Source organism: Delphinus delphis, chromosome X (assembly GCF_949987515.2).
Source record: "Delphinus delphis chromosome X, mDelDel1.2, whole genome shotgun sequence".
Classification (NCBI taxonomy): Eukaryota; Metazoa; Chordata; class Mammalia; order Artiodactyla; family Delphinidae; genus Delphinus; species Delphinus delphis.
This window is the reverse complement of record NC_082704.1, coordinates 29,571,845-29,641,420: the sequence shown is the minus strand read 5'-3', so window position 1 is coordinate 29,641,420 and position 69,576 is coordinate 29,571,845. Positions and strand designations below refer to the sequence as shown.

The 69,576-nt window shown below is 59.3% G+C and overlaps 1 long non-coding RNA gene across 1 annotated transcript; it reads left to right on the top strand.

Annotated features, from left to right (window-relative positions):
• The first annotated feature begins 32,565 nt into the window (after positions 1 to 32,565).
• Positions 32,566 to 55,397, top strand: LOC132418349 (uncharacterized). Its single transcript, XR_009517985.1, has 4 exons — positions 32,566 to 32,640; positions 49,993 to 50,114; positions 54,897 to 55,016; positions 55,320 to 55,397. It is a non-coding gene; the product is annotated as an uncharacterized lncRNA (long non-coding RNA).
• The last annotated feature ends 14,179 nt before the right edge of the window (positions 55,398 to 69,576 follow it).

Sequence of the window (69,576 nt, the reverse complement as noted above, 5' to 3'; positions counted from 1 at the left end):
GCGGGCAACGGGAGTTCCGCCGCCCTTGGCGGCAGCGGCCGAGGCGGGCCCACCGACCTTCTTCTGTCCAGCTCAGAGACGACACGTGGAGCCTGGCTACCCGGTGCCGAGGGCGCCCGAGGCCCAGCGAGAGCTGGCAGTCCGAGTCCAGAAGGGGACGGCGCTCGCGGGACGCAGGAGCCACCGCAGGAGGAGGCCTTCACCTGAGCCGAAGAGTCCAGTCAGTCGGTGGCTGCGCTGCCGTCTCGCGCGGTCTCCGGGATGGTGGCCCAGGCCTGACCTGGCCTGTCCCGAGGGCTCCCGGACGGGGCTCCCGGAGAGGAGAGGGCAGGACACGAGAGGAGAGGAGAGGAGCTGAGCAGAGCCCCGCCGAGTGGACCCCCGGGCCGTGCATTTGCAGCAGGCTTCAGCTTTCTCCCCACGAGGCCCTGAGCCTCAGTTCAGCGATGAGAAGGAAAGGCCCCGGCTTGCATTGCGGCCTGGCCCTCCGGGTCTCGGCCCTGTGCTTGCACCTGCAGCCCAGCCAGGGAATCAAGGGGAAGGGGTCTGAAGAAGCTGCCTGAAGCTCACCTCTGATGGATTGAGAGGAACGCCTCCCCCGCCCCCCTTGACCACCCTCTCCCCCATGACCACCACTCGTCCAGCTTGTCTGCCAAGGCCGGGAACGAGGTGCACACTCCTGGGCACGCGGCGGTGCCTTCGAGTCCCCGGCCGACCCGATAGGCCGCTTCTGGAGCAAGCTGTGCGGTGGCCCGTTCCTGCCCTTTGGCCCAGCTCTTATCTGCCGGGGCGGGGGTGCGTGGTGGGCTGGTGTGTGTGTGGGGGTCCGGTCCCGGGGCGGGGTGCGGTGTGGGGGAGGGCTTCCGACTGGGAGCAAGTCTCCAGGCTGGACCCCTCCCTCCCTCCACACGTACCCCTCCTGGAAGGGCGCCGAAACCCTCCCCGCGCCCCTCTCCTTTCGCGCCTGTGAGTCGCCCGACACGTTGTCAGGCCATCTTACGTGGGCAGAGCCTTTCCTTGGGGCCGGGTCCTGAGGTAGCTAGGCGCTCTGACTGGTGGCCCGCCGCAGGTGCTCTCAGCGTGCCCCTCTGGCCGGGGCCAACGGCGGCACCTGCAGAACGTGGAGCCGCTTGTGAAAACTCCCAGGAGTCTTCCCCAAACGAGAGGACCCCCGGGTCGTCCACGGGGAGGGAGGCCGAGGAATAGGGCGTCCCCCGGCCGCAGAGTTCCTGTTCCCGAGGTGAGCTCGGGTGCGGAAAACGGACCTGGATCCCCTCGCTGCGGCCGGTGCCGTCCCTCTCTGCGTACCGATCGATCGTGGCCCACTTGGCGTCCCATCGCCAGTGGGTCCTGGGTACCCTGTGTCCTGCGGCACAGGAAGGGCCTCACGGGATGCGGCGGGGCCTGGGATCGGGACTCTCCATGGCGGGAGCAAGAAGTACAGAAACCGAAACCCAGATCCAACTGCGAGAGGGTGGAACGTGCACAGCGCCCCTGCATTGCTCTTCCTCGTCTGTGTCTGGGAGCAAGCACTAACGAGGACACGTTCTCCGGGCTGTCTGCAGGGTGCTGCCCCCGCCAGGGGACCGGGCGGCCACCTCCTCCCCTTTCCCCGTGGTCCACGGTGGCTGGGCCCGGGGCCTCCGCCGGGGCACCGGCAGCGGGTCCTGGGTCCCCGGCGGCCCTGAGACCCCAGGGACCCCACTGGCCGGCCTCGCTCCTGCAGGGAGGGCCAGGATCCAGGGGCCAGATGCCCTGGGGTGGGAGCTTCAGCTCCCTGTTCCTGAACATGGCGGCTGCCGAGGCCACGGCCCCGAGGGTGGGGAGCGCGGCGGGCCTGGCAGCCAGGGGCTCCTCGGTGGGCGAGCCCGGCCCCGAACCCCACCGCGTGTGGCTTCCACACCTACCGCGGAGGCGTGCCGGGCGGCCAGGTTCGGCCCGGGAATCCTCCCAGTGCTCCGAAGCCAGCCCTCCTCCCCGTCACGGGCCTTCCCCACGGTATGCACAGGCAGGGGCTGGAGGCCGTGCTGAAAAAGCTTCCGCTTGATGGCACTGTTGCTCCAGAAATGCCCAGCGCCTTCGCGAGCGTGGCCTCTCCCTCCGCCCTTTGCGGATCAAAAAAGGCCCAGGGAAAAAGGCCCAGGGAGGCCCAAGAGCCACCCAAGCCTTCCGAGTGGGGGGGGGGGACCTACTGGGGGGTTGGGGGAGGCGGTGTCTCTTCCTTTTGGGGCTTCTCCTTGGCAGTAGGAGCGCACAGGTAAAGACCTCCCAAGGAATCCGTGCCTCGGTGGGTCCATCTCCACACCCCTCTGGGAGGGGTCTGGAGTCCACGTTGCCTGGCCCACAGGTCCTGGCGACCGGGACCCTGTCATGTCTGCACACCTGGGGACGGGCATCCACCTGGGTCGTGTCGGGCAGGACCCTGGCTCTCTCAGGACATTGATTCAGAGCCAGAGGTGGCACAGGGACCTGGGTTCCTCGTCTTCCCGCGTGCTTGCCTCTCTGCTGTTCTCATCCCGCTACGTGAACTGGCTTAAGGGCTCAGGAGCAGGCCCGAGAGGGTCTAGGCCACTGTGGCAGCGGGAGGCACTGACGGGGACCCAAGGGAGCTGGGGCACATCGCCCCTGCTCACCTCCAGGGGCGTCAGGCGGTCACTCTGCCACGGAGTGCCCGGGGTCGGGGGTGCAGGGAGGTGGTTTGGAGTTGCTGGCACAGGTGTACATCCCAGCGGCTCCCCTCCATCCGCACAGACAGATGACCCTGGGGAGGGCCATCAGTTCAGTAGACCCTCCTGGGGAGCTCTCCATGGGAGTGTGTCTGTACTCTCGCCTCAAACCCCCCCGGACTCGTTCGTCGGTTCATTCACTCGTTCCCCGCTCCACTCGTTCATCCGTAAGCCCGCAGGTACACGAACGTGTGCGTGGGCGCGCGTGCGTATCACGTGTGCGTCGTGCGTAAGCTCGTGTACGTGCGCCTACAGAGCGTGTACAAAAGGTCCCTTCTCTCGTACTTTCTCCCTGTAACCGCCTCGGGGGTGCCGCTGTGGATAGAACTTTCTCCCGGTCAAAGCCAAAGCCCTGGCCGTTGCTCGATGGCCGCTCCCAAGTTGTCCCCGTCTGCGGAGGGAAGCACGCGTCATTTCTGCGTGCGTATGTGTGCTCCCGGGGTTGAATGCAGGTGGGGGCAGCGGGCCGCAGAGGGCTGTGTGCATGTCGCCTGCTCCCCGGCCCCAGCAGGCTCAGGTAGCGATAGGTAGTCTTCTGCCTTTTCGGCTGCTCTCACGGCGCTATAGGCGTGCCGTGGCGTCGGCGCGTCTGTGCGGAGTCGACGTCGTGTCCTGCTAGGTCCCCTCCGTTTCTTTTCGGACAGCTGCCCAGGGTAGGGTGCCCTTGTCTGTGCCCGGAGGCAGGAGCGTAGGGTGTCTCACGTGCCCCTCCTCTTTGGACGCTAGGCTTCCGCCTTGTTCCTTCCTCTCCTCTTCTGTCTCCCACGGAAGTGGCTCTGAGGCGCGGGCCACTGAGTCCGTCGTTACCAGGGTGTGGGTGAGCGTGACCAGGGTACGTTCTCCGGCGTCGGCGTCCACCCAGAGGAGAGGAGCAGGGTAGATCTCACGTGGGCCACGTCCCAGAGCACGTGCCCTTTATGCCCGGAAAGTACGTGCGGTGGACCTTTGTGCGGCCAGAGGGGAGACGAGTGGGTGCCCCTTTACCCACGCGTCCTAGGAACTGCTGGGAAGTTGTGGAGGACGCGCGCGGGCTTGCCAAGATACCTGGGGGTGTCCCGCCATAGTCCCACGTGTGCAGAGCCGAGGAGACAAGCTCCGCGCCTGTCAACGCCAGGGTGTGATGGCTGTGCTTCCCGCCGGAAGGAGATTTAGGGGGATGACGGGATCAAGGTTTTCACTGGATGCGCTTCTTTGTGTACAAACTGCTTCTGTCTAACGACCCCCCTGCCCCGGCTGGCATCCGTGCCATTTCCGAAGGACGCGTGGAGTTGATTCTTCACGCTTGCGCCTCGTTCGGAAGTTTTTGGTTGGCCCGGGGGTGCCGGTACACTCGAGTAGGAACCGGAGGCACTCTCTCTCGAGGTTGCGCGGGCGGGGGTGTACGCGGACCCCCCCAGCCCCCCGTTCACCGGCACCGTGGTGGTCCCACACTGAGTGATGGGCGTTCGGTTCTCTCTCGTTGCAGAGGAGGCAGAGCGGGAGGAAAGGAGGAAGAGGGAAACCGGGGACGTCGGTCATCTCCAGGCGCTGGTGTTCTGGGTGAGTGCGTGCTCTTTTGTTCTCTCCCCTTCCCCCGTCCGAGATAGTCTATTTCATCAGAGGAAAAAGTCAGTGATTCTGCTAGTTCAGCAAGGCTCAAGAAGGAGGGACTCCCAGGTGGGATCGTGGCACGGGGACACTGGTGTACTGTGCCGGAGTTCCTGGCCACGGTAGGAAAGGCTCTCGAGTCAGATCCTGACTGGGGGGCCGGAAGAAAGAGGTGCGTGGACGAGCATCTGTGTACGGTTACCCTAGGTGATCGGTGCGTAGCATTTGAGGTCCGTGTCCTGCGGGGGCGGGGAGGGTGGAAAGGGATCGGGCCCGGGCCGCTTGCACCGGCACCAGGGCCCGGTCTGGGCTCCAGCCTCCGTGAAGCCAACCGCCCGTGACGTGATCACTCGGCGCCCCACCTCACCCCCGAGAAGCAGCAGTGCCAGCCCAGCCCGACGTGGGGGCCGGCGGTGGGGAGACCCTTTGAGGGGGAGCCAGGCCTCGTGGGCTTTTTGCCTCCTGTGCTCTGAGTGGAGCCCGTGATAGCCGTTCCTCCCGTCCTCTCCTGATCGCTCTTGGGCCCGGCTCTCTCCGCCGTGGCCCTCCACCAAGCCAGGGAGGACTCGGGGACGTGCCCTCGCGGGATGATGAAGAGGGGGCGCCCGCTGGGCGGCGTGGAGGTTTGGCACGGGGCAGCCCTCTGTGGGGCTCCTTGCACTCCCCAAGTCTGCCTCTTGACAAACCAAGGAACTTGACAGTGTGGGGCCTTCCGGGAGGTGTACGTCCCCTTCTTCCGTGTGGGACATGTCGCCTGAGTGGGTGCGTGACCGGCAGCCGGAGGTGTTTTCTTTCTGTCTCTGTTTCTCCCTTCTCCTTCCTGTCTTCTGTTGAAACAGTCTTGCCGGGAGGAGGACGCCTCCTACCCTGGCTCAGAGTAATTGAAGGCTTCTCCAGGCGGGCTGGTGAGCGTGTGGCGCCGTGGTTTAGCGAGGGGTCGGCGGCGCGCCTGACGTTCCGTGGTTAGCGAAGGGCGGAGGCAGGGTTGGAGCAGCAAGGGCAGCGTGGCATTTCTGGGGTGACACTGCCTTCCAGAGGACCCTGTTTGGCCATCCCAAGAGCCCTTCACGGTAATATCTGGGCGTCGAGTCAAGTCCTCCGGCGTGGGGCGTGGGTCCCGGAAGACGTGCACTCAGCACGGCGGGGCTCTTGCGGCTTTTCTTTCCTCGACGCGCCTCAGTACCGCGGCTTGAAAGAATTGCCAAGGCCCGGAGGCGCAGCAGATTCGGAGTAGGAGAAAGAGAGGAAGGCGTGCTGAGACAAAAGCCAGGGAAAAGGAGAGAAGATGCGATCCCGTCCCGTCCCGTCCCGTCCCGTCCCGTCCCGTCCCGTCCCGTCCCGTCCCTCCGGTTCTTTTCAGCACGGAGGAGGCGTGGTGCTTCCCGAGGCGGCGGTGGACCAGAGCTCTCTTCTCTTTCCAAGGCCTCGTGTCCGCGGAGCACTTGGCATCCAGAGTGTGTTCCTTCAGCCAACATGGGTGGGGCCGGTGGCGGCAGTGCCCCCAGTGGCCCACCCCGCCCTCCACCCAAGTCAGTGCGACCAGGCAGGCGCTGAGAGGATGCTTAAGGGCAGGAACCTGTGTCTAAACCACATTCGCCAGTGCACCGCAAAGAAACTAAAGAGGAGTCCGCGGTGGCTCCCAGTCGCTCCGAGGTGTAAAGCACAGCGAGTTGGCGGGAGCCTACACCCAGCCACACACCCACCCCGGGGGTGTCTTCTCATCCCTGGCCTTCCCCTGGGCGGTGTCAGGAGACTGACCCGCTCCGGCGTCTCTGGGGCAGCGCCCGGCGGCCCTCCCGACGGACCCGTGCGTGCCACCGTCCACGCCTGAACACCAAACCCCACTGCCACCCTCCCGCCCCCGGGCCGCCGCGGGAGAAGAGCCAGGTCCTCGGGGGAAGTCCATCGTCTTGGCATAGGAGGCCGAGCTCGTCCCGCACCGCGTCTGTGCCTGTGGGCTGCCGGCCCTTTGCTTCGTTCGGGCTGCTTGCCCCTCGGTGACTGGTGAGAAGGTGCCTCGCCGGGCACCGGCCAGACGTGACTGGATCTCTGTGCTCACGCTCAGAGTGTTTCCCGAGGCGTTAGGCAAATGTGGGCTGCTAAAGACACAGCTGCCAGTCCAACGGCTGGGTGCCTGGATGGGGAGTCGTAACGGCAGGCTAAGAGGACCCCACAGAGACGAGGCCCCGCAGGATGCAGGGCCAGAGTTTGAGGCGCGCCCCTCTGAAGTGGCCGGGTTGATGAGCCATCCTGCCTTTGGCAGGTTGGGCAGAGGTTGGCATTTCGTTTTTCCCTCGGCAAAGGGCAGAGGGAGAGGGCCTGGGGGAGGGGAAGGGGCAGGGCAGGTTGGCATTCGTGGTGCAGTAGTGCCATCAAGAGGAACGGGTCCGCCGATCCCGCGAACCCTGTACCCGTCCCTTCCTGGGGAGGAGTGACGAAGGATCGAAGTCGGGAACACTGGACAGTGGCCCCGGGAAGTCAAGGGCTCCGCCTGGGAAGGGGCGGGAAGCGTGGCCCAAGGCCCGGCGGTGCCGTGGACGCTCCAGAGACGGGCAGTGGCACAAGGCGCACAGCCCGGCCGCCTGGCGTGTGGGGCTACAGGAAGTGGAGTCTCGGTGGACCCTGGTGGCCGCCACGTCTGGGCGGGACTGGAGGAAGCTGCTCCGAAGGAGGCCGGGCCGCGGTTCTGCGGGCATTTGGCCGCGTGTCCCCCCTTCCCTTCGGCGGCAGAGGAGGTTCGGCCTAGGCGGGCCCAGGGCCCCGGAAGCCTCTCTGGGCCGCGGTGCGGCCCAGCCAGAGACCACCGCGGGCAACGGGAGTCCTGCCGCCCTTGGCGGCAGCGGCCGAGGCGGGCCCACCGACCTTCTTCTGTCCAGCTCAGAGACGACACGTGGAGCCTGGCTACCCGGTGCCGAGGGCGGCCGAGGCCCAGCGAGAGCTGGCAGTCCGAGTCCAGAAGGGGACGGCGCTCGCGGGACGCAGGAGCCACCGCAGGAGGAGGCCTTCACCTGAGCCGAAGAGTCCAGTCAGTCGGTGGCTGCGCTGCCGTCTCGCGCGGTCTCCGGGATGGTGGCCCAGGCCTGACCTGGCCTGTCCCGAGGGCTCCCGGACGGGGCTCCCGGAGAGGAGAGGGCAGGACACGAGAGGAGAGGAGAGGAGCTGAGCAGAGCCCCGCCGAGTGGACCCCCGGGCCGTGCATTTGCAGCAGGCTTCAGCTTTCTCCCCACGAGGCCCTGAGCCTCAGTTCAGCGATGAGAAGGAAAGGCCCCGGCTTGCATTGCGGCCTGGCCCTCCGGGTCTCGGCCCTGTGCTTGCACCTGCAGCCCAGCCAGGGAATCAAGGGGAAGGGGTCTGAAGAAGCTGCCTGAAGCTCACCTCTGATGGACTGAGAGGAACGCCTCCCCCGCCCCCCTTGACCACCCTCTCCCCCATGACCACCACTCGTCCAGCTTGTCTGCCAAGGCCGGGAACGAGGTGCACACTCCTGGGCACGCGGCGGTGCCTTCGAGTCCCCGGCCGACCCGATAGGCCGCTTCTGGAGCAAGCTGTGCGGTGGCCCGTTCCTGCCCTTTGGCCCAGCTCTTATCTGCCGGGGCGGGGGTGCGTGGTGGGCTGGTGTGTGTGTGGGGGTCCGGTCCCGGGGCGGGGTGCGGTGTGGGGGAGGGCTTCCGACTGGGAGCAAGTCTCCAGGCTGGACCCCTCCCTCCCTCCACACGTACCCCTCCTGGAAGGGCGCCGAAACCCTCCCCGCGCCCCTCTCCTTTCGCGCCTGTGAGTCGCCCGACACGTTGTCAGGCCATCTTACGTGGGCAGAGCCTTTCCTTGGGGCCGGGTCCTGAGGTAGCTAGGCGCTCTGACTGGTGGCCCGCCGCAGGTGCTCTCAGCGTGCCCCTCTGGCCGGGGCCAACGGCGGCACCTGCAGAACGTGGAGCCGCTTGTGAAAACTCCCAGGAGTCTTCCCCAAACGAGAGGACCCCCGGGTCGTCCACGGGGAGGGAGGCCGAGGAATAGGGCGTCCCCCGGCCGCAGAGTTCCTGTTCCCGAGGTGAGCTCGGGTGCGGAAAACGGACCTGGATCCCCTCGCTGCGGCCGGTGCCGTCCCTCTCTGCGTACCGATCGATCGTGGCCCACTTGGCGTCCCATCGCCAGTGGGTCCTGGGTACCCTGTGTCCTGCGGCACAGGAAGGGCCTCACGGGATGCGGCGGGGCCTGGGATCGGGACTCTCCATGGCGGGAGCAAGAAGTACAGAAACCGAAACCCAGATCCAACTGCGAGAGGGTGGAACGTGCACAGCGCCCCTGCATTGCTCTTCCTCGTCTGCGTCTGGGAGCAAGCACTAACGAGGACACGTTCTCCGGGCTGTCTGCAGGGTGCTGCCCCCGCCAGGGGACCGGGCGGCCGTCTCCTCCCCTTTCCCCGTGGTCCACGGTGGCTGGGCCCGGGGCCTCCGCCGGGGCACCGGCAGCGGGTCCTGGGTCCCCGGCGGCCCTGAGACCCCAGGGACCCCACTGGCCGGCCTCGCTCCTGCAGGGAGGGCCAGGATCCAGGGGCCAGATGCCCTGGGGTGGGAGCTTCAGCTCCCTGTTCCTGAACATGGCGGCTGCCGAGGCCACGGCCCCGAGGGTGGGGAGCGCGGCGGGCCTGGCAGCCAGGGGCTCCTCGGTGGGCGAGCCCGGCCCCGAACCCCACCGCGTGTGGCTTCCACACCTACCGCGGAGGCGTGCCGGGCGGCCAGGTTCGGCCCGGGAATCCTCCCAGTGCTCCGAAGCCAGCCCTCCTCCCCGTCACGGGCCTTCCCCACGGTATGCACAGGCAGGGGCTGGAGGCCGTGCTGAAAAAGCTTCCGCTTGATGGCACTGTTGCTCCAGAAATGCCCAGCGCCTTCGCGAGCGTGGCCTCTCCCTCCGCCCTTTGCGGATCAAAAAAGGCCCAGGGAAAAAGGCCCAGGGAGGCCCAAGAGCCACCCAAGCCTTCCGAGTGGGGGGGGGGACCTACTGGGGGGTTGGGGGAGGCGGTGTCTCTTCCTTTTGGGGCTTCTCCTTGGCAGTAGGAGCGCACAGGTAAAGACCTCCCAAGGAATCCGTGCCTCGGTGGGTCCATCTCCACACCCCTCTGGGAGGGGTCTGGAGTCCACGTTGCCTGGCCCACAGGTCCTGGCGACCGGGACCCTGTCATGTCTGCACACCTGGGGACGGGCATCCACCTGGGTCGTGTCGGGCAGAACCCTGGCTCTCTCAGGACATTGATTCAGAGCCAGAGGTGGCACAGGGACCTGGGTTCCTCGTCTTCCCGCGTGCTTGCCTCTCTGCTGTTCTCATCCCGCTACGTGAACTGGCTTAAGGGCTCAGGAGCAGGCCCGAGAGGGTCTAGGCCACTGTGGCAGCGGGAGGCACTGACGGGGACCCAAGGGAGCTGGGGCACATCGCCCCTGCTCACCTCCAGGGGCGTCAGGCGGTCACTCTGCCACGGAGTGCCCGGGGTCGGGGGTGCAGGGAGGTGGTTTGGAGTTGCTGGCACAGGTGTACATCCCAGCGGCTCCCCTCCATCCGCACAGACAGATGACCCTGGGGAGGGCCATCAGTTCAGTAGACCCTCCTGGGGAGCTCTCCATGGGAGTGTGTCTGTACTCTCGCCTCAAACCCCCCCGGACTCGTTCGTCGGTTCATTCACTCGTTCCCCGCTCCACTCGTTCATCCGTAAGCCCGCAGGTACACGAACGTGTGCGTGGGCGCGCGTGCGTATCACGTGTGCGTCGTGCGTAAGCTCGTGTACGTGCGCCTACAGAGCGTGTACAAAAGGTCCCTTCTCTCGTACTTTCTCCCTGTAACCGCCTCGGGGGTGCCGCTGTGGATAGAACTTTCTCCCGGTCAAAGCCAAAGCCCTGGCCGTTGCTCGATGGCCGCTCCCAAGTTGTCCCCGTCTGCGGAGGGAAGCACGCGTCATTTCTGCGTGCGTATGTGTGCTCCCGGGGTTGAATGCAGGTGGGGGCAGCGGGCCGCAGAGGGCTGTGTGCATGTCGCCTGCTCCCCGGCCCCAGCAGGCTCAGGTAGCGATAGGTAGTCTTCTGCCTTTTCGGCTGCTCTCACGGCGCTATAGGCGTGCCGTGGCGTCGGCGCGTCTGTGCGGAGTCGACGTCGTGTCCTGCTAGGTCCCCTCCGTTTCTTTTCGGACAGCTGCCCAGGGTAGGGTGCCCTTGTCTGTGCCCGGAGGCAGGAGCGTAGGGTGTCTCACGTGCCCCTCCTCTTTGGACGCTAGGCTTCCGCCTTGTTCCTTCCTCTCCTCTTCTGTCTCCCACGGAAGTGGCTCTGAGGCGCGGGCCACTGAGTCCGTCGTTACCAGGGTGTGGGTGAGCGTGACCAGGGTACGTTCTCCGGCGTCGGCGTCCACCCAGAGGAGAGGAGCAGGGTAGATCTCACGTGGGCCACGTCCCAGAGCACGTGCCCTTTATGCCCGGAAAGTACGTGCGGTGGACCTTTGTGCGGCCAGAGGGGAGACGAGTGGGTGCCCCTTTACCCACGCGTCCTAGGAACTGCTGGGAAGTTGTGGAGGACGCGCGCGGGCTTGCCAAGATACCTGGGGGTGTCCCGCCATAGTCCCACGTGTGCAGAGCCGAGGAGACAAGCTCCGCGCCTGTCAACGCCAGGGTGTGATGGCTGTGCTTCCCGCCGGAAGGAGATTTAGGGGGATGACGGGATCAAGGTTTTCACTGGACGCGCTTCTTTGTGTACAAACTGCTTCTGTCTAACGACCCCCCTGCCCCGGCTGGCATCCGTGCCATTTCCGAAGGACGCGTGGAGTTGATTCTTCACGCTTGCGCCTCGTTCGGAAGTTTTTGGTTGGCCCGGGGGTGCCGGTACACTCGAGTAGGAACCGGAGGCACTCTCTCTCGAGGTTGCGCGGGCGGGGGTGTACGCGGACCCCCCCAGCCCCCCGTTCACCGGCACCGTGGTGGTCCCACACTGAGTGATGGGCGTTCGGTTCTCTCTCGTTGCAGAGGAGGCAGAGCGGGAGGAAAGGAGGAAGAGGGAAACCGGGGACGTCGGTCATCTCCAGGCGCTGGTGTTCTGGGTGAGTGCGTGCTCTTTTGTTCTCTCCCCTTCCCCCGTCCGAGATAGTCTATTTCATCAGAGGAAAAAGTCAGTGATTCTGCTAGTTCAGCAAGGCTCAAGAAGGAGGGACTCCCAGGTGGGATCGTGGCACGGGGACACTGGTGTACTGTGCCGGAGTTCCTGGCCACGGTAGGAAAGGCTCTCGAGTCAGATCCTGACTGGGGGGCCGGAAGAAAGAGGTGCGTGGACGAGCATCTGTGTACGGTTACCCTAGGTGATCGGTGCGTAGCATTTGAGGTCCGTGTCCTGCGGGGGCGGGGAGGGTGGAAAGGGATCGGGCCCGGGCCGCTTGCACCGGCACCAGGGCCCGGTCTGGGCTCCAGCCTCCGTGAAGCCAACCGCCCGTGACGTGATCACTCGGCGCCCCACCTCACCCCCGAGAAGCAGCAGTGCCAGCCCAGCCCGACGTGGGGGCCGGCGGTGGGGAGACCCTTTGAGGGGGAGCCAGGCCTCGTGGGCTTTTTGCCTCCTGTGCTCTGAGTGGAGCCCGTGATAGCCGTTCCTCCCGTCCTCTCCTGATCGCTCTTGGGCCCGGCTCTCTCCGCCGTGGCCCTCCACCAAGCCAGGGAGGACTCGGGGACGTGCCCTCGCGGGATGATGAAGAGGGGGCGCCCGCTGGGCGGCGTGGAGGTTTGGCACGGGGCAGCCCTCTGTGGGGCTCCTTGCACTCCCCAAGTCTGCCTCTTGACAAACCAAGGAACTTGACAGTGTGGGGCCTTCCGGGAGGTGTACGTCCCCTTCTTCCGTGTGGGACATGTCGCCTGAGTGGGTGCGTGACCGGCAGCCGGAGGTGTTTTCTTTCTGTCTCTGTTTCTCCCTTCTCCTTCCTGTCTTCTGTTGAAACAGTCTTGCCGGGAGGAGGACGCCTCCTACCCTGGCTCAGAGTAATTGAAGGCTTCTCCAGGCGGGCTGGTGAGCGTGTGGCGCCGTGGTTTAGCGAGGGGTCGGCGGCGCGCCTGACGTTCCGTGGTTAGCGAAGGGCGGAGGCAGGGTTGGAGCAGCAAGGGCAGCGTGGCATTTCTGGGGTGACACTGCCTTCCAGAGGACCCTGTTTGGCCATCCCAAGAGCCCTTCACGGTAATATCTGGGCGTCGAGTCAAGTCCTCCGGCGTGGGGCGTGGGTCCCGGAAGACGTGCACTCAGCACGGCGGGGCTCTTGCGGCTTTTCTTTCCTCGACGCGCCTCAGTACCGCGGCTTGAAAGAATTGCCAAGGCCCGGAGGCGCAGCAGATTCGGAGTAGGAGAAAGAGAGGAAGGCGTGCTGAGACAAAAGCCAGGGAAAAGGAGAGAAGATGCGATCCCGTCCCGTCCCGTCCCGTCCCTCCGGTTCTTTTCAGCACGGAGGAGGCGTGGTGCTTCCCGAGGCGGCGGTGGACCAGAGCTCTCTTCTCTTTCCAAGGCCTCGTGTCCGCGGAGCACTTGGCATCCAGAGTGTGTTCCTTCAGCCAACATGGGTGGGGCCGGTGGCGGCAGTGCCCCCAGTGGCCCACCCCGCCCTCCACCCAAGTCAGTGCGACCAGGCAGGCGCTGAGAGGATGCTTAAGGGCAGGAACCTGTGTCTAAACCACATTCGCCAGTGCACCGCAAAGAAACTAAAGAGGAGTCCGCGGTGGCTCCCAGTCGCTCCGAGGTGTAAAGCACAGCGAGTTGGCGGGAGCCTACACCCAGCCACACACCCACCCCGGGGGTGTCTTCTCATCCCTGGCCTTCCCCTGGGCGGTGTCAGGAGACTGACCCGCTCCGGCGTCTCTGGGGCAGCGCCCGGCGGCCCTCCCGACGGACCCGTGCGTGCCACCGTCCACGCCTGAACACCAAACCCCACTGCCACCCTCCCGCCCCCGGGCCGCCGCGGGAGAAGAGCCAGGTCCTCGGGGGAAGTCCATCGTCTTGGCATAGGAGGCCGAGCTCGTCCCACACCGCGTCTGTGCCTGTGGGCTGCCGGCCCTTTGCTTCGTTCGGGCTGCTTGCCCCTCGGTGACTGGTGAGAAGGTGCCTCGCCGGGCACCGGCCAGACGTGACTGGATCTCTGTGCTCACGCTCAGAGTGTTTCCCGAGGCGTTAGGCAAATGTGGGCTGCTAAAGACACAGCTGCCAGTCCAACGGCTGGGTGCCTGGATGGGGAGTCGTAACGGCAGGCTAAGAGGACCCCACAGAGACGAGGCCCCGCAGGATGCAGGGCCAGAGTTTGAGGCGCGCCCCTCTGAAGTGGCCGGGTTGATGAGCCATCCTGCCTTTGGCAGGTTGGGCAGAGGTTGGCATTTCGTTTTTCCCTCGGCAAAGGGCAGAGGGAGAGGGCCTGGGGGAGGGGAAGGGGCAGGGCAGGTTGGCATTCGTGGTGCAGTAGTGCCATCAAGAGGAACGGGTCCGCCGATCCCGCGAACCCTGTACCCGTCCCTTCCTGGGGAGGAGTGACGAAGGATCGAAGTCGGGAACACTGGACAGTGGCCCCGGGAAGTCAAGGGCTCCGCCTGGGAAGGGGCGGGAAGCGTGGCCCAAGGCCCGGCGGTGCCGTGGACGCTCCAGAGACGGGCAGTGGCACAAGGCGCACAGCCCGGCCGCCTGGCGTGTGGGGCTACAGGAAGTGGAGTCTCGGTGGACCCTGGTGGCCGCCACGTCTGGGCGGGACTGGAGGAAGCTGCTCCGAAGGAGGCCGGGCCGCGGTTCTGCGGGCATTTGGCCGCGTGTCCCCCCTTCCCTTTTGCGGCAGAGGAGGTTCGGCCTAGGCGGGCCCAGGGCCCCGGAAGCCTCTCTGGGCCGCGGTGCGGCCCAGCCAGAGACCACCGCGGGCAACGGGAGTCCTGCCGCCCTTGGCGGCAGCGGCCGAGGCGGGCCCACCGACCTTCTTCTGTCCAGCTCAGAGACGACACGTGGAGCCTGGCTACCCGGTGCCGAGGGCGGCCGAGGCCCAGCGAGAGCTGGCAGTCCGAGTCCAGAAGGGGACGGCGCTCGCGGGACGCAGGAGCCACCGCAGGAGGAGGCCTTCACCTGAGCCGAAGAGTCCAGTCAGTCGGTGGCTGCGCTGCCGTCTCGCGCGGTCTCCGGGATGGTGGCCCAGGCCTGACCTGGCCTGTCCCGAGGGCTCCCGGACGGGGCTCCCGGAGAGGAGAGGGCAGGACACGAGAGGAGAGGAGAGGAGCTGAGCAGAGCCCCGCCGAGTGGACCCCCGGGCCGTGCATTTGCAGCAGGCTTCAGCTTTCTCCCCACGAGGCCCTGAGCCTCAGTTCAGCGATGAGAAGGAAAGGCCCCGGCTTGCATTGCGGCCTGGCCCTCCGGGTCTCGGCCCTGTGCTTGCACCTGCAGCCCAGCCAGGGAATCAAGGGGAAGGGGTCTGAAGAAGCTGCCTGAAGCTCACCTCTGATGGACTGAGAGGAACGCCTCCCCCGCCCCCCTTGACCACCCTCTCCCCCATGACCACCACTCGTCCAGCTTGTCTGCCAAGGCCGGGAACGAGGTGCACACTCCTGGGCACGCGGCGGTGCCTTCGAGTCCCCGGCCGACCCGATAGGCCGCTTCTGGAGCAAGCTGTGCGGTGGCCCGTTCCTGCCCTTTGGCCCAGCTCTTATCTGCCGGGGCGGGGGTGCGTGGTGGGCTGGTGTGTGTGTGGGGGTCCGGTCCCGGGGCGGGGTGCGGTGTGGGGGAGGGCTTCCGACTGGGAGCAAGTCTCCAGGCTGGACCCCTCCCTCCCTCCACACGTACCCCTCCTGGAAGGGCGCCGAAACCCTCCCCGCGCCCCTCTCCTTTCGCGCCTGTGAGTCGCCCGACACGTTGTCAGGCCATCTTACGTGGGCAGAGCCTTTCCTTGGGGCCGGGTCCTGAGGTAGCTAGGCGCTCTGACTGGTGGCCCGCCGCAGGTGCTCTCAGCGTGCCCCTCTGGCCGGGGCCAACGGCGGCACCTGCAGAACGTGGAGCCGCTTGTGAAAACTCCCAGGAGTCTTCCCCAAACGAGAGGACCCCCGGGTCGTCCACGGGGAGGGAGGCCGAGGAATAGGGCGTCCCCCGGCCGCAGAGTTCCTGTTCCCGAGGTGAGCTCGGGTGCGGAAAACGGACCTGGATCCCCTCGCTGCGGCCGGTGCCGTCCCTCTCTGCGTACCGATCGATCGTGGCCCACTTGGCGTCCCATCGCCAGTGGGTCCTGGGTACCCTGTGTCCTGCGGCACAGGAAGGGCCTCACGGGATGCGGCGGGGCCTGGGATCGGGACTCTCCATGGCGGGAGCAAGAAGTACAGAAACCGAAACCCAGATCCAACTGCGAGAGGGTGGAACGTGCACAGCGCCCCTGCATTGCTCTTCCTCGTCTGCGTCTGGGAGCAAGCACTAACGAGGACACGTTCTCCGGGCTGTCTGCAGGGTGCTGCCCCCGCCAGGGGACCGGGCGGCCGTCTCCTCCCCTTTCCCCGTGGTCCACGGTGGCTGGGCCCGGGGCCTCCGCCGGGGCACCGGCAGCGGGTCCTGGGTCCCCGGCGGCCCTGAGACCCCAGGGACCCCACTGGCCGGCCTCGCTCCTGCAGGGAGGGCCAGGATCCAGGGGCCAGATGCCCTGGGGTGGGAGCTTCAGCTCCCTGTTCCTGAACATGGCGGCTGCCGAGGCCACGGCCCCGAGGGTGGGGAGCGCGGCGGGCCTGGCAGCCAGGGGCTCCTCGGTGGGCGAGCCCGGCCCCGAACCCCACCGCGTGTGGCTTCCACACCTACCGCGGAGGCGTGCCGGGCGGCCAGGTTCGGCCCGGGAATCCTCCCAGTGCTCCGAAGCCAGCCCTCCTCCCCGTCACGGGCCTTCCCCACGGTATGCACAGGCAGGGGCTGGAGGCCGTGCTGAAAAAGCTTCCGCTTGATGGCACTGTTGCTCCAGAAATGCCCAGCGCCTTCGCGAGCGTGGCCTCTCCCTCCGCCCTTTGCGGATCAAAAAAGGCCCAGGGAAAAAGGCCCAGGGAGGCCCAAGAGCCACCCAAGCCTTCCGAGTGGGGGGGGGGACCTACTGGGGGGTTGGGGGAGGCGGTGTCTCTTCCTTTTGGGGCTTCTCCTTGGCAGTAGGAGCGCACAGGTAAAGACCTCCCAAGGAATCCGTGCCTCGGTGGGTCCATCTCCACACCCCTCTGGGAGGGGTCTGGAGTCCACGTTGCCTGGCCCACAGGTCCTGGCGACCGGGACCCTGTCATGTCTGCACACCTGGGGACGGGCATCCACCTGGGTCGTGTCGGGCAGAACCCTGGCTCTCTCAGGACATTGATTCAGAGCCAGAGGTGGCACAGGGACCTGGGTTCCTCGTCTTCCCGCGTGCTTGCCTCTCTGCTGTTCTCATCCCGCTACGTGAACTGGCTTAAGGGCTCAGGAGCAGGCCCGAGAGGGTCTAGGCCACTGTGGCAGCGGGAGGCACTGACGGGGACCCAAGGGAGCTGGGGCACATCGCCCCTGCTCACCTCCAGGGGCGTCAGGCGGTCACTCTGCCACGGAGTGCCCGGGGTCGGGGGTGCAGGGAGGTGGTTTGGAGTTGCTGGCACAGGTGTACATCCCAGCGGCTCCCCTCCATCCGCACAGACAGATGACCCTGGGGAGGGCCATCAGTTCAGTAGACCCTCCTGGGGAGCTCTCCATGGGAGTGTGTCTGTACTCTCGCCTCAAACCCCCCCGGACTCGTTCGTCGGTTCATTCACTCGTTCCCCGCTCCACTCGTTCATCCGTAAGCCCGCAGGTACACGAACGTGTGCGTGGGCGCGCGTGCGTATCACGTGTGCGTCGTGCGTAAGCTCGTGTACGTGCGCCTACAGAGCGTGTACAAAAGGTCCCTTCTCTCGTACTTTCTCCCTGTAACCGCCTCGGGGGTGCCGCTGTGGATAGAACTTTCTCCCGGTCAAAGCCAAAGCCCTGGCCGTTGCTCGATGGCCGCTCCCAAGTTGTCCCCGTCTGCGGAGGGAAGCACGCGTCATTTCTGCGTGCGTATGTGTGCTCCCGGGGTTGAATGCAGGTGGGGGCAGCGGGCCGCAGAGGGCTGTGTGCATGTCGCCTGCTCCCCGGCCCCAGCAGGCTCAGGTAGCGATAGGTAGTCTTCTGCCTTTTCGGCTGCTCTCACGGCGCTATAGGCGTGCCGTGGCGTCGGCGCGTCTGTGCGGAGTCGACGTCGTGTCCTGCTAGGTCCCCTCCGTTTCTTTTCGGACAGCTGCCCAGGGTAGGGTGCCCTTGTCTGTGCCCGGAGGCAGGAGCGTAGGGTGTCTCACGTGCCCCTCCTCTTTGGACGCTAGGCTTCCGCCTTGTTCCTTCCTCTCCTCTTCTGTCTCCCACGGAAGTGGCTCTGAGGCGCGGGCCACTGAGTCCGTCGTTACCAGGGTGTGGGTGAGCGTGACCAGGGTACGTTCTCCGGCGTCGGCGTCCACCCAGAGGAGAGGAGCAGGGTAGATCTCACGTGGGCCACGTCCCAGAGCACGTGCCCTTTATGCCCGGAAAGTACGTGCGGTGGACCTTTGTGCGGCCAGAGGGGAGACGAGTGGGTGCCCCTTTACCCACGCGTCCTAGGAACTGCTGGGAAGTTGTGGAGGACGCGCGCGGGCTTGCCAAGATACCTGGGGGTGTCCCGCCATAGTCCCACGTGTGCAGAGCCGAGGAGACAAGCTCCGCGCCTGTCAACGCCAGGGTGTGATGGCTGTGCTTCCCGCCGGAAGGAGATTTAGGGGGATGACGGGATCAAGGTTTTCACTGGACGCGCTTCTTTGTGTACAAACTGCTTCTGTCTAACGACCCCCCTGCCCCGGCTGGCATCCGTGCCATTTCCGAAGGACGCGTGGAGTTGATTCTTCACGCTTGCGCCTCGTTCGGAAGTTTTTGGTTGGCCCGGGGGTGCCGGTACACTCGAGTAGGAACCGGAGGCACTCTCTCTCGAGGTTGCGCGGGCGGGGGTGTACGCGGACCCCCCCAGCCCCCCGTTCACCGGCACCGTGGTGGTCCCACACTGAGTGATGGGCGTTCGGTTCTCTCTCGTTGCAGAGGAGGCAGAGCGGGAGGAAAGGAGGAAGAGGGAAACCGGGGACGTCGGTCATCTCCAGGCGCTGGTGTTCTGGGTGAGTGCGTGCTCTTTTGTTCTCTCCCCTTCCCCCGTCCGAGATAGTCTATTTCATCAGAGGAAAAAGTCAGTGATTCTGCTAGTTCAGCAAGGCTCAAGAAGGAGGGACTCCCAGGTGGGATCGTGGCACGGGGACACTGGTGTACTGTGCCGGAGTTCCTGGCCACGGTAGGAAAGGCTCTCGAGTCAGATCCTGACTGGGGGGCCGGAAGAAAGAGGTGCGTGGACGAGCATCTGTGTACGGTTACCCTAGGTGATCGGTGCGTAGCATTTGAGGTCCGTGTCCTGCGGGGGCGGGGAGGGTGGAAAGGGATCGGGCCCGGGCCGCTTGCACCGGCACCAGGGCCCGGTCTGGGCTCCAGCCTCCGTGAAGCCAACCGCCCGTGACGTGATCACTCGGCGCCCCACCTCACCCCCGAGAAGCAGCAGTGCCAGCCCAGCCCGACATGGGGGCCGGCGGTGGGGAGACCCTTTGAGGGGGAGCCAGGCCTCGTGGGCTTTTTGCCTCCTGTGCTCTGAGTGGAGCCCGTGATAGCCGTTCCTCCCGTCCTCTCCTGATCGCTCTTGGGCCCGGCTCTCTCCGCCGTGGCCCTCCACCAAGCCAGGGAGGACTCGGGGACGTGCCCTCGCGGGATGATGAAGAGGGGGCGCCCGCTGGGCGGCGTGGAGGTTTGGCACGGGGCAGCCCTCTGTGGGGCTCCTTGCACTCCCCAAGTCTGCCTCTTGACAAACCAAGGAACTTGACAGTGTGGGGCCTTCCGGGAGGTGTACGTCCCCTTCTTCCGTGTGGGACATGTCGCCTGAGTGGGTGCGTGACCGGCAGCCGGAGGTGTTTTCTTTCTGTCTCTGTTTCTCCCTTCTCCTTCCTGTCTTCTGTTGAAACAGTCTTGCCGGGAGGAGGACGCCTCCTACCCTGGCTCAGAGTAATTGAAGGCTTCTCCAGGCGGGCTGGTGAGCGTGTGGCGCCGTGGTTTAGCGAGGGGTCGGCGGCGCGCCTGACGTTCCGTGGTTAGCGAAGGGCGGAGGCAGGGTTGGAGCAGCAAGGGCAGCGTGGCATTTCTGGGGTGACACTGCCTTCCAGAGGACCCTGTTTGGCCATCCCAAGAGCCCTTCACGGTAATATCTGGGCGTCGAGTCAAGTCCTCCGGCGTGGGGCGTGGGTCCCGGAAGACGTGCACTCAGCACGGCGGGGCTCTTGCGGCTTTTCTTTCCTCGACGCGCCTCAGTACCGCGGCTTGAAAGAATTGCCAAGGCCCGGAGGCGCAGCAGATTCGGAGTCGGAGAAAGAGAGGAAGGCGTGCTGAGACAAAAGCCAGGGAAAAGGAGAGAAGATGCGATCCCGTCCCGTCCCGTCCCGTCCCGTCCCGTCCCTCCGGTTCTTTTCAGCACGGAGGAGGCGTGGTGCTTCCCGAGGCGGCGGTGGACCAGAGCTCTCTTCTCTTTCCAAGGCCTCGTGTCCGCGGAGCACTTGGCATCCAGAGTGTGTTCCTTCAGCCAACATGGGTGGGGCCGGTGGCGGCAGTGCCCCCAGTGGCCCACCCCGCCCTCCACCCAAGTCAGTGCGACCAGGCAGGCGCTGAGAGGATGCTTAAGGGCAGGAACCTGTGTCTAAACCACATTCGCCAGTGCACCGCAAAGAAACTAAAGAGGAGTCCGCGGTGGCTCCCAGTCGCTCCGAGGTGTAAAGCACAGCGAGTTGGCGGGAGCCTACACCCAGCCACACACCCACCCCGGGGGTGTCTTCCCATCCCTGGCCTTCCCCTGGGCGGTGTCAGGAGACTGACCCGCTCCGGCGTCTCTGGGGCAGCGCCCGGCGGCCCTCCCGACGGACCCGTGCGTGCCACCGTCCACGCCTGAACACCAAACCCCACTGCCACCCTCCCGCCCCCGGGCCGCCGCGGGAGAAGAGCCAGGTCCTCGGGGGAAGTCCATCGTCTTGGCATAGGAGGCCGAGCTCGTCCCGCACCGCGTCTGTGCCTGTGGGCTGCCGGCCCTTTGCTTCGTTCGGGCTGCTTGCCCCTCGGTGACTGGTGAGAAGGTGCCTCGCCGGGCACCGGCCAGACGTGACTGGATCTCTGTGCTCACGCTCAGAGTGTTTCCCGAGGCGTTAGGCAAATGTGGGCTGCTAAAGACACAGCTGCCGGTCCAACGGCTGGGTGCCTGGATGGGGAGTCGTAACGGCAGGCTAAGAGGACCCCACAGAGACGAGGCCCCGCAGGATGCAGGGCCAGAGTTTGAGGCGCGCCCCTCTGAAGTGGCCGGGTTGATGAGCCATCCTGCCTTTGGCAGGTTGGGCAGAGGTTGGCATTTCGTTTTTCCCTCGGCAAAGGGCAGAGGGAGAGGGCCTGGGGGAGGGGAAGGGGCAGGGCAGGTTGGCATTCGTGGTGCAGTAGTGCCATCAAGAGGAACGGGTCCGCCGATCCCGCGAACCCTGTACCCGTCCCTTCCTGGGGAGGAGTGACGAAGGATCGAAGTCGGGAACACTGGACAGTGGCCCCGGGAAGTCAAGGGCTCCGCCTGGGAAGGGGCGGGAAGCGTGGCCCAAGGCCCGGCGGTGCCGTGGACGCTCCAGAGACGGGCAGTGGCACAAGGCGCACAGCCCGGCCGCCTGGCGTGTGGGGCTACAGGAAGTGGAGTCTCGGTGGACCCTGGTGGCCGCCACGTCTGGGCGGGACTGGAGGAAGCTGCTCCGAAGGAGGCCGGGCCGCGGTTCTGCGGGCATTTGGCCGCGTGTCCCCCCTTCCCTTTTGCGGCAGAGGAGGTTCGGCCTAGGCGGGCCCAGGGCCCCGGAAGCCTCTCTGGGCCGCGGTGCGGCCCAGCCAGAGACCACCGCGGGCAACGGGAGTCCTGCCGCCCTTGGCGGCAGCGGCCGAGGCGGGCCCACCGACCTTCTTCTGTCCAGCTCAGAGACGACACGTGGAGCCTGGCTACCCGGTGCCGAGGGCGGCCGAGGCCCAGCGAGAGCTGGCAGTCCGAGTCCAGAAGGGGACGGCGCTCGCGGGACGCAGGAGCCACCGCAGGAGGAGGCCTTCACCTGAGCCGAAGAGTCCAGTCAGTCGGTGGCTGCGCTGCCGTCTCGCGCGGTCTCCGGGATGGTGGCCCAGGCCTGACCTGGCCTGTCCCGAGGGCTCCCGGACGGGGCTCCCGGAGAGGAGAGGGCAGGACACGAGAGGAGAGGAGAGGAGCTGAGCAGAGCCCCGCCGAGTGGACCCCCGGGCCGTGCATTTGCAGCAGGCTTCAGCTTTCTCCCCACGAGGCCCTGAGCCTCAGTTCAGCGATGAGAAGGAAAGGCCCCGGCTTGCATTGCGGCCTGGCCCTCCGGGTCTCGGCCCTGTGCTTGCACCTGCAGCCCAGCCAGGGAATCAAGGGGAAGGGGTCTGAAGAAGCTGCCTGAAGCTCACCTCTGATGGACTGAGAGGAACGCCTCCCCCGCCCCCCTTGACCACCCTCTCCCCCATGACCACCACTCGTCCAGCTTGTCTGCCAAGGCCGGGAACGAGGTGCACACTCCTGGGCACGCGGCGGTGCCTTCGAGTCCCCGGCCGACCCGATAGGCCGCTTCTGGAGCAAGCTGTGCGGTGGCCCGTTCCTGCCCTTTGGCCCAGCTCTTATCTGCCGGGGCGGGGGTGCGTGGTGGGCTGGTGTGTGTGTGGGGGTCCGGTCCCGGGGCGGGGTGCGGTGTGGGGGAGGGCTTCCGACTGGGAGCAAGTCTCCAGGCTGGACCCCTCCCTCCCTCCACACGTACCCCTCCTGGAAGGGCGCCGAAACCCTCCCCGCGCCCCTCTCCTTTCGCGCCTGTGAGTCGCCCGACACGTTGTCAGGCCATCTTACGTGGGCAGAGCCTTTCCTTGGGGCCGGGTCCTGAGGTAGCTAGGCGCTCTGACTGGTGGCCCGCCGCAGGTGCTCTCAGCACCCTCTGGCCGGGGCCAACGGCGGCACCTGCAGAACGTGGAGCCGCTTGTGAAAACTCCCAGGAGTCTTCCCCAAACGAGAGGACCCCCGGGTCGTCCACGGGGAGGGAGGCCGAGGAATAGGGCGTCCCCCGGCCGCAGAGTTCCTGTTCCCGAGGTGAGCTCGGGTGCGGAAAACGGACCTGGATCCCCTCGCTGCGGCCGGTGCCGTCCCTCTCTGCGTACCGATCGATCGTGGCCCACTTGGCGTCCCATCGCCAGTGGGTCCTGGGTACCCTGTGTCCTGCGGCACAGGAAGGGCCTCACGGGATGCGGCGGGGCCTGGGATCGGGACTCTCCATGGCGGGAGCAAGAAGTACAGAAACCGAAACCCAGATCCAACTGCGAGAGGGTGGAACGTGCACAGCGCCCCTGCATTGCTCTTCCTCGTCTGCGTCTGGGAGCAAGCACTAACGAGGACACGTTCTCCGGGCTGTCTGCAGGGTGCTGCCCCCGCCAGGGGACCGGGCGGCCGTCTCCTCCCCTTTCCCCGTGGTCCACGGTGGCTGGGCCCGGGGCCTCCGCCGGGGCACCGGCAGCGGGTCCTGGGTCCCCGGTGGCCCTGAGACCCCAGGGACCCCACTGGCCGGCCTCGCTCCTGCAGGGAGGGCCAGGATCCAGGGGCCAGATGCCCTGGGGTGGGAGCTTCAGCTCCCTGTTCCTGAACATGGCGGCTGCCGAGGCCACGGCCCCGAGGGTGGGGAGCGCGGCGGGCCTGGCAGCCAGGGGCTCCTCGGTGGGCGAGCCCGGCCCCGAACCCCACCGCGTGTGGCTTCCACACCTACCGCGGAGGCGTGCCGGGCGGCCAGGTTCGGCCCGGGAATCCTCCCAGTGCTCCGAAGCCAGCCCTCCTCCCCGTCACGGGCCTTCCCCACGGTATGCACAGGCAGGGGCTGGAGGCCGTGCTGAAAAAGCTTCCGCTTGATGGCACTGTTGCTCCAGAAATGCCCAGCGCCTTCGCGAGCGTGGCCTCTCCCTCCGCCCTTTGCGGATCAAAAAAGGCCCAGGGAAAAAGGCCCAGGGAGGCCCAAGAGCCACCCAAGCCTTCCGAGTGGGGGGGGGGACCTACTGGGGGGTTGGGGGAGGCGGTGTCTCTTCCTTTTGGGGCTTCTTGGCAGTAGGAGCGCACAGGTAAAGACCTCCCAAGGAATCCGTGCCTCGGTGGGTCCATCTCCACACCCCTCTGGGAGGGGTCTGGAGTCCACGTTGCCTGGCCCACAGGTCCTGGCGACCGGGACCCTGTCATGTCTGCACACCTGGGGACGGGCATCCACCTGGGTCGTGTCGGGCAGGACCCTGGCTCTCTCAGGACATTGATTCAGGGCCAGAGGTGGCACAGGGACCTGGGTTCCTCGTCTTCCCGCGTGCTTGCCTCTCTGCTGTTCTCATCCCGCTACGTGAACTGGCTTAAGGGCTCAGGAGCAGGCCCGAGAGGGTCTAGGCCACTGTGGCAGCGGGAGGCACTGACGGGGACCCAAGGGAGCTGGGGCACCTCGCCCCTGCTCACCTCCAGGGGCGTCAGGCGGTCACTCTGCCACGGAGTGCCCGGGGTCGGGGGTGCAGGGAGGTGGTTTGGAGTTGCTGGGACAGGTGTACATCCCAGCGGCTCCCCTCCATCCGCACAGACAGATGACCCTGGGGAGGGCCATCAGTTCAGTAGACCCTTCTGGGGAGCTCTCCATGGGAGTGTGTCTGTACTCTCGCCTCAAACCCCCCGGACTCGTTCGTCGGTTCATTCACTCGTTCCCCGCTCCACTCGTTCATCCGTAAGCCCGCAGGTACACGAACGTGTGCGTGGGCGCGCGTGCGTATCACGTGTGCGTCGTGCGTAAGCTCGTGTACGTGCGCCTACAGAGCGTGTACAAAAGGTCCCTTCTCTCGTACTTTCTCCCTGTAACCGCCTCGGGGGTGCCGCTGTGGATAGAACTTTCTCCCGGTCAAAGCCAAAGCCCTGGCCGTTGCTCGATGGCCGCTCCCAAGTTGTCCCCGTCTGCGGAGGGAAGCACGCGTCATTTCTGCGTGCGTATGTGTGCTCCCGGGGTTGAATGCAGGTGGGGGCAGCGGGCCGCAGAGGGCTGTGTGCATGTCGCCTGCTCCCCGGCCCCAGCAGGCTCAGGTAGCGATAGGTAGTCTTCTGCCTTTTCGGCTGCTCTCACGGCGCTATAGGCGTGCCGTGGCGTCGGCGCGTCTGTGCGGAGTCGACGTCGTGTCCTGCTAGGTCCCCTCCGTTTCTTTTCGGACAGCTGCCCAGGGTAGGGTGCCCTTGTCTGTGCCCGGAGGCAGGAGCGTAGGGTGTCTCACGTGCCCCTCCTCTTTGGACGCTAGGCTTCCGCCTTGTTCCTTCCTCTCCTCTTCTGTCTCCCACGGAAGTGGCTCTGAGGCGCGGGCCACTGAGTCCGTCGTTACCAGGGTGTGGGTGAGCGTGACCAGGGTACGTTCTCCGGCGTCGGCGTCCACCCAGAGGAGAGGAGCAGGGTAGATCTCACGTGGGCCACGTCCCAGAGCACGTGCCCTTTATGCCCGGAAAGTACGTGCGGTGGACCTTTGTGCGGCCAGAGGGGAGACGAGTGGGTGCCCCTTTACCCACGCGTCCTAGGAACTGCTGGGAAGTTGTGGAGGACGCGCGCGGGCTTGCCAAGATACCTGGGGGTGTCCCGCCATAGTCCCACGTGTGCAGAGCCGAGGAGACAAGCTCCGCGCCTGTCAACGCCAGGGTGTGATGGCTGTGCTTCCCGCCGGAAGGAGATTTAGGGGGATGACGGGATCAAGGTTTTCACTGGACGCGCTTCTTTGTGTACAAACTGCTTCTGTCTAACGACCCCCCTGCCCCGGCTGGCATCCGTGCCATTTCCGAAGGACGCGTGGAGTTGATTCTTCACGCTTGCGCCTCGTTCGGAAGTTTTTGGTTGGCCCGGGGGTGCCGGTACACTCGAGTAGGAACCGGAGGCACTCTCTCTCGAGGTTGCGCGGGCGGGGGTGTACGCGGACCCCCCCAGCCCCCCGTTCACCGGCACCGTGGTGGTCCCACACTGAGTGATGGGCGTTCGGTTCTCTCTCGTTGCAGAGGCGGCAGAGCGGGAGGAAAGGAGGAAGAGGGAAACCGGGGACGTCGGTCATCTCCAGGCGCTGGTGTTCTGGGTGAGTGCGTGCTCTTTTGTTCTCTCCCCTTCCCCCGTCCGAGATAGTCTATTTCATCAGAGGAAAAAGTCAGTGATTCTGCTAGTTCAGCAAGGCTCAAGAAGGAGGGACTCCCAGGTGGGATCGTGGCACGGGGACACTGGTGTACTGTGCCGGAGTTCCTGGCCACGGTAGGAAAGGCTCTCGAGTCAGATCCTGACTGGGGGGCCGGAAGAAAGAGGTGCGTGGACGAGCATCTGTGTACGGTTACCCTAGGTGATCGGTGCGTAGCATTTGAGGTCCGTGTCCTGCGGGGGCGGGGAGGGTGGAAAGGGATCGGGCCCGGGCCGCTTGCACCGGCACCAGGGCCCGGTCTGGGCTCCAGCCTCCGTGAAGCCAACCGCCCGTGACGTGATCACTCGGCGCCCCACCTCACCCCCGAGAAGCAGCAGTGCCAGCCCAGCCCGACGTGGGGGCCGGCGGTGGGGAGACCCTTTGAGGGGGAGCCAGGCCTCGTGGGCTTTTTGCCTCCTGTGCTCTGAGTGGAGCCCGTGATAGCCGTTCCTCCCGTCCTCTCCTGATCGCTCTTGGGCCCGGCTCTCTCCGCCGTGGCCCTCCACCAAGCCAGGAAGGACTCGGGGACGTGCCCTTGCGGGATGATGAAGAGGGGGCGCCCGCTGGGCGGCGTGGAGGTTTGGCACGGGGCAGCCCTCTGTGGGGCTCCTTGCACTCCCCAAGTCTGCCTCTTGACAAACCAAGGAACTTGACAGTGTGGGGCCTTCCGGGAGGTGTACGTCCCCTTCTTCCGTGTGGGACATGTCGCCTGAGTGGGTGCGTGACCGGCAGCCGGAGGTGTTTTCTTTCTGTCTCTGTTTCTCCCTTCTCCTTCCTGTCTTCTGTTGAAACAGTCTTGCCGGGAGGAGGACGCCTCCTACCCTGGCTCAGAGTAATTGAAGGCTTCTCCAGGCGGGCTGGTGAGCGTGTGGCGCCGTGGTTTAGCGAGGGGTCGGCGGCGCGCCTGACGTTCCGTGGTTAGCGAAGGGCGGAGGCAGGGTTCGAGCAGCAAGGGCAGCGTGGCATTTCTGGGGTGACACTGCCTTCCAGAGGACCCTGTTTGGCCATCCCAAGAGCCCTTCACGGTAATATCTGGGCGTCGAGTCAAGTCCTCCGGCGTGGGGCGTGGGTCCCGGAAGACGTGCACTCAGCACGGCGGGGCTCTTGCGGCTTTTCTTTCCTCGACGCGCCTCAGTACCGCGGCTTGAAAGAATTGCCAAGGCCCGGAGGCGCAGCAGATTCGGAGTCAGAGAAAGAGAGGAAGGCGTGCTGAGACAAAAGCCAGGGAAAAGGAGAGAAGATGCGATCCCGTCCCGTCCCGTCCCGTCCCTCCGGTTCTTTTCAGCACGGAGGAGGCGTGGTGCTTCCCGAGGCGGCGGTGGACCAGAGCTCTCTTCTCTTTCCAAGGCCTCGTGTCCGCGGAGCACTTGGCATCCAGAGTGTGTTCCTTCAGCCAACATGGGTGGGGCCGGTGGCGGCAGTGCCCCCAGTGGCCCACCCCGCCCTCCACCCAAGTCAGTGCGACCAGGCAGGCGCTGAGAGGATGCTTAAGGGCAGGAACCTGTGTCTAAACCACATTCGCCAGTGCACCGCAAAGAAACTAAAGAGGAGTCCGCGGTGGCTCCCAGTCGCTCCGAGGTGTAAAGCACAGCGAGTTGGCGGGAGCCTACACCCAGCCACACACCCACCCCGGGGGTGTCTTCCCATCCCTGGCCTTCCCCTGGGCGGTGTCAGGAGACTGACCCGCTCCGGCGTCTCTGGGGCAGCGCCCGGCGGCCCTCCCGACGGACCCGTGCGTGCCACCGTCCACGCCTGAACACCAAACCCCACTGCCACCCTCCCGCCCCCGGGCCGCCGCGGGAGAAGAGCCAGGTCCTCGGGGGAAGTCCATCGTCTTGGCATAGGAGGCCGAGCTCGTCCCGCACCGCGTCTGTGCCTGTGGGCTGCCGGCCCTTTGCTTCGTTCGGGCTGCTTGCCCCTCGGTGACTGGTGAGAAGGTGCCTCGCCGGGCACCGGCCAGACGTGACTGGATCTCTGTGCTCACGCTCAGAGTGTTTCCCGAGGCGTTAGGCAAATGTGGGCTGCTAAAGACACAGCTGCCGGTCCAACGGCTGGGTGCCTGGATGGGGAGTCGTAACGGCAGGCTAAGAGGACCCCACAGAGACGAGGCCCCGCAGGATGCAGGGCCAGAGTTTGAGGCGCGCCCCTCTGAAGTGGCCGGGTTGATGAGCCATCCTGCCTTTGGCAGGTTGGGCAGAGGTTGGCATTTCGTTTTTCCCTCGGCAAAGGGCAGAGGGAGAGGGCCTGGGGGAGGGGAAGGGGCAGGGCAGGTTGGCATTCGTGGTGCAGTAGTGCCATCAAGAGGAACGGGTCCGCCGATCCCGCGAACCCTGTACCCGTCCCTTCCTGGGGAGGAGTGACGAAGGATCGAAGTCGGGAACACTGGACAGTGGCCCCGGGAAGTCAAGGGCTCCGCCTGGGAAGGGGCGGGAAGCGTGGCCCAAGGCCCGGCGGTGCCGTGGACGCTCCAGAGACGGGCAGTGGCACAAGGCGCACAGCCCGGCCGCCTGGCGTGTGGGGCTACAGGAAGTGGAGTCTCGGTGGACCCTGGTGGCCGCCACGTCTGGGCGGGACTGGAGGAAGCTGCTCCGAAGGAGGCCGGGCCGCGGTTCTGCGGGCATTTGGCCGCGTGTCCCCCCTTCCCTTTTGCGGCAGAGGAGGTTCGGCCTAGGCGGGCCCAGGGCCCCGGAAGCCTCTCTGGGCCGCGGTGCGGCCCAGCCAGAGACCACCGCGGGCAACGGGAGTCCTGCCGCCCTTGGCGGCAGCGGCCGAGGCGGGCCCACCGACCTTCTTCTGTCCAGCTCAGAGACGACACGTGGAGCCTGGCTACCCGGTGCCGAGGGCGGCCGAGGCCCAGCGAGAGCTGGCAGTCCGAGTCCAGAAGGGGACGGCGCTCGCGGGACGCAGGAGCCACCGCAGGAGGAGGCCTTCACCTGAGCCGAAGAGTCCAGTCAGTTGGTGGCTGCGCTGCCGTCTCGCGCGGTCTCCGGGATGGTGGCCCAGGCCTGACCTGGCCTGTCCCGAGGGCTCCCGGACGGGGCTCCCGGAGAGGAGAGGGCAGGACACGAGAGGAGAGGAGAGGAGCTGAGCAGAGCCCCGCCGAGTGGACCCCCGGGCCGTGCATTTGCAGCAGGCTTCAGCTTTCTCCCCACGAGGCCCTGAGCCTCAGTTCAGCGATGAGAAGGAAAGGCCCCGGCTTGCATTGCGGCCTGGCCCTCCGGGTCTCGGCCCTGTGCTTGCACCTGCAGCCCAGCCAGGGAATCAAGGGGAAGGGGTCTGAAGAAGCTGCCTGAAGCTCACCTCTGATGGACTGAGAGGAACGCCTCCCCCGCCCCCCTTGACCACCCTCTCCCCCATGACCACCACTCGTCCAGCTTGTCTGCCAAGGCCGGGAACGAGGTGCACACTCCTGGGCACGCGGCGGTGCCTTCGAGTCCCCGGCCGACCCGATAGGCCGCTTCTGGAGCAAGCTGTGCGGTGGCCCGTTCCTGCCCTTTGGCCCAGCTCTTATCTGCCGGGGCGGGGGTGCGTGGTGGGCTGGTGTGTGTGTGGGGGTCCGGTCCCGGGGCGGGGTGCGGTGTGGGGGAGGGCTTCCGACTGGGAGCAAGTCTCCAGGCTGGACCCCTCCCTCCCTCCACACGTACCCCTCCTGGAAGGGCGCCGAAACCCTCCCCGCGCCCCTCTCCTTTCGCGCCTGTGAGTCGCCCGACACGTTGTCAGGCCATCTTACGTGGGCAGAGCCTTTCCTTGGGGCCGGGTCCTGAGGTAGCTAGGCGCTCTGACTGGTGGCCCGCCGCAGGTGCTCTCAGCACCCTCTGGCCGGGGCCAACGGCGGCACCTGCAGAACGTGGAGCCGCTTGTGAAAACTCCCAGGAGTCTTCCCCAAACGAGAGGACCCCCGGGTCGTCCACGGGGAGGGAGGCCGAGGAATAGGGCGTCCCCCGGCCGCAGAGTTCCTGTTCCCGAGGTGAGCTCGGGTGCGGAAAACGGACCTGGATCCCCTCGCTGCGGCCGGTGCCGTCCCTCTCTGCGTACCGATCGATCGTGGCCCACTTGGCGTCCCATCGCCAGTGGGTCCTGGGTACCCTGTGTCCTGCGGCACAGGAAGGGCCTCACGGGATGCGGCGGGGCCTGGGATCGGGACTCTCCATGGCGGGAGCAAGAAGTACAGAAACCGAAACCCAGATCCAACTGCGAGAGGGTGGAACGTGCACAGCGCCCCTGCATTGCTCTTCCTCGTCTGCGTCTGGGAGCAAGCACTAACGAGGACACGTTCTCCGGGCTGTCTGCAGGGTGCTGCCCCCGCCAGGGGACCGGGCGGCCGTCTCCTCCCCTTTCCCCGTGGTCCACGGTGGCTGGGCCCGGGGCCTCCGCCGGGGCACCGGCAGCGGGTCCTGGGTCCCCGGTGGCCCTGAGACCCCAGGGACCCCACTGGCCGGCCTCGCTCCTGCAGGGAGGGCCAGGATCCAGGGGCCAGATGCCCTGGGGTGGGAGCTTCAGCTCCCTGTTCCTGAACATGGCGGCTGCCGAGGCCACGGCCCCGAGGGTGGGGAGCGCGGCGGGCCTGGCAGCCAGGGGCTCCTCGGTGGGCGAGCCCGGCCCCGAACCCCACCGCGTGTGGCTTCCACACCTACCGCGGAGGCGTGCCGGGCGGCCAGGTTCGGCCCGGGAATCCTCCCAGTGCTCCGAAGCCAGCCCTCCTCCCCGTCACGGGCCTTCCCCACGGTATGCACAGGCAGGGGCTGGAGGCCGTGCTGAAAAAGCTTCCGCTTGATGGCACTGTTGCTCCAGAAATGCCCAGCGCCTTCGCGAGCGTGGCCTCTCCCTCCGCCCTTTGCGGATCAAAAAAGGCCCAGGGAAAAAGGCCCAGGGAGGCCCAAGAGCCACCCAAGCCTTCCGAGTGGGGGGGGGGACCTACTGGGGGGTTGGGGGAGGCGGTGTCTCTTCCTTTTGGGGCTTCTTGGCAGTAGGAGCGCACAGGTAAAGACCTCCCAAGGAATCCGTGCCTCGGTGGGTCCATCTCCACACCCCTCTGGGAGGGGTCTGGAGTCCACGTTGCCTGGCCCACAGGTCCTGGCGACCGGGACCCTGTCATGTCTGCACACCTGGGGACGGGCATCCACCTGGGTCGTGTCGGGCAGGACCCTGGCTCTCTCAGGACATTGATTCAGGGCCAGAGGTGGCACAGGGACCTGGGTTCCTCGTCTTCCCGCGTGCTTGCCTCTCTGCTGTTCTCATCCCGCTACGTGAACTGGCTTAAGGGCTCAGGAGCAGGCCCGAGAGGGTCTAGGCCACTGTGGCAGCGGGAGGCACTGACGGGGACCCAAGGGAGCTGGGGCACCTCGCCCCTGCTCACCTCCAGGGGCGTCAGGCGGTCACTCTGCCACGGAGTGCCCGGGGTCGGGGGTGCAGGGAGGTGGTTTGGAGTTGCTGGGACAGGTGTACATCCCAGCGGCTCCCCTCCATCCGCACAGACAGATGACCCTGGGGAGGGCCATCAGTTCAGTAGACCCTCCTGGGGAGCTCTCCATGGGAGTGTGTCTGTACTCTCGCCTCAAACCCCCCCGGACTCGTTCGTCGGTTCATTCACTCGTTCCCCGCTCCACTCGTTCATCCGTAAGCCCGCAGGTACACGAACGTGTGCGTGGGCGCGCGTGCGTATCACGTGTGCGTCGTGCGTAAGCTCGTGTACGTGCGCCTACAGAGCGTGTACAAAAGGTCCCTTCTCTCGTACTTTCTCCCTGTAACCGCCTCGGGGGTGCCGCTGTGGATAGAACTTTCTCCCGGTCAAAGCCAAAGCCCTGGCCGTTGCTCGATGGCCGCTCCCAAGTTGTCCCCGTCTGCGGAGGGAAGCACGCGTCATTTCTGCGTGCGTATGTGTGCTCCCGGGGTTGAATGCAGGTGGGGGCAGCGGGCCGCAGAGGGCTGTGTGCATGTCGCCTGCTCCCCGGCCCCAGCAGGCTCAGGTAGCGATAGGTAGTCTTCTGCCTTTTCGGCTGCTCTCACGGCGCTATAGGCGTGCCGTGGCGTCGGCGCGTCTGTGCGGAGTCGACGTCGTGTCCTGCTAGGTCCCCTCCGTTTCTTTTCGGACAGCTGCCCAGGGTAGGGTGCCCTTGTCTGTGCCCGGAGGCAGGAGCGTAGGGTGTCTCACGTGCCCCTCCTCTTTGGACGCTAGGCTTCCGCCTTGTTCCTTCCTCTCCTCTTCTGTCTCCCACGGAAGTGGCTCTGAGGCGCGGGCCACTGAGTCCGTCGTTACCAGGGTGTGGGTGAGCGTGACCAGGGTACGTTCTCCGGCGTCGGCGTCCACCCAGAGGAGAGGAGCAGGGTAGATCTCACGTGGGCCACGTCCCAGAGCACGTGCCCTTTATGCCCGGAAAGTACGTGCGGTGGACCTTTGTGCGGCCAGAGGGGAGACGAGTGGGTGCCCCTTTACCCACGCGTCCTAGGAACTGCTGGGAAGTTGTGGAGGACGCGCGCGGGCTTGCCAAGATACCTGGGGGTGTCCCGCCATAGTCCCACGTGTGCAGAGCCGAGGAGACAAGCTCCGCGCCTGTCAACGCCAGGGTGTGATGGCTGTGCTTCCCGCCGGAAGGAGATTTAGGGGGATGACGGGATCAAGGTTTTCACTGGACGCGCTTCTTTGTGTACAAACTGCTTCTGTCTAACGACCCCCCTGCCCCGGCTGGCATCCGTGCCATTTCCGAAGGACGCGTGGAGTTGATTCTTCACGCTTGCGCCTCGTTCGGAAGTTTTTGGTTGGCCCGGGGGTGCCGGTACACTCGAGTAGGAACCGGAGGCACTCTCTCTCGAGGTTGCGCGGGCGGGGGTGTACGCGGACCCCCCCAGCCCCCCGTTCACCGGCACCGTGGTGGTCCCACACTGAGTGATGGGCGTTCGGTTCTCTCTCGTTGCAGAGGCGGCAGAGCGGGAGGAAAGGAGGAAGAGGGAAACCGGGGACGTCGGTCATCTCCAGGCGCTGGTGTTCTGGGTGAGTGCGTGCTCTTTTGTTCTCTCCCCTTCCCCCGTCCGAGATAGTCTATTTCATCAGAGGAAAAAGTCAGTGATTCTGCTAGTTCAGCAAGGCTCAAGAAGGAGGGACTCCCAGGTGGGATCGTGGCACGGGGACACTGGTGTACTGTGCCGGAGTTCCTGGCCACGGTAGGAAAGGCTCTCGAGTCAGATCCTGACTGGGGGGCCGGAAGAAAGAGGTGCGTGGACGAGCATCTGTGTACGGTTACCCTAGGTGATCGGTGCGTAGCATTTGAGGTCCGTGTCCTGCGGGGGCGGGGAGGGTGGAAAGGGATCGGGCCCGGGCCGCTTGCACCGGCACCAGGGCCCGGTCTGGGCTCCAGCCTCCGTGAAGCCAACCGCCCGTGACGTGATCACTCGGCGCCCCACCTCACCCCCGAGAAGCAGCAGTGCCAGCCCAGCCCGACGTGGGGGCCGGCGGTGGGGAGACCCTTTGAGGGGGAGCCAGGCCTCGTGGGCTTTTTGCCTCCTGTGCTCTGAGTGGAGCCCGTGATAGCCGTTCCTCCCGTCCTCTCCTGATCGCTCTTGGGCCCGGCTCTCTCCGCCGTGGCCCTCCACCAAGCCAGGAAGGACTCGGGGACGTGCCCTTGCGGGATGATGAAGAGGGGGCGCCCGCTGGGCGGCGTGGAGGTTTGGCACGGGGCAGCCCTCTGTGGGGCTCCTTGCACTCCCCAAGTCTGCCTCTTGACAAACCAAGGAACTTGACAGTGTGGGGCCTTCCGGGAGGTGTACGTCCCCTTCTTCCGTGTGGGACATGTCGCCTGAGTGGGTGCGTGACCGGCAGCCGGAGGTGTTTTCTTTCTGTCTCTGTTTCTCCCTTCTCCTTCCTGTCTTCTGTTGAAACAGTCTTGCCGGGAGGAGGACGCCTCCTACCCTGGCTCAGAGTAATTGAAGGCTTCTCCAGGCGGGCTGGTGAGCGTGTGGCGCCGTGGTTTAGCGAGGGGTCGGCGGCGCGCCTGACGTTCCGTGGTTAGCGAAGGGCGGAGGCAGGGTTCGAGCAGCAAGGGCAGCGTGGCATTTCTGGGGTGACACTGCCTTCCAGAGGACCCTGTTTGGCCATCCCAAGAGCCCTTCACGGTAATATCTGGGCGTCGAGTCAAGTCCTCCGGCGTGGGGCGTGGGTCCCGGAAGACGTGCACTCAGCACGGCGGGGCTCTTGCGGCTTTTCTTTCCTCGACGCGCCTCAGTACCGCGGCTTGAAAGAATTGCCAAGGCCCGGAGGCGCAGCAGATTCGGAGTCAGAGAAAGAGAGGAAGGCGTGCTGAGACAAAAGCCAGGGAAAAGGAGAGAAGATGCGATCCCGTCCCGTCCCGTCCCGTCCCTCCGGTTCTTTTCAGCACGGAGGAGGCGTGGTGCTTCCCGAGGCGGCGGTGGACCAGAGCTCTCTTCTCTTTCCAAGGCCTCGTGTCCGCGGAGCACTTGGCATCCAGAGTGTGTTCCTTCAGCCAACATGGGTGGGGCCGGTGGCGGCAGTGCCCCCAGTGGCCCACCCCGCCCTCCACCCAAGTCAGTGCGACCAGGCAGGCGCTGAGAGGATGCTTAAGGGCAGGAACCTGTGTCTAAACCACATTCGCCAGTGCACCGCAAAGAAACTAAAGAGGAGTCCGCGGTGGCTCCCAGTCGCTCCGAGGTGTAAAGCACAGCGAGTTGGCGGGAGCCTACACCCAGCCACACACCCACCCCGGGGGTGTCTTCCCATCCCTGGCCTTCCCCTGGGCGGTGTCAGGAGACTGACCCGCTCCGGCGTCTCTGGGGCAGCGCCCGGCGGCCCTCCCGACGGACCCGTGCGTGCCACCGTCCACGCCTGAACACCAAACCCCACTGCCACCCTCCCGCCCCCGGGCCGCCGCGGGAGAAGAGCCAGGTCCTCGGGGGAAGTCCATCGTCTTGGCATAGGAGGCCGAGCTCGTCCCGCACCGCGTCTGTGCCTGTGGGCTGCCGGCCCTTTGCTTCGTTCGGGCTGCTTGCCCCTCGGTGACTGGTGAGAAGGTGCCTCGCCGGGCACCGGCCAGACGTGACTGGATCTCTGTGCTCACGCTCAGAGTGTTTCCCGAGGCGTTAGGCAAATGTGGGCTGCTAAAGACACAGCTGCCGGTCCAACGGCTGGGTGCCTGGATGGGGAGTCGTAACGGCAGGCTAAGAGGACCCCACAGAGACGAGGCCCCGCAGGATGCAGGGCCAGAGTTTGAGGCGCGCCCCTCTGAAGTGGCCGGGTTGATGAGCCATCCTGCCTTTGGCAGGTTGGGCAGAGGTTGGCATTTCGTTTTTCCCTCGGCAAAGGGCAGAGGGAGAGGGCCTGGGGGAGGGGAAGGGGCAGGGCAGGTTGGCATTCGTGGTGCAGTAGTGCCATCAAGAGGAACGGGTCCGCCGATCCCGCGAACCCTGTACCCGTCCCTTCCTGGGGAGGAGTGACGAAGGATCGAAGTCGGGAACACTGGACAGTGGCCCCGGGAAGTCAAGGGCTCCGCCTGGGAAGGGGCGGGAAGCGTGGCCCAAGGCCCGGCGGTGCCGTGGACGCTCCAGAGACGGGCAGTGGCACAAGGCGCACAGCCCGGCCGCCTGGCGTGTGGGGCTACAGGAAGTGGAGTCTCGGTGGACCCTGGTGGCCGCCACGTCTGGGCGGGACTGGAGGAAGCTGCTCCGAAGGAGGCCGGGCCGCGGTTCTGCGGGCATTTGGCCGCGTGTCCCTTCCCCTCGGCGCCAGAGGAGGTTCGGCCTAGGCGGGCCCAGGGCCCCGGAAGCCTCTCTGGGCCGCGGTGCGGCCCAGCCAGAGACCACCGCGGGCAACGGGAGTTCCGCCACCCTTGGCGGCAGCGGCCGAGGCGGGCCCACCGACCTTCTTCTGTCCAGCTCAGAGACGACACGTGGAGCCTGGCTACCCAGTGCCGAGGGCGCCCGAGGCCCAGCGAGAGCTGGCAGTCCGAGTCCAGAAGGGGACGGCGCTCGCGGGACGCAGGAGCCACCGCAGGAGGAGGCCTTCACCTGAGCCGAAGAGTCCAGTCAGTCGGTGGCTGCGCTGCCGTCTCGCGCGGTCTCCGGGATGGTGGCCCAGGCCTGACCTGGCCTGTCCCGAGGGCTCCCGGACGGGGCTCCCGGAGAGGAGAGGGCAGGACACGAGAGGAGAGGAGAGGAGCTGAGCAGAGCCCCGCCGAGTGGACCCCCGGGCCGTGCATTTGCAGCAGGCTTCAGCTTTCTCCCCACGAGGCCCTGAGCCTCAGTTCAGCCATGAGAAGGAAAGGCCCCGGCTTGCATTGCGGCCTGGCCCTCCGGGTCTCGGCCCTGTGCTTGCACCTGCAGCCCAGCCAGGGAATCAAGGGGAAGGGGTCTGAAGAAGCTGCCTGAAGCTCACCTCTGATGGACTGAGAGGAACGCCTCCCCCGCCCCCCTTGACCACCCTCTCCCCCATGACCACCACTCGTCCAGCTTGTCTGCCAAGGCCGGGAACGAGGTGCACACTCCTGGGCACGCGGCGGTGCCTTCGAGTCCCCGGCCGACCCGATAGGCCGCTTCTGGAGCAAGCTGTGCGGTGGCCCGTTCCTGCCCTTTGGCCCAGCTCTTATCTGCCGGGGCGGGGGTGCGTGGTGGGCTGGTGTGTGTGTGGGGGTCCGGTCCCGGGGCGGGGTGCGGTGTGGGGGAGGGCTTCCGACTGGGAGCAAGTCTCCAGGCTGGACCCCTCCCTCCCTCCACACGTACCCCTCCTGGAAGGGCGCCGAAACCCTCCCCGCGCCCCTCTCCTTTCGCGCCTGTGAGTCGCCCGACACGTTGTCAGGCCATCTTACGTGGGCAGAGCCTTTCCTTGGGGCCGGGTCCTGAGGTAGCTAGGCGCTCTGACTGGTGGCCCGCCGCAGGTGCTCTCAGCGTGCCCCTCTGGCCGGGGCCAACGGCGGCACCTGCAGAACGTGGAGCCGCTTGTGAAAACTCCCAGGAGTCTTCCCCAAACGAGAGGACCCCCGGGTCGTCCACGGGGAGGGAGGCCGAGGAATAGGGCGTCCCCCGGCCGCAGAGTTCCTGTTCCCGAGGTGAGCTCGGGTGCGGAAAACGGACCTGGATCCCCTCGCTGCGGCCGGTGCCGTCCCTCTCTGCGTACCGATCGATCGTGGCCCACTTGGCGTCCCATCGCCAGTGGGTCCTGGGTACCCTGTGTCCTGTGGCACAGGAAGGGCCTCACGGGATGCGGCGGGGCCTGGGATCGGGACTCTCCATGGCGGGAGCAAGAAGTACAGAAACCGAAACCCAGATCCAACTGCGAGAGGGTGGAACGTGCACAGCGCCCCTGCATTGCTCTTCCTCGTCTGCGTCTGGGAGCAAGCACTAACGAGGACACGTTCTCCGGGCTGTCTGCAGGGTGCTGCCCCCGCCAGGGGACCGGGCGGCCGTCTCCTCCCCTTTCCCCGTGGTCCACGGTGGCTGGGCCCGGGGCCTCCGCCGGGGCACCGGCAGCGGGTCCTGGGTCCCCGGTGGCCCTGAGACCCCAGGGACCCCACTGGCCGGCCTCGCTCCTGCAGGGAGGGCCAGGATCCAGGGGCCAGATGCCCTGGGGTGGGAGCTTCAGCTCCCTGTTCCTGAACATGGCGGCTGCCGAGGCCACGGCCCCGAGGGTGGGGAAGCGCGGCGGGCCTGGCAGCCAGGGGCTCCTCGGTGGGCGAGCCCGGCCCCGAACCCCACCGCGTGTGGCTTCCACACCTACCGCGGAGGCGTGCCGGGCGGCCAGGTTCGGCCCGGGAATCCTCCCAGTGCTCCGAAGCCAGCCCTCCTCCCCGTCACGGGCCTTCCCCACGGTATGCACAGGCAGGGGCTGGAGGCCGTGCTGAAAAAGCTTCCGCTTGATGGCACTGTTGCTCCAGAAATGCCCAGCGCCTTCGCGAGCGTGGCCTCTCCCTCCGCCCTTTGCGGATCAAAAAAGGCCCAGGGAAAAAGGCCCAGGGAGGCCCAAGAGCCACCCAAGCCTTCCGAGTGGGGGGGGGACCTACTGGGGGGTTGGGGGAGGCGGTGTCCCTTCCTTTTGGGGCTTCTCCTTGGCAGTAGGAGCGCACAGGTAAAGACCTCCCAAGGAATCCGTGCCTCGGTGGGTCCATCTCCACACCCCTCTGGGAGGGGTCTGGAGTCCACGTTGCCTGGCCCACAGGTCCTGGCTACCGGGACCCTGTCATGTCTGCACACCTGGGGACGGGCATCCACCTGGGTCGTGTCGGGCAGGACCCTGGCTCTCTCAGGACATTGATTCAGAGCCAGAGGTGGCACAGGGACCTGGGTTCCTCGTCTTCCCGCGTGCTTGCCTCTCTGCTGTTCTCATCCCGCTACGTGAACTGGCTTAAGGGCTCAGGAGCAGGCCCGAGAGGGTCTAGGCCACTGTGGCAGCGGGAGGCACTGACGGGGACCCAAGGGAGCTGGGGCACATCGCCCCTGCTCACCTCCAGGGGCGTCAGGCGGTCACTCTGCCACGGAGTGCCCGGGGTCGGGGGTGCAGGGAGGTGGTTTGGAGTTGCTGGCACAGGTGTACATCCCAGCGGCTCCCCTCCATCCGCACAGACAGATGACCCTGGGGAGGGCCATCAGTTCAGTAGACCCTCCTGGGGAGCTCTCCATGGGAGTGTGTCTGTACTCTCGCCTCAAACCCCCCCGGACTCGTTCGTCGGTTCATTCACTCGTTCCCCGCTCCACTCGTTCATCCGTAAGCCCGCAGGTACACGAACGTGTGCGTGGGCGCGCGTGCGTATCACGTGTGCGTCGTGCGTAAGCTCGTGTACGTGCGCCTACAGAGCGTGTACAAAAGGTCCCTTCTCTCGTACTTTCTCCCTGTAACCGCCTCGGGGGTGCCGCTGTGGATAGAACTTTCTCCCGGTCAAAGCCAAAGCCCTGGCCGTTGCTCGATGGCCGCTCCCAAGTTGTCCCCGTCTGCGGAGGGAAGCACGCGTCATTTCTGCGTGCGTATGTGTGCTCCCGGGGTTGAATGCAGGTGGGGGCAGCGGGCCGCAGAGGGCTGTGTGCATGTCGCCTGCTCCCCGGCCCCAGCAGGCTCAGGTAGCGATAGGTAGTCTTCTGCCTTTTCGGCTGCTCTCACGGCGCTATAGGCGTGCCGTGGCGTCGGCGCGTCTGTGCGGAGTCGACGTCGTGTCCTGCTAGGTCCCCTCCGTTTCTTTTCGGACAGCTGCCCAGGGTAGGGTGCCCTTGTCTGTGCCCGGAGGCAGGAGCGTAGGGTGTCTCACGTGCCCCTCCTCTTTGGACGCTAGGCTTCCGCCTTGTTCCTTCCTCTCCTCTTCTGTCTCCCACGGAAGTGGCTCTGAGGCGCGGGCCACTGAGTCCGTCGTTACCAGGGTGTGGGTGAGCGTGACCAGGGTACGTTCTCCGGCGTCGGCGTCCACCCAGAGGAGAGGAGCAGGGTAGGTCTCATGTGGGCCACGTCCCAGAGCACGTGTCTTTATGCCCGGAAAGTCTGTGAGGTCGGCCTTTCTCTGGATAATGACAGTACTGCTGGTGCCCTTTTATCTGAGTGAAATAGATGTTCTATGTTTTTATTTGTGGTTGTTTATGTCTGCTTGTTAGATATTCATGTATATTGCACCAATGTCACACTGGTTAAAGTTGGAACTTATTGAGTACAGCGCCTTTTGTTCTGTTGGAGTTTACCGCTTACTTTGCCAAGAAAACTGTGTTTTATCCTATGAGCCTATGTTCGGGCCTGCTGCCTTCTTATCTGTTGGTGGGATATAGGAATGACTGATAATCATATGGGGCTTTTTTGTTCGGTGTGATTAAAATGTTCTATAATTGACTTAGAAGAGGAGCGTTTAAGTTTGTGATTCTAGTAAAAAGTATGTAATCTCTCACTTTAAACAAGTGAATCGTAGGGTATATTTTGCTGTATTTTTACAGAATTCCAAATGTGTAAACATGTTTATTGAAAAAGAAGAAACTTAAATCAAGTAGTTAACCCTTTACTAAAGAACAGGAAGAGATCCACAAAGTAAACCGCAAGCTAGCAGAAGGAAGACAGTTATTAAGATTAACGCAGCTTAAACCTAAGTGTCCACCAACAGATGAATGGATCAAGGAAATGTGTATATATTTACAGTGGAACATTATTCAGCCATAAGAAAGAATGAACTCTTGCATTTGTGGTAACATGCATGGGACCTCAAGGGCATTATGCTGAGTGGAATAAGACAGAGAAAGATAAATAGTGTACGATCTCACTTACATGTGGAATCTTACAAAGAAAAAAATGATAACAAGAAGAAAAAGCAAGGCCACAGATGCAGAGAACGGATTGGTGGTTGTCAAAGACATGGAGTGGGCGATGGGCAAAATGCGCAAAGGGGGTCCAAAGGCACAGACTCCCAGTTATAAGGTATATAAGTCATGGAGATGTAAGGTATAGCATGGTGACTATAGCTACCAATACTGCGTTGCATATTTAACAGTTGAGAGAGTAGATCTTAAAGAGAGTAGATCTTAAAGATCTTAAGAGTAGATCTTAAAAATTCTCATCACACACAAAAATTTGTAACTCCGTGGTGATTGGTCTTAACTAGAGTTATCATCATTTTCAGAAAGTATAGAAATGTCAAATTATTATGTTTTACACCTGAAAATAATGTAATGTTGTTTGTCAGTTATACCTAAAAAAAATGTCCTGTGCAGTAAAAAAAAAAAACAAAAAACTAAAAAAACAAAAATTAATGTAGCTTACATGAAGTATAGAATAGAGGAAAAATGAATGAGAAAATTGACAGCTGAAAAGATAAGTGCATTTTATTATTTATTTATTTTGGCTGCGTTGGGGCACTGGCTTTCTGTAGCCGTGGCAAGCGGGGGCTGCTCTTCGTTGCGGTGCGTAGGCTTCTCATCGTGGTGGTTTCTGTTATTGCAGAGCACGGGCTCCAGGCATGCGGCCTCAAGTAGTTGCAGCACACAGGCTCAGTAGTTGTGGTTCGCGGGCTCTAGAGCCCAGCCTCAGTAGTTGTGGCACACGGGCTTAGGTGCTCCGCGGCATGTGGGATCTTCCCGGACCAGGGATTGAACCCGTGTCCTCTGCACTGGCAGTCGGATTCTTAACCACTGCGTATTTTTACTTGCGTTAAGTACTTAACCCAAGTGTTTTTGTGTTTGTGAGTGGCTTATTTCACTTGCATTTTGTCCTCAAGTTTTATCCATAGTTTTCCATGTCACAGGACTTACTTCCTTTTAAGGGGTGAATAATATTCAGTTTTCTGTACATGTCATATTTTCTTTATCCATCCACCTGAAGACCAACTTGGAGTCTTAAGAGGATACTGGTACATTTCCTAAGTGAAAGGGAACTTGTAGGAATTTCCTAGATAGGGAAAGCTTAAGGGGAACTTCGGCGTGACTGGATTGGGTGACATTTTAAGTTTTGCTTAAAGTTAAAGTTTTTTTCATATATAAAGTCTAAACAAACTGTTTGAGAGACTGAAATCGCTTTAGCTCTGAAGAGAAGGGACACCAGCTCCTTCCAGCTGTAAGGCATTCTTTGGTGGACTGAAAATATAGCAGAAGTGTTTGAGGATTCATCCTCATGACAGGTAGCTGTCCCATAGGGAACCTCATCATGACACTTTAAGTAATTGACAAGAATTGCAGTCAGCTGTCCATATCCGTGGGTTCCACATCCACAGATATGGAACTCGCGGATACAGAGGGCTAGTTGTAAAGGATATGAGTATCTGCCGATTTGGGTATCCACAGGCTTCCTGGAACCAATCCCCCATGGATACTGAGGGCTAACTGCATTGAGACACTGTACTGAAAGAGCAACATAAGATGGTGAGCTCACAGTGGAAAGCTAAAGAGTCCAGAGTCATATTCTCTACAATTATACCATACTTGTACACAGCTATGCAGTTATTTGCATGTTAATGACAACCTGTGACTAGATGTCAAAAACCTTTAGTTAGAATTTTGCCTTTGACCATTTGATTCTTTTTCCTTGGAGAATCAAAGTCATGCAGTTCAAGAATCATTTCATGGAGGACAGTATTTTTGTGTTTGTGAGTGGCTTATTTCACTTGTATTTTGTTCTCAATTTTTATCCATATTTTTCCATGTCTCAGGACTTTCTTCCTTTGAAGGGATGAATCATATTGCATTTTCTGTATATCTCATATTCCATCCATCCCCCTGAAGACCAACATTTGGGTTGTTTCCCCCTCTTCACTATTGTGAATAGTGCTGCTAGAAACATGAGTTTGCAGATATCTCCTGAAGACACTACCTTCAAGTATTTTGGATATGTATTTAGAATCTGTATTACTTGGTCATATGGATCTGATATACTGGTTTCCATAGTGGTTATTCCGTTTTTTAATCCTAGAAGCAGTGCACAAGGGTTTGAGTTTCTGTACATTCTCATCTATATCCGTATTTTGTTTTATTTTGATAGTAGCTATGTTAATGTGTTGGAGGTGACATCTCATTTTGCTTTTGATTTGCATTTCTCTAGAGATCATTGATGTTAAGCACCTTTGCATTTTCTGGTTGGCCATCTGTATTTATCTTTACAGAAATGTCTATTTAAAGTCCTGCTCATTCGTTAATCAGGTTTTTGTTTTCAAGTTTTTAAGTTTGTAGGAGTTTTTTGTATATTTTAGATAATAACACCTTATCAGATATGTGATTTCCATGTAGTTTCTTCTATTCTGTAGATAATCTCTTCACTCTGTTGATTGTGTCCTATGATTCGTTTTAGTGTGATGTAGTCTCATTTGTCTATTTTTGCTCTTGTTGTGTTGACAAAACTCCCAACTTTTAGGTTGTGCCTAAGTTTTATTGTGGGATCTTAGGACTATAGCCTGGGAGAGAGACTCTCAGAGAGCTTTAAGGAACTGCTAAAGAAGTAAGGGAGGAGCCAGGACATAAAGGACTTTTTTTTTGCTGGAAAAAACATTTAAACGATTACTGTTAATCACAAAAAACAGACATCTGAAGTTAATGATTTTAGTACTTTTCTATGTATGGGAAGATGCAAGAATCTTGGCTCACTGAAATTATTCCTTATCTTCATTATCTAGGGCCAGTTTCCAAAGTGCAGAATGCTTCCTGTTTTTCTCCATCCTGAATTTCCCTCAGGGTGCACCTTCAAGGGGTGGTTGCAGTGGCTGATGGCTTGATCCCTGTAGAACTGGAATGGTGGGCAACATTCTTTGTTTAGTGGAATGGCAGGCAACATTCCCTGTCCACAGCTGCCTGTGCTTCTCATGTCATATCCAAGAAATTCCAAAACTACTGTCAAGAAAGTTTCACCTGTTTTCTTCTATGAGTTTTATAGTTTTTCTTATATTTAGTTCTTTTATATATTTTCAGTTAATTTTAGTATATGGTATCTTTCTTTTGTATGTGGTTATACAATTGGCCCAGTAGTATTTGTTGAAGGGACTGTTTTGCCATTGAGACGTATCGGCACCCTTTCGAAAATCATTTGGTCATATACAAGATGGTGTTTTCCGGGCCCTCTAGTCTTCTCCATTGGTCTACATGTCTGTCTCATGCCAGAACTACACTGCTTTGATTAGTGTAACGCCTTTTTGTTTTAAGTTTTGAAGTCAGGAAGTGTGAGACCTCCAACTTTGTTCATTTTCAAGACTGTATATTTGGAGGTCCCTTGAAATTACTTATGAATTTTAGAATTTTTCTATTTCTGTAAAAAATGCTGTTGGGATTTTGATAGGGATTGCATTAAATGTGTAGATAGCTTTGGGTACTATTGACATCTTAACAATATTAAGTCCTCCAATCCATGAATAGAGGATATGTTTCCATACATTTGTGTATTCTTTGAAGTCCTGTCATCAGTGTTTTCTTGTTTTCATGTATGTCTTTCACTTCTTTGGTTGTATTTATTCCTCAGTAGTTTATTCCTTTTGTTCTTAAATTTTTATGTCTTTAAAAAACTTAATTGTTTCATTATCCTCTTATTTCATAGATCTATAAACAGATAAAAACACTGTCAGTATTTTTCCCATCACTTGCAGAAAGACCCTAAAAGTTTGGGGTTTGCTTTTTCATACTATTCACACACATGGAAATGGAGCTGTAACTTTAGGTTAAAAATTCATCCCTATGCCCTATACTGTTAGAAGTTTTTAGAACTGATGGTTGCCTAAGTTTAAAATCATAATTGAAATTCCTAGTTTGTCTTAAAAAAGATCCCAGCACAGGGACTGATTGAAATGATCGAAAGAGCCTCCTCCAAATTCCAGTGCCCAGTAGTAAACAGAGCCTGGTTATTTAACCTGTTTTTTTTAAAACCGTGTATAAATGACCAACAGGACATGGGTATCTGAATATACACAGCAAACAATGTATATGCATATAGCAGATTTTACACTTATTTAATTTGTATAAATGTGCCACTTTGGCATAAGGATTATTTTAAGGTGAAGCGCAAATACAAAGAAGTAGATACAAGAAAAACTTCCTGCCCTCCCCTTATTTGCCTAAAAGCAGGACATAAATTTTCAAAGGTGTCCCTCCTCCCTTTTCAACCAGGAAGGAAAAGTTAATCCCTGGAAAAAACATTAGACCTTCTCAATTTGGAAACAGCACCAGAGGAATCTACATAAAAAACTTTACCAACTAGCCCTTATCTACATTAGTTTCCCATATATTTCCCTTGTTACAATTGGCGCTCTAGAAATTTCAAGGTTCTTTTTCATTATCACTTCTCTAAACATGTATTGTTCTTTTGCTAAAATACTATGTAAACTCAAGTTCTAACCAAACCTTTTATTCAACTCTGGGGACTTCCATGTGTCACAAGTGATACACATGTTAGTAAACTTGTTTTTCTCTTGTTAATCTCTCTTTTGTTATAGTGGCCCCAGATAAGAACTTGGGAAGGGTAGAAAGGTAATTATTTTTCCTTCCTTGCATTGGGCAAATGATATCTGCAATGTCTGTCATGGAACAATAAGTGGAAAACTTTACTATTCACCATTCACAGAACTATTTAGAGCTAAAAGAAGTTTAAACAAGTACACTTTCAAAAGATGTTGTTAGGAGCTTCCCTGGTGGCGCAGTGGTTCGGGGTCTGCCTGCCGATGCAGGGGACACGGGTTCGTGCCCCGGTCTGGGAGGATCCCACATGCCGCGGAGTGGCTAGGCCCGTGAGCCATGGCCGCTGAGCCTGCGCGTCCGGAGCCTGTGCTCCGCAACGGGAGAGGCCACAACAGTAAGAGGTCCACGTACTGGGAAAAAAAAAAAAAAAAGATGTTGTTAAGTTGGTATCACTCATAAGCCTGAGGTTATGCTAGCCTTAGTTGCTCCCATCCCAGGTGAGAAGGTCCCAAGAACAGGCACTGCCTGTGCTTTATCACCTCCCGCTCTTTGCCAGGGACCCAGCGCCCCTTCCACAGCCTTCCCAGGGCTGGTGTAGGTGGTGTCCACACCACCTAGGTGGGTATGGGTCACAGTGACTTGCAGGTTTTTTTCTGCCCGACTGGTACCTTTATTTATATTTTCCTTCGTTTTGGTGAAAAGAAAATGCTCTTCATGAAAAGTAAGGTTTGCATAATGGAGATAGTGTAGTATAGAGGGGAAAAGGAAGTTAATCACTGAAGCCACCACGTCTAAGGAGCTGCCTAGACCGTTGAACAATGTGGGGGTTAAGGCTGCTGACCCTCCCTGCAGTTGAAAATCCGTCTATTACTTACAGTCAGCCTCTGTGTATGTGGTTCCTCTGTATCTATGGTTTTGTATCCATGGATTCAACCAACTTTGCATCCTGTAGATTGTAGTATTTACTACTGTGAAAAATATCCATGTATAAGTGGACCCACACAGTTCAAACCCGTGTTGTTCAAGGGTCCACTGTATTGGGTTACTCAACAACTGACTGTAAGGATATTTTTGATTCTATTTCCATTGACAAATATAATCCTTACTTCATTATTTTTTAAGGAAAAAAAACCCATCTTCACTATTACAGAAGACTGAAATCACCCCTGTCCAGATCCACTCCCCAGTGTAACCACCCTTAAAAGAAACACTTCTTGGGGCTTCCCTGGTGGCACAGTGGTTGAGAATCTGCCTGCCAATGCAGGGGACACGGGTTCGAGCCCTGGTCTGGGAAGATCCCACATGCCGCGGAGCAACTAGGCCCATGAGCCACAACTACTGAGCCTGCGCGTCTGGAGCCTGTGCTCGGCAACTAGAGAGGCCGCGATAGTGAGAGGCCCGCGCACCGCGATGAAGAGTGGCCCCCGCTCACCGCAACTAGAGAAAGCCCTCGCACAGAAACAAAGACTCAACACAGCCATAAAATAAATAAATAAATTAAAAAAAAAAAAAAAAAGAAACGCTGCTTTTAAAAATCCATGGGCTCTGCATCAACCACACAGCAGCACAACTGGCCTGCTGACTGCCCCTAACGCCGCAGAATTTTCTGCCTCCATTCTGCTCCCCCACTGAGGACCTGCACAGGCTGTCCAGCTACTTCCATCCTTGTCTCAGGCTCTGAATCACAGCCCCTTTTCTCACATATTCTCTACTTTTTGGGCAGAGGTGGTAGAAATTTCCAGGGCAATGTTACCGAATCAGGTTTCTTTGCCCAACGTGAAGCAAATCAAACACTAAGATGCCAAGGTTTGCAGCAGAGAAAGAGCTTATTCGTGAAGCAGCCAAGTGCGGGGACTGGAGAACAAATTTCAAAACTGCCTCCCTGAAGGCCAGGGACTCAGGATAGAGGATAAAGAAGCAGGGTGGTCTGAAGAGTGGGGAAAGCTGATTGGAGGTAAGAAGAAGGTGAGTAATCATTCTGCACAGGCACAAGTGAACTACATGCTGCTTTGTGGGACGCATGTTCAGAAAATGGTGGTGTCAGCATGATCTGAGGGTGGAGGTTTTGGCCCTCTGACACCAAAAAGTCATCCATCAGACACTCGCGCAGGCCCGGTGGTCTTGACCCATTTGAACTGCTTAAGACTCGCTCCAAGTTCCTGAAAATCTAAGCAACCCATAGTCAGAGGTGTTGTCTATAGGGGGTGGTTAAAGGAGTCTTGTGATATACTGTCTAAGCTGCGTGAAGCTTGCAGGGTATGCAATTTGCAAGAACAATTAAGATGAGCTTGATTGGTGAAGGCAGGTTACACAGTATTATTTATTAAGCAAGTTATAGTTTAAGGGTCTAAATGATGACTGCCCTCGATTTCAATAAGAGGAAGGAGGACAACAAGGGCCCTGAGGTGCTCAGTTCTGGCCAGGCAGCTGCCTTTCTGCATTTCAGGTCAACACAGGAAATCTCACAAAACCCAGCTGCCTTCACCTGGTGGGGAACGTGTTGGGTGAAAGTGTTCATGCTCTGCCGCAACTTGCCCACCTTGTTGAGGGTGGACAGTAAAGAGAGGTTCCACCTCCTCCACAGATGGAATTACCTAACAAAGCCTTCACCTGTGAGTCTCACTATGGATTGATTCCTCATTATTTTTCCAGGTTCTTCACCTTGGGGAATAACGGCAATTCCCCCATGAAAAGAAGCAACTCAAAGCCTTTTTTCTGTCCCTGTTCCCTTGACAGACACAGATTCAATAAGTACTCATTGTGCCAGAAAACCAAGGTCCACAGAAACTAGTGGTTTTGCCAGGGTGAACCAGGGTGCCACAGGATGGATTCACACACACGTGGCTCTCAGGCTGCCAATCCCTTACTCTTGTAGGAAATGAAAAAAACATTTTTCCCTACCCTTCTAACTTCTCTACTGGGAAACAGATTAACAAGACAAAAAGCATACAAATGTGTTTAATGTAAATGTATGTGACTCAGGAGCCTGCATAAGAAAATGAAGACCTGAAGAAATGGATAAACCTGAGTGTTTTTATGCTTAGGTTTGATAAGAGTGAAAAATCATGGAAGCTCTGATAGGGACAGAGTATGAGTTAAGTGTAGTAAAATGGGGGAAATTTAGCAAGTCCTGTTCATTCACATTCCTCTGTGTCCCTTCTAATTCAGAGATAAGAATGCTCCTTTCTGCCAGGTAAAGGGAGGGCACTGCTCACATGAGGGTTTATGACCGGCTTCAGAGGAAGATCAAAAAGTCCTTGCAAATGCCATTTCTCAAATCCCTCCAGCTTAAAATATTCAATATGCCAATATGCCTGACCTCATCACTCTATGAAAATGACCAATAAGTACAAGAAAAGATGCTCAACATCATTAATCATTATGGAAATAGAAATTAAAATCACAAGGAGATAGCATTTCATACCTACGAAGGTAGCTATAATACAGTTAAATGGGACATGAATGTTTTCATGGGGCATTAGGGAATAACTGTAACCTTTGTTCAATGCAGTGATGGTGTATTTTGGGCATTTTTAAGACCTTATCTGTTACAGGGTATGATACATTAGATCATATGGAGTGTATAACTTAGGATTTATGGGTGAAGTCAATATGTTTGAAATACTGTAGCAAAACAAAAACAATTAGAAAGTGGTTATTTTTGAAGCTGGTGGGTGGTGAAGGGGTTCAGAATATGTCACCCCAAAATATGCCACTTTGGCATGTGGATTCTTTTGAGCTAAGCAACCAAATCCCAACAGAGGCAGGAGAAACTCTTTACCTCTTCCAAAGGACATTTACATTTATAAAGAAAATTTCCATTTAGAGCCACACTTCCGGAGATAACTTTTGTGAAATTCCCATTTCTATGTAAGTAATTAAAATTGGTTTTTTTCCTCCTCTTAATCTAATTTAAATTTCTGAAGGCCAAGTGTAGAACTTAGAAGTGTAGAAGTTTTCTCCTCCCCTATAGTGGGTAAGTGGAGTTATGTTCCATCTAATTTGCTTAAAATTATCTATGAAAAGCGTATACGAGAATGACAAGAAAAACTATGCCAACCGAAACTGATAATCATATTTTGAGTATGTTATTGAATCATATGGGTGAAAACACCAAGCTAAAGGAGTTGATTCTGGTTTCATTTACAGAGCTGTAATTGGTTGTGTCTCCATTTAGGGCTGGAAACAGGTGGGTTTTGTTTTAAGTATTGTAGAATTATTCAACCACTTCATTAAAGCGTAGGGTATCTATTTTTAATGATCTCTTGTGTGAGAATGTAAATACGGGGAGGAGATTCTGAAAGATGCACACTGTACAGGTAACAGGGTCAGCTCTGGGAATGGCATGAACATTAGGGCTGGTGGCCAAAGGTGACTTTCATCATTTGCTGAGCACCTACTATGTGCCAGGTACTAGTGTTCTTCATGCTGGAAATATAGACACGAAAGAGACCTAAAGTCCTTGCTTACATGGGGCTCACATCTAGTGGGGGAGACTGAAAGGTAAGCTCAATGAGACCCACGTGTATTATAATGATGCGTGCTGTGCAGCACATGAAGGCAGGGAAGGGGAATAGGTCGGGGGAGGGATCTTCACCTGCAGGTAGGTTGTATGGAGAAGGCCTCACTGAGAAGGGGACATAAAGACCTGAAGGGAGAGACGGGGTGGGGGTGGGGGACCCTGTGGAGATCTGGGGGATGATCCTCTGAGGATCATATCCTGTGTGCCTCTTACTAATGTTATGCTGTTAAATCATTTAGACACTTACAAATAGTCATTGACCCTCCAGTTTTGAAGCAGGAGGCGCTGTGGTGTATTCTGTTTGGAATTGGTCAGGGTTAGGGCCACAATTACCTTGATGAGGATATGATTGAAGACCTTAGCCACTTTGAATAAATTGAGGTTCTAGCCATGCACACTAGTGTGTGCTCCTATAAAATGGATCTTTTTGGAATATGTGTAGAGATTGGTCCCTACAGAGCATCTTACTGAAGTGGCTCGGTCCACTTCTGTAAGTTGTTTAGCTATGTGACTGACAGTGCTGAACAAAACCCAAACTGTCCTTTTGCCCCTTGGGCCAAGACGCTCATCCCTCGTGGAAATCAATCAATTATAAGTGGGAGAACATTTCTGTATCTGTGGATCTGTAGGTCTGACCGTTTATTTATTTATTTCACTAACCTCAGGGACAGTATGTTAGGGAAGCAGAAAGGCTGATCAGTATCTCTGACCATGAGCCTCAATGCCAGCAAATTACCATATGAAGTGACCAAATGGTCACAGTGGATTACATCACAGTGGGTTTGCAGTATAAAGTCCAGACTATCTGTAGCTGTAGGCTTATTTCTCCTAAGGGTAGGCAGTGGCTGGATGGGTTTCTTTTGCAGAACTAGAAAAAGGCTGCTGTGTTTTTGTTTTGTTTTGTTCTTTTGCTTTTTACTTTTTTCATGCTGAATTCTTACTTAGGGAAATTAATCTGTATCTGTGGCCAAGGTATTCAACAATACTTTCTTTCAGTTTCAGGTCACAGTTTGGTAAGAAGATCAAAGGGCACTATCAACAGCTCGTGCACTGCCTTGGTGTGAACCCAGAGTTCAAGCACAGACGAAGATCAGACACTGACTTCACACTTCTGATAGGTACGCAGTACAGCCCTCAGTTGTGCTTTGATTCTGTTTCCCCCTTCTGTACAATAGGCTCCCCTCTCAAGGCAGGTCTCTCACCGAATTTCCTCTTGTTAGTGTCTGGCTAGCACCGCGTCCAGGTATACTCAGTCGCTGTAATTGTTCATCGTGATGATCAGGAGAGCTCTGCCGGTGCGATTCAAATATCAACCTATTTGGTAAGTTCCAACACCCCCAAACTCAGTTTAAACTCGAAGCCCAGAAAAGGCCATTATTACTAGAGCCGATTTCACACATCTGATAGGTATGGAACATAACTCCCAGGTGTACTCTGTGTCTTACCCCCTTGCTTTTTACAAAGGTGACTTTCTGAATTGTTTTAATCCAGTTTATACTGGTGCCATGGAGGCACGTTCTTCATGCTCAAGACTGAGCAAAGGCAGGGTTATTTCAGTACCTTTTAAAGCTATAAAAAATAGCCCGACACTTTCATAAACCCTAGAGCTAGGAGAGAATTTGAGGGCATCCTGTTTGGCCCCTGGATTGCTGAGAAAAGGAACTTCTGTCATCCTACACTGGAATCTCTGAGAAGGATGATGTGAAACTTCTCATGTGAAATGTACCTTGCTATATAGCGCCTCCTAGTTTAAGAAGTTTTTTTTATACCTTATTGAAATCTCTACTGGGAAGGATCCAGCATACACTCATTTGTTGTACAGGAGGAAAACTAGAGCTGTCAAATGCCAATTCTGTAGCACTCTTCTGGTCTACAGCACAGGGCAGGCTCAGTAATATTGAAAGAGGAATAGCTTATTATTGTTTATGATGTATTGTTCTTCTGTGATTTTAACAGTAATGCACCCATAGGTGATTTAGAAAGTTATACAGGTTTCATGGGGGAGTCATAAGGGACTGTTTCCAGTAGTTGTGCTGGCTGATCTCCTCTTATGGACCATACCATTGGCATGCTCTCCTGTTGGTGTGGGTCAGGGTTCAGCAGACATTGGCTTCATGTGCTGTATGCCAACTTTTTATAACGACTGTGTTCTGTGAATCAGCAGTTGGGGCAGGGAGAGATGAGGGGCCCAGAGAGGGTGGTCAGCATCATAATCCCCTTATGACCTCATCAACCTGCCACCTCTGATTTTGAACACATCCTTGTACTTCTCCAGGTTTTGATATCTCTAACTAATTTCCGGGTAAATCAATGAAAAGTTCCTACATCTTTATGATCAAGGACCTTTTCGAGAGGCTGATGAATACTGTGGAAATTAATTTTTTTTAAATGCATATCTGTACATACATACACAAATTAGCAGCTACTTCAGGAAGTTTAAGGAAACCTATGGACCTCTCTTAAGAGCACCTAGACTTAGGGAGTTCACTGTTTCTTCCAATTTCACACATCTGTGATTTTAGTGCCTTCCACCATTCAAATCGTATCAGGCCCCTGCCTGACGTTCTCCAATAATTTCCCATTGAAATTAGAATGAAACTATTTACCAAGCATGGCCAGCAATGAACAAGATCAGGCTACTCTTTGCCCTGATCACTCAACCTCTTTCCTCCTTGATTACTTTGCCCTAGACACACAGGTATGTTCCTTTGGAGATTTATTAATAGGAGTATAATAGGCAGAAGATAAACGTCCCTGTTTACAGTGTGCACCTTGATAACTATTGACATATGTTCTACGTGAGAGATGATCAGCACACTCAGAATAATGAACACATCCATCACACCCAAAAAAAGGTTTTGCTTCCTTGGTATGTATAGTAATGAGAACTACATTTTGCTCCAAAGAGGTTCTCTAGTTATTTATCTCATGCTTAACTAGGGATAATTTATTATTAAGCAAATTATGTATGTCGGAAAACAACTTGCTCCTGGTGTACTTGAATGTACCTGAGAAACTTCTTTCCTTATGTTTTTGATACTTTATGCCCCAGGTCGAATGTTACCGAAGTACAGTCTTTCACAGGAATCTCATATTGATGAGTGTTATTATATATTCTCCTATTAATGCTTTTGTCTAAGGTATTTTGAATGTTAATCATAGTAAATTTGGAGTCCCTGGCACACTTCCACCCATAACAAATCATGAAAGAAATTTTATAGAATCCTGTACTCATAAAAGTTGAAAAATAATGGAATCATTTTTAAATCGTAAGAGTGTGCTTAAAATGTATTCCTGGATGCTTGGTTATGGTCCTCAACAAACCTAATGTTGAATTCAGTAAGTTAGCTAAGGAAAGAGTATGTGGTAGCTTATGATTTATGTGTGGGATAGGCCAGTTTCTCTTTAATGGCAATAGACATAAAATAATGGTCAATGTTATGTATTGTGGCAATAGACATAAAATAATGGTCAATGTTATGTATTGTAAGAAAGGAAAAAGTATTTTTTCAACCTTCTTAGTGTCCCGGCAAGGTCTGAAAATGAAACTGATAAAAACAGATTAACAGAAGAAAGGCGTACAAATTTATAAGTTTTATGTGTCATGGGATCCTTCATGAGCAAATGGTTAGACTTGTGTATCTTATGCTAGGTGTGATGAAGAGTGGACAGTCATGGAGGAATATGATAGATTAAGGAAAATAAGGTAATTGTAGTGAATGGGGGGTCATTTAGCAAGGCCTGTTTGTTTGGATTCTTCTTGGCGTCCCTCCTAATTCGGAGATAAAGAGGCTCCTTTCCTAATTCTTGTATGGACTAGTCAAATTGGAAGAAGATAAAAACAGCAGTTGGAATTTTTTAAATGATAAGGATCATTAAATGTTAGATTAAAACAGTTTTAAGAGAGTCCACCTGCCGATGCAGGGGACACGGGTTCATGCCCCGGTCCGGGAAGATCCCACATGCCGCGGAGCGGCTAGGCCCGTGAGCCATGGCCGCTGAGCCTGCATGTCCGGAGCCTGTGCTCCGCAACGGGAGAGGCCACAGCAGTGAGAGGCCCGCGTACCGCAAAATTAATTTAATCACATATCCTCTCCTTTCTCTTTTGCAAAACCTTTTAAATACTGTTTCAATTATACACTACTTTATACTTCTGGACCCAAAGCATAACCTCCGAAATTTCTTTTTCCTAATAAAATAAACTCACTGTGTAATCTACTGTTCCTTCCTCTTCAGCCTTAATACATATTGAAGAAAAACACTAGCCATATTATATTAAAGTGACAAATGAAATGAAGTTAGATTAGATATGATTAGAAGCAATCAACCTCAATACATCCGCACTGGGTTCCTTCAACTTTCACTTCCTTACAGTGAGTAGTTCCTTGGAGATGTGTGAGATGGCTATCTAGTTCTACGTTCTGTGGTCTCTAAAGTCAGCCTTCTTGATAGCAACAAACACCAAGTTCCCCCCACGCTCTCTGCTTAAAGTGAGCTCATTCAGCTTCTTCGGATTGTCTACTACACATTTTAAAAAGGATATTGCTAACTCATGTAGATTTGGTGAAAGTTGAGGTTGTCTTTTAATGTTAATGTCTTACACAAATGCTTTTGAGCAATTGCCAGCCTTTTTTTTTTTAATTAAGTAATTAATTTATTTTTGGCTGCGTTGGATCCTCGTGGCTGCGCGAGGGCTTTCTTTTTTAGTTGCGGTGAGCGGGGGCTACTCTTCATTGCCGTGCGCGGGCCTCTCATTGCGGTGGCCTCTCTCGTCGCGGAGCACCGGCTCTAGAGCGCAGGCTCAGTAGTTGTGGCGCATGGGCCTAGCTGCTCTGCAGCATGTGGGATCTTCCTGAACCAGGGCTCGAACCCGTGTCCCCTGCATTGGCAGGTGGATTCCTAACCACTGCGCCACCAGGGAAGCCCCATTGCCAGCTTTGTAAATACCTAGATTGTCTTTTGCTTGTTTCATGAAAGCACAGCTACAGTTATACTAGGTGCTACCCAAAGTTTCATGCCTTTTCTTTTTACTATACTAAAGATTCATAGGATGTATTTCTAGTTTTCATCTGTCTGACAAGAAACTAAAGTGCTTTCATATTTCTTCAAAACTGTGTTTTTCATGGAGATTAAATTATCACTTTTCCTCTATCACTCCAGCATCACAGAGCAACACAGAGGCTATTTAAGGGTTTCTGAAGACATCCTTTGCTTTTTCTGTCACTAGAATAGATTCTAACAACTTGAGCATCACATTTGCATGAAGCTTTCATTTATATTGGTGAAAAAAATGCATGCTTTGTGATTAATAGACCTTTATATATCCAATGCTCTTATTTTAAGTAGCACATTCAACACCCTAATAGCTGCTATATCAGAAAAGGAACAGAAATAGGTCTGAGAAGAACTACATTCAAATCCTAATTATGTGTCAAATCACGATCAGTAACATAAACATTTATAGCGTGTCTTGTCTTTCCACTTCTATAAGCAGTGAGGTGAAACTACTTACCCTACCTACATTACAGGGTTATAATGAGGACCAAAACTGAAGAAAAAATTTGGATAAGCATTATTCCTATGAAAATGGATATTACTTATTAATTACTAGTATTAGAAAGCAGTTTTGGTCAGTGCTGCTGTAAGACACTCTTTGTACCCCCTTAGGGACCAGAGGAGAATGCTAACTGTTCTAGCGGTAGTCATTGTGTAGTGTGTAAAATGCTCATCAAATATCTATATAAGTCCTTTGCATACACTGTTAAGTTCTTGAATGCTGAATAGTAATAAATAAGAAGTGTATACTCTATTAAAAAAAAACTGCAAACGTCTATTGCTGTGTATTCTGGACTGCATATTCTGTTGCAAGCATGGACTCACAGGTTGCTCATCAATTCCAGGACCACCTCCACTGCGTCCACAGGCAGCTGGAGGGCCATCCCCACCACCAGCTCTACCAGTGCAACCTCGACCCACAGGAGTTGCTCCTCCTCCTCCAACTCCGTTACCTCTACTAAGTGGTATACCATATTCACCACCATTACCTTTTTTGGGGATCTCCTGGTTTAACTTATGAAGCAGAAATATAAACCTGACCTCCATGAAATGATTCTTGAACTGCATGACTTTGATTCTCCAAGGAAAAAGAATCAAATGGTCAAAGGCAAAATTCTAACTAAAGGTTTTTGACATCTAGTCACAGGTTGTCATTAACATGCAAATAACTGCATAGCTGTGTACAAGTATGGTATAATTGTAGAGAATATGACTCTGGACTCTTTAGCTTTCCACTGTGAGCTCACCATCTTATGTTGCTCTTTCAGTACAGTGTCTCAATGCAGTTAGCCCTCAGTATCCATGGGGGATTGGTTCCAGGAAGCCTGTGGATACCCAAATCGGCAGATACTCATATCCTTTACAACTAGCCCTCTGTATCCGCGAGTTCCATATCTGTGGATGTGGAACCCACGGATATGGACAGCTGACTGCAATTCTTGTCAATTACTTAAAGTGTCATGATGAGGTTCCCTATGGGACAGCTACCTGTCATGAGGATGAATCCTCAAACACTTCTGCTATATTTTCAGTCCACCAAAGAATGCCTTACAGCTGGAAGGAGCTGGTGTCCCTTCTCTTCAGAGCTAAAGCGATTTCAGTCTCTCAAACAGTTTGTTTAGACTTTATATATGAAAAAAACTTTAACTTTAAGCAAAACTTAAAATGTCACCCAATCCAGTCACGCCGAAGTTCCCCTTAAGCTTTCCCTATCTAGGAAATTCCTACAAGTTCCCTTTCACTTAGGAAATGTACCAGTATCCTCTTAAGACTCCAAGTTGGTCTTCAGGTGGATGGATAAAGAAAATATGACATGTACAGAAAACTGAATATTATTCACCCCTTAAAAGGAAGTAAGTCCTGTGACATGGAAAACTATGGATAAAACTTGAGGACAAAATGCAAGTGAAATAAGCCACTCACAAACACAAAAACACTTGGGTTAAGTACTTAACGCAAGTAAAAATACGCAGTGGTTAAGAATCCGACTGACAGTGCAGAGGACACGGGTTCAATCCCTGGTCCGGGAAGATCCCACATGCCGCGGAGCACCTAAGCCCGTGTGCCACAACTACTGAGGCTGGGCTCTAGAGCCCGCGAACCACAACTACTGAGCCTGTGTGCTGCAACTACTTGAGGCCGCATGCCTGGAGCCCGTGCTCTGCAATAACAGAAACCACCACGATGAGAAGCCTACGCACCGCAACGAAGAGCAGCCCCCGCTTGCCACGGCTACAGAAAGCCAGTGCCCCAACGCAGCCAAAATAAATAAATAATAAAATGCACTTATCTTTTCAGCTGTCAATTTTCTCATTCATTTTTCCTCTATTCTATACTTCATGTAAGCTACATTAATTTTTGTTTTTTTAGTTTTTTGTTTTTTTTTTTTACTGCACAGGACATTTTTTTTAGGTATAACTGACAAACAACATTACATTATTTTCAGGTGTAAAACATAATAATTTGACATTTCTATACTTTCTGAAAATGATGATAACTCTAGTTAAGACCAATCACCACGGAGTTACAAATTTTTGTGTGTGATGAGAATTTTTAAGATCTACTCTTAAGATCTTTAAGATCTACTCTCTTTAAGATCTACTCTCTCAACTGTTAAATATGCAACGCAGTATTGGTAGCTATAGTCACCATGCTATACCTTACATCTCCATGACTTATATACCTTATAACTGGGAGTCTGTGCCTTTGGACCCCCTTTGCGCATTTTGCCCATCGCCCACTCCATGTCTTTGACAACCACCAATCCGTTCTCTGCATCTGTGGCCTTGCTTTTTCTTCTTGTTATCATTTTTTTCTTTGTAAGATTCCACATGTAAGTGAGATCGTACACTATTTATCTTTCTCTGTCTTATTCCACTCAGCATAATGCCCTTGAGGTCCCATGCATGTTACCACAAATGCAAGAGTTCATTCTTTCTTATGGCTGAATAATGTTCCACTGTAAATATATACACATTTCCTTGATCCATTCATCTGTTGGTGGACACTTAGGTTTAAGCTGCGTTAATCTTAATAACTGTCTTCCTTCTGCTAGCTTGCGGTTTACTTTGTGGATCTCTTCCTGTTCTTTAGTAAAGGGTTAACTACTTGATTTAAGTTTCTTCTTTTTCAATAAACATGTTTACACATTTGGAATTCTGTAAAAATACAGCAAAATATACCCTACGATTCACTTGTTTAAAGTGAGAGATTACATACTTTTTACTAGAATCACAAACTTAAACGCTCCTCTTCTAAGTCAATTATAGAACATTTTAATCACACCGAACAAAAAAGCCCCATATGATTATCAGTCATTCCTATATCCCACCAACAGATAAGAAGGCAGCAGGCCCGAACATAGGCTCATAGGATAAAACACAGTTTTCTTGGCAAAGTAAGCGGTAAACTCCAACAGAACAAAAGGCGCTGTACTCAATAAGTTCCAACTTTAACCAGTGTGACATTGGTGCAATATACATGAATATCTAACAAGCAGACATAAACAACCACAAATAAAAACATAGAACATCTATTTCACTCAGATAAAAGGGCACCAGCAGTACTGTCATTATCCAGAGAAAGGCCGACCTCACAGACTTTCCGGGCATAAAGACACGTGCTCTGGGACGTGGCCCACATGAGACCTACCCTGCTCCTCTCCTCTGGGTGGACGCCGACGCCGGAGAACGTACCCTGGTCACGCTCACCCACACCCTGGTAACGACGGACTCAGTGGCCCGCGCCTCAGAGCCACTTCCGTGGGAGACAGAAGAGGAGAGGAAGGAACAAGGCGGAAGCCTAGCGTCCAAAGAGGAGGGGCACGTGAGACACCCTACGCTCCTGCCTCCGGGCACAGACAAGGGCACCCTACCCTGGGCAGCTGTCCGAAAAGAAACGGAGGGGACCTAGCAGGACACGACGTCGACTCCGCACAGACGCGCCGACGCCACGGCACGCCTATAGCGCCGTGAGAGCAGCCGAAAAGGCAGAAGACTACCTATCGCTACCTGAGCCTGCTGGGGCCGGGGAGCAGGCGACATGCACACAGCCCTCTGCGGCCCGCTGCCCCCACCTGCATTCAACCCCGGGAGCACACATACGCACGCAGAAATGACGCGTGCTTCCCTCCGCAGACGGGGACAACTTGGGAGCGGCCATCGAGCAACGGCCAGGGCTTTGGCTTTGACCGGGAGAAAGTTCTATCCACAGCGGCACCCCCGAGGCGGTTACAGGGAGAAAGTACGAGAGAAGGGACCTTTTGTACACGCTCTGTAGGCGCACGTACACGAGCTTACGCACGACGCACACGTGATACGCACGCGCGCCCACGCACACGTTCGTGTACCTGCGGGCTTACGGATGAACGAGTGGAGCGGGGAACGAGTGAATGAACCGACGAACGAGTCCGGGGGGGTTTGAGGCGAGAGTACAGACACACTCCCATGGAGAGCTCCCCAGGAGGGTCTACTGAACTGATGGCCCTCCCCAGGGTCATCTGTCTGTGCGGATGGAGGGGAGCCGCTGGGATGTACACCTGTGCCAGCAACTCCAAACCACCTCCCTGCACCCCCGACCCCGGGCACTCCGTGGCAGAGTGACCGCCTGACGCCCCTGGAGGTGAGCAGGGGCGATGTGCCCCAGCTCCCTTGGGTCCCCGTCAGTGCCTCCCGCTGCCACAGTGGCCTAGACCCTCTCGGGCCTGCTCCTGAGCCCTTAAGCCAGTTCACGTAGCGGGATGAGAACAGCAGAGAGGCAAGCACGCGGGAAGACGAGGAACCCAGGTCCCTGTGCCACCTCTGGCTCTGAATCAATGTCCTGAGAGAGCCAGGGTCCTGCCCGACACGACCCAGGTGGATGCCCGTCCCCAGGTGTGCAGACATGACAGGGTCCCGGTAGCCAGGACCTGTGGGCCAGGCAACGTGGACTCCAGACCCCTCCCAGAGGGGTGTGGAGATGGACCCACCGAGGCACGGATTCCTTGGGAGGTCTTTACCTGTGCGCTCCTACTGCCAAGGAGAAGCCCCAAAAGGAAGGGACACCGCCTCCCCCAACCCCCCAGTAGGTCCCCCCCCCACTCGGAAGGCTTGGGTGGCTCTTGGGCCTCCCTGGGCCTTTTTCCCTGGGCCTTTTTTGATCCGCAAAGGGCGGAGGGAGAGGCCACGCTCGCGAAGGCGCTGGGCATTTCTGGAGCAACAGTGCCATCAAGCGGAAGCTTTTTCAGCACGGCCTCCAGCCCCTGCCTGTGCATACCGTGGGGAAGGCCCGTGACGGGGAGGAGGGCTGGCTTCGGAGCACTGGGAGGATTCCCGGGCCGAACCTGGCCGCCCGGCACGCCTCCGCGGTAGGTGTGGAAGCCACACGCGGTGGGGTTCGGGGCCGGGCTCGCCCACCGAGGAGCCCCTGGCTGCCAGGCCCGCCGCGCTTCCCCACCCTCGGGGCCGTGGCCTCGGCAGCCGCCATGTTCAGGAACAGGGAGCTGAAGCTCCCACCCCAGGGCATCTGGCCCCTGGATCCTGGCCCTCCCTGCAGGAGCGAGGCCGGCCAGTGGGGTCCCTGGGGTCTCAGGGCCACCGGGGACCCAGGACCCGCTGCCGGTGCCCCGGCGGAGGCCCCGGGCCCAGCCACCGTGGACCACGGGGAAAGGGGAGGAGACGGCCGCCCGGTCCCCTGGCGGGGGCAGCACCCTGCAGACAGCCCGGAGAACGTGTCCTCGTTAGTGCTTGCTCCCAGACGCAGACGAGGAAGAGCAATGCAGGGGCGCTGTGCACGTTCCACCCTCTCGCAGTTGGATCTGGGTTTCGGTTTCTGTACTTCTTGCTCCCGCCATGGAGAGTCCCGATCCCAGGCCCCGCCGCATCCCGTGAGGCCCTTCCTGTGCCACAGGACACAGGGTACCCAGGACCCACTGGCGATGGGACGCCAAGTGGGCCACGATCGATCGGTACGCAGAGAGGGACGGCACCGGCCGCAGCGAGGGGATCCAGGTCCGTTTTCCGCACCCGAGCTCACCTCGGGAACAGGAACTCTGCGGCCGGGGGACGCCCTATTCCTCGGCCTCCCTCCCCGTGGACGACCCGGGGGTCCTCTCGTTTGGGGAAGACTCCTGGGAGTTTTCACAAGCGGCTCCACGTTCTGCAGGTGCCGCCGTTGGCCCCGGCCAGAGGGGCACGCTGAGAGCACCTGCGGCGGGCCACCAGTCAGAGCGCCTAGCTACCTCAGGACCCGGCCCCAAGGAAAGGCTCTGCCCACGTAAGATGGCCTGACAACGTGTCGGGCGACTCACAGGCGCGAAAGGAGAGGGGCGCGGGGAGGGTTTCGGCGCCCTTCCAGGAGGGGTACGTGTGGAGGGAGGGAGGGGTCCAGCCTGGAGACTTGCTCCCAGTCGGAAGCCCTCCCCCACACCGCACCCCGCCCCGGGACCGGACCCCCACACACACACCAGCCCACCACGCACCCCCGCCCCGGCAGATAAGAGCTGGGCCAAAGGGCAGGAACGGGCCACCGCACAGCTTGCTCCAGAAGCGGCCTATCGGGTCGGCCGGGGACTCGAAGGCACCGCCGCGTGCCCAGGAGTGTGCACCTCGTTCCCGGCCTTGGCAGACAAGCTGGACGAGTGGTGGTCATGGGGGAGAGGGTGGTCAAGGGGGGCGGGGGAGGCGTTCCTCTCAGTCCATCAGAGGTGAGCTTCAGGCAGCTTCTTCAGACCCCTTCCCCTTGATTCCCTGGCTGGGCTGCAGGTGCAAGCACAGGGCCGAGACCCGGAGGGCCAGGCCGCAATGCAAGCCGGGGCCTTTCCTTCTCATGGCTGAACTGAGGCTCAGGGCCTCGTGGGGAGAAAGCTGAAGGCTGCTGCAAATGCACGGCCCGGGGGTCCACTCGGCGGGGCTCTGCTCAGCTCCTCTCCTCTCCTCTCGTGTCCTGCCCTCTCCTCTCCGGGAGCCCCGTCCGGGAGCCCTCGGGACAGGCCAGGTCAGGCCTGGGCCACCATCCCGGAGACCGCGCGAGACGGCAGCGCAGCCACCGACTGACTGGACTCTTCGGCTCAGGTGAAGGCCTCCTCCTGCGGTGGCTCCTGCGTCCCGCGAGCGCCGTCCCCTTCTGGACTCGGACTGCCAGCTCTCGCTGGGCCTCGGGCGCCCTCGGCACTGGGTAGCCAGGCTCCACGTGTCGTCTCTGAGCTGGACAGAAGAAGGTCGGTGGGCCCGCCTCGGCCGCTGCCGCCAAGGGTGGCGGAACTCCCGTTGCCCGCGGTGGTCTCTGGCTGGGCCGCACCGCGGCCCAGAGAGGCTTCCGGGGCCCTGGGCCCGCCTAGGCCGAACCTCCTCTGGCGCCGAGGGGAAGGGACACGCGGCCAAATGCCCGCAGAACCGCGGCCCGGCCTCCTTCGGAGCAGCTTCCTCCAGTCCCGCCCAGACGTGGCGGCCACCAGGGTCCACCGAGACTCCACTTCCTGTAGCCCCACACGCCAGGCGGCCGGGCTGTGCGCCTTGTGCCACTGCCCGTCTCTGGAGCGTCCACGGCACCGCCGGGCCTTGGGCCACGCTTCCCGCCCCTTCCCAGGCGGAGCCCTTGACTTCCCGGGGCCACTGTCCAGTGTTCCCGACTTCGATCCTTCGTCACTCCTCCCCAGGAAGGGACGGGTACAGGGTTCGCGGGATCGGCGGACCCGTTCCTCTTGATGGCACTACTGCACCACGAATGCCAACCTGCCCTGCCCCTTCCCCTCCCCCAGGCCCTCTCCCTCTGCCCTTTGCCGAGGGAAAAACGAAATGCCAACCTCTGCCCAACCTGCCAAAGGCAGGATGGCTCATCAACCCGGCCACTTCAGAGGGGCGCGCCTCAAACTCTGGCCCTGCATCCTGCGGGGCCTCGTCTCTGTGGGGTCCTCTTAGCCTGCCGTTACGACTCCCCATCCAGGCACCCAGCCGTTGGACCGGCAGCTGTGTCTTTAGCAGCCCACATTTGCCTAACGCCTCGGGAAACACTCTGAGCGTGAGCACAGAGATCCAGTCACGTCTGGCCGGTGCCCGGCGAGGCACCTTCTCACCAGTCACCGAGGGGCAAGCAGCCCGAACGAAGCAAAGGGCCGGCAGCCCACAGGCACAGACGCGGTGCGGGACGAGCTCGGCCTCCTATGCCAAGACGATGGACTTCCCCCGAGGACCTGGCTCTTCTCCCGCGGCGGCCCGGGGGCGGGAGGGTGGCAGTGGGGTTTGGTGTTCAGGCGTGGACGGTGGCACGCACGGGTCCGTCGGGAGGGCCGCCGGGCGCTGCCCCAGAGACGCCGGAGCGGGTCAGTCTCCTGACACCGCCCAGGGGAAGGCCAGGGATGGGAAGACACCCCCGGGGTGGGTGTGTGGCTGGGTGTAGGCTCCCGCCAACTCGCTGTGCTTTACACCTCGGAGCGACTGGGAGCCACCGCGGACTCCTCTTTAGTTTCTTTGCGGTGCACTGGCGAATGTGGTTTAGACACAGGTTCCTGCCCTTAAGCATCCTCTCAGCGCCTGCCTGGTCGCACTGACTTGGGTGGAGGGCGGGGTGGGCCACTGGGGGCACTGCCGCCACCGGCCCCACCCATGTTGGCTGAAGGAACACACTCTGGATGCCAAGTGCTCCGCGGACACGAGGCCTTGGAAAGAGAAGAGAGCTCTGGTCCACCGCCGCCTCGGGAAGCACCACGCCTCCTCCGTGCTGAAAAGAACCGGAGGGACGGGAGGGGACGGGACGGGACGGGACGGGACGGGATCGCATCTTCTCTCCTTTTCCCTGGCTTTTGTCTCAGCACGCCTTCCTCTCTTTCTCCTACTCCGAATCTGCTGCGCCTCCGGGCCTTGGCAATTCTTTCAAGCCGCGGTACTGAGGCGCGTCGAGGAAAGAAAAGCCGCAAGAGCCCCGCCGTGCTGAGTGCACGTCTTCCGGGACCCACGCCCCACGCCGGAGGACTTGACTCGACGCCCAGATATTACCGTGAAGGGCTCTTGGGATGGCCAAACAGGGTCCTCTGGAAGGCAGTGTCACCCCAGAAATGCCACGCTGCCCTTGCTGCTCCAACCCTGCCTCCGCCCTTCGCTAACCACGGAACGTCAGGCGCGCCGCCGACCCCTCGCTAAACCACGGCGCCACACGCTCACCAGCCCGCCTGGAGAAGCCTTCAATTACTCTGAGCCAGGGTAGGAGGCGTCCTCCTCCCGGCAAGACTGTTTCAACAGAAGACAGGAAGGAGAAGGGAGAAACAGAGACAGAAAGAAAACACCTCCGGCTGCCGGTCACGCACCCACTCAGGCGACATGTCCCACACGGAAGAAGGGGACGTACACCTCCCGGAAGGCCCCACACTGTCAAGTTCCTTGGTTTGTCAAGAGGCAGACTTGGGGAGTGCAAGGAGCCCCACAGAGGGCTGCCCCGTGCCAAACCTCCACGCCGCCCAGCGGGCGCCCCCTCTTCATCATCCCGCGAGGGCACGTCCCCGAGTCCTTCCTGGCTTGGTGGAGGGCCACGGCGGAGAGAGCCGGGCCCAAGAGCGATCAGGAGAGGACGGGAGGAACGGCTATCACGGGCTCCACTCAGAGCACAGGAGGCAAAAAGCCCACGAGGCCTGGCTCCCCCTCAAAGGGTCTCCCCACCGCCGGCCCCCACGTCGGGCTGGGCTGGCACTGCTGCTTCTCGGGGGTGAGGTGGGGCGCCGAGTGATCACGTCACGGGCGGTTGGCTTCACGGAGGCTGGAGCCCAGACCGGGCCCTGGTGCCGGTGCAAGCGGCCCGGGCCCGATCCCTTTCCACCCTCCCCGCCCCCGCAGGACACGGACCTCAAATGCTACGCACCGATCACCTAGGGTAACCGTACACAGATGCTCGTCCACGCACCTCTTTCTTCCGGCCCCCCAGTCAGGATCTGACTCGAGAGCCTTTCCTACCGTGGCCAGGAACTCCGGCACAGTACACCAGTGTCCCCGTGCCACGATCCCACCTGGGAGTCCCTCCTTCTTGAGCCTTGCTGAACTAGCAGAATCACTGACTTTTTCCTCTGATGAAATAGACTATCTCGGACGGGGGAAGGGGAGAGAACAAAAGAGCACGCACTCACCCAGAACACCAGCGCCTGGAGATGACCGACGTCCCCGGTTTCCCTCTTCCTCCTTTCCTCCCGCTCTGCCGCCTCTGCAACGAGAGAGAACCGAACGCCCATCACTCAGTGTGGGACCACCACGGTGCCGGTGAACGGGGGGCTGGGGGGGTCCGCGTACACCCCCGCCCGCGCAACCTCGAGAGAGAGTGCCTCCGGTTCCTACTCGAGTGTACCGGCACCCCCGGGCCAACCAAAAACTTCCGAACGAGGCGCAAGCGTGAAGAATCAACTCCACGCGTCCTTCGGAAATGGCACGGATGCCAGCCGGGGCAGGGGGGTCGTTAGACAGAAGCAGTTTGTACACAAAGAAGCGCGTCCAGTGAAAACCTTGATCCCGTCATCCCCCTAAATCTCCTTCCGGCGGGAAGCACAGCCATCACACCCTGGCGTTGACAGGCGCGGAGCTTGTCTCCTCGGCTCTGCACACGTGGGACTATGGCGGGACACCCCCAGGTATCTTGGCAAGCCCGCGCGCGTCCTCCACAACTTCCCAGCAGTTCCTAGGACGCGTGGGTAAAGGGGCACCCACTCGTCTCCCCTCTGGCCGCACAAAGGTCCACCGCACGTACTTTCCGGGCATAAAGGGCACGTGCTCTGGGACGTGGCCCACGTGAGATCTACCCTGCTCCTCTCCTCTGGGTGGACGCCGACGCCGGAGAACGTACCCTGGTCACGCTCACCCACACCCTGGTAACGACGGACTCAGTGGCCCGCGCCTCAGAGCCACTTCCGTGGGAGACAGAAGAGGAGAGGAAGGAACAAGGCGGAAGCCTAGCGTCCAAAGAGGAGGGGCACGTGAGACACCCTACGCTCCTGCCTCCGGGCACAGACAAGGGCACCCTACCCTGGGCAGCTGTCCGAAAAGAAACGGAGGGGACCTAGCAGGACACGACGTCGACTCCGCACAGACGCGCCGACGCCACGGCACGCCTATAGCGCCGTGAGAGCAGCCGAAAAGGCAGAAGACTACCTATCGCTACCTGAGCCTGCTGGGGCCGGGGAGCAGGCGACATGCACACAGCCCTCTGCGGCCCGCTGCCCCCACCTGCATTCAACCCCGGGAGCACACATACGCACGCAGAAATGACGCGTGCTTCCCTCCGCAGACGGGGACAACTTGGGAGCGGCCATCGAGCAACGGCCAGGGCTTTGGCTTTGACCGGGAGAAAGTTCTATCCACAGCGGCACCCCCGAGGCGGTTACAGGGAGAAAGTACGAGAGAAGGGACCTTTTGTACACGCTCTGTAGGCGCACGTACACGAGCTTACGCACGACGCACACGTGATACGCACGCGCGCCCACGCACACGTTCGTGTACCTGCGGGCTTACGGATGAACGAGTGGAGCGGGGAACGAGTGAATGAACCGACGAACGAGTCCGGGGGGGTTTGAGGCGAGAGTACAGACACACTCCCATGGAGAGCTCCCCAGGAGGGTCTACTGAACTGATGGCCCTCCCCAGGGTCATCTGTCTGTGCGGATGGAGGGGAGCCGCTGGGATGTACACCTGTCCCAGCAACTCCAAACCACCTCCCTGCACCCCCGACCCCGGGCACTCCGTGGCAGAGTGACCGCCTGACGCCCCTGGAGGTGAGCAGGGGCGAGGTGCCCCAGCTCCCTTGGGTCCCCGTCAGTGCCTCCCGCTGCCACAGTGGCCTAGACCCTCTCGGGCCTGCTCCTGAGCCCTTAAGCCAGTTCACGTAGCGGGATGAGAACAGCAGAGAGGCAAGCACGCGGGAAGACGAGGAACCCAGGTCCCTGTGCCACCTCTGGCCCTGAATCAATGTCCTGAGAGAGCCAGGGTCCTGCCCGACACGACCCAGGTGGATGCCCGTCCCCAGGTGTGCAGACATGACAGGGTCCCGGTCGCCAGGACCTGTGGGCCAGGCAACGTGGACTCCAGACCCCTCCCAGAGGGGTGTGGAGATGGACCCACCGAGGCACGGATTCCTTGGGAGGTCTTTACCTGTGCGCTCCTACTGCCAAGAAGCCCCAAAAGGAAGAGACACCGCCTCCCCCAACCCCCCAGTAGGTCCCCCCCCCCCACTCGGAAGGCTTGGGTGGCTCTTGGGCCTCCCTGGGCCTTTTTCCCTGGGCCTTTTTTGATCCGCAAAGGGCGGAGGGAGAGGCCACGCTCGCGAAGGCGCTGGGCATTTCTGGAGCAACAGTGCCATCAAGCGGAAGCTTTTTCAGCACGGCCTCCAGCCCCTGCCTGTGCATACCGTGGGGAAGGCCCGTGACGGGGAGGAGGGCTGGCTTCGGAGCACTGGGAGGATTCCCGGGCCGAACCTGGCCGCCCGGCACGCCTCCGCGGTAGGTGTGGAAGCCACACGCGGTGGGGTTCGGGGCCGGGCTCGCCCACCGAGGAGCCCCTGGCTGCCAGGCCCGCCGCGCTCCCCACCCTCGGGGCCGTGGCCTCGGCAGCCGCCATGTTCAGGAACAGGGAGCTGAAGCTCCCACCCCAGGGCATCTGGCCCCTGGATCCTGGCCCTCCCTGCAGGAGCGAGGCCGGCCAGTGGGGTCCCTGGGGTCTCAGGGCCACCGGGGACCCAGGACCCGCTGCCGGTGCCCCGGCGGAGGCCCCGGGCCCAGCCACCGTGGACCACGGGGAAAGGGGAGGAGACGGCCGCCCGGTCCCCTGGCGGGGGCAGCACCCTGCAGACAGCCCGGAGAACGTGTCCTCGTTAGTGCTTGCTCCCAGACGCAGACGAGGAAGAGCAATGCAGGGGCGCTGTGCACGTTCCACCCTCTCGCAGTTGGATCTGGGTTTCGGTTTCTGTACTTCTTGCTCCCGCCATGGAGAGTCCCGATCCCAGGCCCCGCCGCATCCCGTGAGGCCCTTCCTGTGCCGCAGGACACAGGGTACCCAGGACCCACTGGCGATGGGACGCCAAGTGGGCCACGATCGATCGGTACGCAGAGAGGGACGGCACCGGCCGCAGCGAGGGGATCCAGGTCCGTTTTCCGCACCCGAGCTCACCTCGGGAACAGGAACTCTGCGGCCGGGGGACGCCCTATTCCTCGGCCTCCCTCCCCGTGGACGACCCGGGGGTCCTCTCGTTTGGGGAAGACTCCTGGGAGTTTTCACAAGCGGCTCCACGTTCTGCAGGTGCCGCCGTTGGCCCCGGCCAGAGGGTGCTGAGAGCACCTGCGGCGGGCCACCAGTCAGAGCGCCTAGCTACCTCAGGACCCGGCCCCAAGGAAAGGCTCTGCCCACGTAAGATGGCCTGACAACGTGTCGGGCGACTCACAGGCGCGAAAGGAGAGGGGCGCGGGGAGGGTTTCGGCGCCCTTCCAGGAGGGGTACGTGTGGAGGGAGGGAGGGGTCCAGCCTGGAGACTTGCTCCCAGTCGGAAGCCCTCCCCCACACCGCACCCCGCCCCGGGACCGGACCCCCACACACACACCAGCCCACCACGCACCCCCGCCCCGGCAGATAAGAGCTGGGCCAAAGGGCAGGAACGGGCCACCGCACAGCTTGCTCCAGAAGCGGCCTATCGGGTCGGCCGGGGACTCGAAGGCACCGCCGCGTGCCCAGGAGTGTGCACCTCGTTCCCGGCCTTGGCAGACAAGCTGGACGAGTGGTGGTCATGGGGGAGAGGGTGGTCAAGGGGGGCGGGGGAGGCGTTCCTCTCAGTCCATCAGAGGTGAGCTTCAGGCAGCTTCTTCAGACCCCTTCCCCTTGATTCCCTGGCTGGGCTGCAGGTGCAAGCACAGGGCCGAGACCCGGAGGGCCAGGCCGCAATGCAAGCCGGGGCCTTTCCTTCTCATCGCTGAACTGAGGCTCAGGGCCTCGTGGGGAGAAAGCTGAAGCCTGCTGCAAATGCACGGCCCGGGGGTCCACTCGGCGGGGCTCTGCTCAGCTCCTCTCCTCTCCTCTCGTGTCCTGCCCTCTCCTCTCCGGGAGCCCCGTCCGGGAGCCCTCGGGACAGGCCAGGTCAGGCCTGGGCCACCATCCCGGAGACCGCGCGAGACGGCAGCGCAGCCACCGACTGACTGGACTCTTCGGCTCAGGTGAAGGCCTCCTCCTGCGGTGGCTCCTGCGTCCCGCGAGCGCCGTCCCCTTCTGGACTCGGACTGCCAGCTCTCGCTGGGCCTCGGCCGCCCTCGGCACCGGGTAGCCAGGCTCCACGTGTCGTCTCTGAGCTGGACAGAAGAAGGTCGGTGGGCCCGCCTCGGCCGCTGCCGCCAAGGGCGGCAGGACTCCCGTTGCCCGCGGTGGTCTCTGGCTGGGCCGCACCGCGGCCCAGAGAGGCTTCCGGGGCCCTGGGCCCGCCTAGGCCGAACCTCCTCTGCCGCAAAAGGGAAGGGGGGACACGCGGCCAAATGCCCGCAGAACCGCGGCCCGGCCTCCTTCGGAGCAGCTTCCTCCAGTCCCGCCCAGACGTGGCGGCCACCAGGGTCCACCGAGACTCCACTTCCTGTAGCCCCACACGCCAGGCGGCCGGGCTGTGCGCCTTGTGCCACTGCCCGTCTCTGGAGCGTCCACGGCACCGCCGGGCCTTGGGCCACGCTTCCCGCCCCTTCCCAGGCGGAGCCCTTGACTTCCCGGGGCCACTGTCCAGTGTTCCCGACTTCGATCCTTCGTCACTCCTCCCCAGGAAGGGACGGGTACAGGGTTCGCGGGATCGGCGGACCCGTTCCTCTTGATGGCACTACTGCACCACGAATGCCAACCTGCCCTGCCCCTTCCCCTCCCCCAGGCCCTCTCCCTCTGCCCTTTGCCGAGGGAAAAACGAAATGCCAACCTCTGCCCAACCTGCCAAAGGCAGGATGGCTCATCAACCCGGCCACTTCAGAGCGGCGCGCCTCAAACTCTGGCCCTGCATCCTGCGGGGCCTCGTCTCTGTGGGGTCCTCTTAGCCTGCCGTTACGACTCCCCATCCAGGCACCCAGCCGTTGGACCGGCAGCTGTGTCTTTAGCAGCCCACATTTGCCTAACGCCTCGGGAAACACTCTGAGCGTGAGCACAGAGATCCAGTCACGTCTGGCCGGTGCCCGGCGAGGCACCTTCTCACCAGTCACCGAGGGGCAAGCAGCCCGAACGAAGCAAAGGGCCGGCAGCCCACAGGCACAGACGCGGTGCGGGACGAGCTCGGCCTCCTATGCCAAGACGATGGACTTCCCCCGAGGACCTGGCTCTTCTCCCGCGGCGGCCCGGGGGCGGGAGGGTGGCAGTGGGGTTTGGTGTTCAGGCGTGGACGGTGGCACGCACGGGTCCGTCGGGAGGGCCGCCGGGCGCTGCCCCAGAGACGCCGGAGCGGGTCAGTCTCCTGACACCGCCCAGGGGAAGGCCAGGGATGGGAAGACACCCCCGGGGTGGGTGTGTGGCTGGGTGTAGGCTCCCGCCAACTCGCTGTGCTTTACACCTCGGAGCGACTGGGAGCCACCGCGGA